The sequence below is a fragment of the Trifolium pratense genome, linkage group LG2 (genome assembly GCF_020283565.1).
Source record: "Trifolium pratense cultivar HEN17-A07 linkage group LG2, ARS_RC_1.1, whole genome shotgun sequence".
NCBI classification, from domain to species: Eukaryota; Viridiplantae; Streptophyta; class Magnoliopsida; order Fabales; family Fabaceae; genus Trifolium; species Trifolium pratense.
In genome coordinates this window covers 12,630,770-12,702,858 of record NC_060060.1, presented here as the reverse complement: position 1 = coordinate 12,702,858, position 72,089 = coordinate 12,630,770, and the positions used below count along the sequence as shown (strand labels likewise).

Here is a 72,089-nt window from a genome sequence, read left to right as displayed (position 1 = left end):
AACTTACATATAAATATATTACCACTAAATTAGTATGAACTTTTTTAATGAAACATCTTGCTCTAATTTTTCACCTCTCAGAAAATGGAATTAGTAAAAGAAGCTTAACAGGAATTAGCACCGACACAATCCCTCGCGCACAGAAAATATGGAAGAGATTACAAGCTTTAGGGGCAATAGCTTTTGCATACTCTTTCTCCATTACACTCATTGAAATTCAGGTTTGCATATTCCTTCTCCATTATAGCTTTTGACACAAATGCAAATTATTACATAGGATAATGCATATTTGTTTTGTTGCACAGGACACCATAAAATCTCCTGCTGAGCATAATACAATGAAAAGGGCATCTGTGGTGAGCATCGTGAGTGTTACAGCATTTTATCTACTGTGTGGAAGCATAGGTTATGCATCCTTTGGAGATTATGCACCTGAAAACCTACTGGCCGGGTTTGGTTCCTTTTACTATGACCGCCTATATTGGCTTGTCGACATTGCCAACCTCGCGGTTGTTGTACATTTGATTGGGGCATACCAGGTATTAACTGCATCTTACTACACTACGAAGCCCTAGTTAGATAATTTAAAGTAACAAAAAAATGTAATAAATCTAATGTAACCACCTTTATATTATATTATGTTAGGTATTTTCGCAACCACTTCTTGCGTTTGTCGAGAATTGGGTTGCACATAGGTGGTCTGGTAGTGAAGTTTTCACAGAGGATGGACTGTCAGTATTTCGTCCAATATGGAGGACCAGCTTTGTTGTATTCACAACCTGCATGGCCATGGCATTTCCTTCCTTCACATATATAATTGGAACATTAGGAGCTTTCGGGTTCTGGTCCTTGGCCGTTTATCTCCCAATTACAATGTACCTATCAGAGAAAAAAATTCTGAGATGGACTAGAAGCTGGGTAGGACATCAGATGCTCAATGGATGTGTCCTCATGATTTCGATACTTGCTGCTATTGGAACGATTGTAAGATCGTTTGATGTAAACTGAAAACTGTTTGATTGTAATCAATTTTAGATTGTAATTTCAGGTTTCAATTTAATGTTGTAATCTCCCCCTTTGGTTATGTAGAAAACAAAATCTGTACCAAATCTTGTTTCTTGTGTTATAATAAAGAGTGGTTCTTTTTTATTATGAATTTTTTTCTGTAGTTCAATTTTATTCATTAATAACTTGTGGATTGCAACTAACTGAGACTGGCTGTAACTGTTTGCTAACAGCTTGCGATGCAAGTAACAGAAGGAACTTCAAAATGAATTCTGTGTTTGATCTGATTTCCAATTTACAGCCAGGTAGCGAGGCATGGAGAATTAAGGAGATTAGGGTTGTGAGGATTTGGGATGTTCCAACTTTTTGAATCAGGACCAAACAAACTTTGTTCAAATGGTTTTGAATGATGAAAAGGTTCGTTCATGATATTTACTTTTGTTATCTCCATTTAGTGGGGATAGAAATAGAATTAAGATAAAATGTATTGTAGGTGTTTGATATAATGCCCATTTGCTCTGTGATAGATGCAATAGAACTATATGTCATGAACTTAATTTTGAATGTGTTTCTCTCTGGCAGAAATATTCGCCGCCATGCTCCAAACTCAGTGTTCCGAGTTGGATAGGCCCCTCGCTGAGCTTAGGTGAGAGTATCATTCATGCTTCAGCTATTTCTTCATTGCTCTTTGGCTATGTATTCATCTTTAGTGTCTGCAAATCTTGCTACAGTGATAACTTCAGGTTCTTCTCCTGTAAGCATAGCTAGTCCTCGGTCTACACCAACAAGGATGCTTAACAGAAAACTCCCAAAGACAGACATCAAGTATGCATATGGACTCAATTTGAAGTGTGAGAAAAGTCAAGTGTGCATTTGATCTTGATAATGTTGTTTTTGTCCTGAATTCTAGGTTTTAAAGTTTTTGTAAGTCACTCTAATCACCAATTATGCATATGTTGCTTTTGGCATGTTATACTTTTTCATGTTTAACATTTTATGAATTCAAGTTTCATATGATAAATGATGCTATATTCTTTTTAAATTAAGCACTGCTTGCTTGCGTATTGTATACCTTCAACTTATTTGATTTATCTATTTATTTATCATTTATAACTAGCAGTAAATTTCAAGGAGATTATTCTATCTTTGTTTTAATTTTCTACCTTTTAGCAAATGAGTCTGACTCTTTACAAAGGACTTGTGTTGTGTTGTGCTTGCTGTAGCAAAAGTAGGAATGTTAAGTGCTTGTGTTGTGCTTGGCTGCTTGCTGTAGAAATATTGCAACTTTTCCATTTCATTGTCCCTCAAAGGAAGCTAGAATTTTGTGTTGTACCACTTATGCCATGGTCTATATATCAATCTTTTTTTGCAGTGCTCTTTTATGTACTCAGTGTTTCTGTCAAAAAAAAGAGTACTCTACAGTGTTCATGCTAGCTTTGATATTGATAGAATGTACTCTACACTACAGTGTTCATGCTAGTTTCAGTGTTTCTCGATTTTAAGCTGTTAGAATTGATTTATTTCAGTGTTTCTTGCTTGTCTCAATTTGTATCTCCATTTTTTGTGTTGTGTGGTTTCAATGCATGACTTTAAGTTGTTAGAATTCGGTGTTTCTCAATTTTAAGCTTTTATAATTGATAGATTTCCGTGTTTCTCGATTTTAAGCTGTTCGAATTGAATTGATTCCCGCGTTTCCTCGAATTTTAAGATGTTGGAATTGATTTATTTCAGTGTTTCTATATATGCTCTTTAATTTTGTGGAACAAACTGAAGCACTGGATAGTACTATATGATATTGAAGGAAATCCCTAAACTCATGAATCAACTGAATTTGCATAATCCTTTATCGATCTCAAGTTTTTTTTTTTATTAACAAAACCTCTTGCTTTTGAACACCATGTACACATTTTTTGTTACTTTTGTAAGCATACCAAAATCCAGTTTTTCAGTGGCTTTTAGAATATCTTATATTGACAATAATGAGTAGGTGTCCTGATTTTTCCTTTTGAAAATGTCATAAGCTATATTTACAAAGTACATCAAGTTTTGGTCTTCAATTTTGTTGATAGAATTTTCTTTGTCTATTGTTTTATCAACAGGGAAACAGACAAGGATGAATTCGAGAAAGTGATAACCTTGATGCAGTCTCGAAACAGACAAGGGGCTAACCACAGAGATGAATGATACTTTCACCATGGCGTAAAAACTTAAATAGAAATTGTTGCTCACAACATGATTATTTTTTTCAATTCTTCAGACAACTACATGATGAGGTATGTGGTGGGCCTCTCAACCTCATGTTATTGTCAACACACAGCTTCATTTGTTTCTTTAAGTTGCTTCTTTGCCTTTATCCTTTCCTTCTGCATTAAGGCACTGAACTTTCAAATTTCAATCAAGATAAATGAATTACCTAGCTAGCTACATTGTTCGAAAACTGAAGTCATGTTGCTGCAAAATGGTTAAATTAGAGTGAGATGCAATTTCTTATTTGGGGTATTAACCAAGTTATAGAAGATGATGAATCTTAAGCACAAGATGGGGGATTTAGTGATTGTATGTTGTACAAGGGGTTTCTATATAAGTTGTGTTTGTGTGCATCAGTTTGTATAAGTTGTGTTTGTGGGCTTAAGTCTGTATAAGGGGTATTAAGGTGTTTATTATAATCTATATTAAGATGTCAATCTAATCATATTTTGTTGTGTTGAATTGAGTCCTATTTAATAGACCATGTTAGTTACTGAAAGTTCAGAATTCACAAGGTGTTCTTGATTTAACAGACCATGTCAATCTAATCTATATCACTTTCTGCATCACCAAATGCTGCACAAGAGGAGCCTGAAGAGTTCTACGAGTTCACAGCTGAAGATTATTACAAAATCTTGGCTACCAAAAAGGTTGATAAATTTCTCAAGACTCGAAAACTCCGAGAAGCAGATGCGGCGGCTCGTAGGTCAAGAATAACCAAGGTAATTAATTAGATTTTCATGAATAGGAATATAAATCAGATCAATAAGAAGAAAACTTATCATTTGGTTTGTTCTTGTTTTTCAGGCTGTAATTAGAGTTCGCTTCCCTGATAATCACACATTGGAAGCTACCTTTCAACCTTCAGATACCATCCAGAATTTAATTGATCTCCTCAATAAAGTGATTGCCCAACCAGAAAGCCATTTTACTTATGTAAGCATTTTGATATCTTCGTAAGCTATTGTTTCATAAAATACCTTAACAAAGTTATAAATAATACTTAAAAACTTATTTATTTATATAAGTTGTGTTGCATAATCTCAAAAATAAGTCAATTCAAACTGGCCCTTGATGACATAAACTCTCACTATTAACACTTATTTAATAAGCGCTTAAGTAAGGTGTTTATCAAAATGCCTAATTCATAGCAACTCATCTTTTTTGTGAATTAGAAGATTTGATCATCTTGAAAGTTGATTTGACCCTGCCCTGAACTTTAATCAATAACATTGTTTTTTATAATGTAGATACTACGCCGCCAAAGAAGCTGATCAGAGATGTATCTCAGGATTTCTATGCTGCTGGATTCTGTCCTGGAGCCATTGTGTACTTTTCATACGATGTTTCAAAAGGTGAGTGAGAATCATGTCTTACTTTCTGATATTACAATGCAAGTTATTATATGTTCTCTGTTCATGCCTACCATTGATGTTGTTGTTCATTCCATTGTCATGCCATAGCATGGTGTTTAGGTTGTTTATTTTGTGTCAAACCCAGTGTTATCATACGTTTGAAAGCACATTGGTGTTCCCTTCAATTGCGCGATTATCAAACGCTTCAACATGTAGCTTCAAGATATTTTCTGCACTGATATATTTATTAACTCGGTGTTAATGTGATATTTAGGTGATGGAAGCGATGATGGCGCTTACCTACTAGAAGAAGTGATGTCTTTGAAGAGTGCTAATGATCAAGGTCAGACGTCTAAGCCATTACAATCTGCTCCGGTGTCTGCTGAGCCTATCGTGCAAGCTCCTGCTGTTGAAGAACGAAAACTGGCCAAGAAAAAGATTGTTAAGCCAAAGTGGTTGAAAATGTAATATCATGTGCCCAACAGTAATTAAGTGGTTGATTTTGGTGTATATGGGCATTTTCAAATGTCAAGATAGTTTTTGTTTTGGATGCATTTGTTTTCTTTCATATTTTTTATAGAAGTTAAAAATCATTTTGAAATAATAATAATAATAATAATAATAATAATAATAATAATAATAATAATAATAATAATAATAATAATAATAATAATCCTGTTAACTTGTGTTTGGCACATGGTAAGGAATCCAGGTGGAAAATTTGCATTTGAAAAAAAAATATTGACTTCTAAAGAGTTAAATACCCGGATTTTAAGGGATATATTCTCTCCGGCTTATCTTGTTTCACACTAAGAAATTTGTTATTTTCACTAAATTACCCCTTGCAAAGACATTACATTTGTACAGTTTACTTATGTCCTCTATTTGATTCTCAACCACTCCAAGTTCTATTTGTACCGTGAAAACAAAACATGAGAATGCAAATAGCTTTGGAATGTGAAAATCGAAAAGTAGTTTTTTATTGTTGACACGATCGAAAAGTAGTTTAAAAGCACATTGACGCATGCATCCAACAGTATATTAACACATCATGTATTGTGTTTAAAAACACATAATGTGTCACATTCATTAAATAATGTGGCAACATATCATTGACATTGAATGTATATGTAAAATAATTTTACACTGACAATGTATATAAATTAAACTCATTTATTTATGGATAAAAAATTTATTTTTTTTATTTTTTTACTTTTGAGTTATATCGTTTGAGCTAACAAACCGAACTAAGTTATTCGTGAACTTAAAGGAGTCGAGTTCAAGTTAAAAAAAAAAATCATATCAAAATAAATTTGAATTTCGAGCTGAAAACAAACCGAACCTAATAAACCGAACTACTTTTGCAAGGCTTGAGAAAGTAACGAGGGGTGCAAAAAGCAAAAGGCTTTCGATAATTTGGTCCTATTGGGCCAAAATCAAATGGCCTTTATCCAAATCCAAACCAAAATCTCGCGTCTAATCGTATATCATCATCACTAACCCTTAAACCCTAATTTCTCTCTGAAACCATTTCCACAACCCTTGGTGCCCACACGGCAGGTAAAAACTAGGTTTCCGGGATGGGTAGGGTTATCAGGGCACAACGTAAAGGAGCAGGTTCCGTTTTCAAATCCCACACACATCACCGTAAAGGACCAGCACGTTTCCGAAGTCTCGATTTCGGTGAAAGAAACGGTTACCTTAAAGGAGTAGTAACTGACATAATTCATGATCCTGGTCGTGGTGCACCACTTGCTAAGGTTACTTTCAGACATCCATTTAGGTATAAGAAACAGAATGAACTTTTTGTTGCTGCTGAGGGACTTTATACTGGACAGTTTATTTATTGTGGGAAAAAAGCTACACTTGTTGTTGGTAATGTTTTGCCAATAAGATCTATTCCTGAAGGTGCTGTTATTTGTAATGTTGAACATCATGTTGGTGATCGTGGTGCTTTTGCTAGATGTTCTGGTGATTATGCTATTGTTATTAGTCATAACCCTGATAATGATACTTCTAGGTTTGTTCTTTTTCATTTTATTAGTTAGCTTTGATATCTGATTTTTTATATTGATTATGAATTTATGATATAGTAAGATTTATGTTGTTGTTATTTAGTGGTTAGAAGTTAGAACTATGCAAATTAGTTTAATTGAGTGTGTTACTAGAAGAAAGAAAATAATAGCTTTTGTTTACAATTAAAATTACTACAATAATTTGAATAATTGGCTGTGATGATGAACATTTGATTTATGTTAATGGTTAGAAGTTAGACTGTTAAGAGGTTTCTGTTGATGATGTTAATTAGGGATTTATGTCAATGTCATTTAGAAAATTAGTATGTCATGGATTAGTATTAGTATAAAAGAAAATAAAATATGCACCGACAGAGTAAACTATTTTACACGGTCATATGCTATAACAATCCATTTTAATAGTATGACATGGAGAAATAAAGAAAAATTTAGAGCATATCCATTAAACTCTTCGTATAATTGTTTGAGAAGTAAAAAATTACCACATTTTTTATGATTAACATTAGTATAATTTGAATGATGTGGGATGTTGATGAAAGTATGATTTATGTTAATGTTATTTAGTAATTTATGTTAATGTCATTATGTAAGTACATTACTAAACAGTATAGTTGAGTGTGAGCAGTAGTAAAAAAAAAAAGTTGAATGATGTGAGATGATGATGAAAGTATAATTTATGTTAATGTCATTATATAATTACATTACTAACTAATATAATCGCAATTTTTATGATTAACATTAGTAAACAAGTTTTAATGATGTTTGGTGGTGATGGTTTTTTTACAGGATTAAGCTACCATCTGGCTCAAAGAAGATTATTCCAAGTGGTTGCAGGGCTATGATCGGACAAGTTGCAGGTGGAGGAAGAACTGAGAAGCCACTTCTTAAGGCCGGTAATGCTTACCACAAATTTAGAGTGAAGAGGAATTGTTGGCCTAAGGTTCGTGGTGTGGCTATGAATCCAGTTGAACATCCTCACGGAGGAGGTAACCATCAACATATTGGACATGCTAGTACTGTTAGGCGTGATGCTCCTCCTGGACAGAAGGTTGGTCTCATTGCCGCTAAGAGAACTGGTCGTCTTAGGGGACAAGCTGCTGCAACTGCTGCTAAGGCTGATAATTGATAAGATTACTTGAAGATATTTTTAGCATTTAACTTCATTGCAAGATTTTGAAATTTAGTTTTGTTTCATTGTTTCTTCTAAATTGGTTGGGTGGTTTTGACTTTTGAGAACATTTTGCCCCATTTTTTTATATGATACTTTTAAATGACAACTTTTACATTTTCCCCATCTAATATGCCTGATGTTTTTCTGCATTATTTTTTTCTTGTGAAATTTGTTTTCCTAAGGTTGGTTTTCTAGTGATTATTGCATGATTTGTTCCTTATGGTTTAGGGAATGGTTATTTATTTAGATAGATTATGTGGTAATGGTGATTGAGTATGGAATATTGCTCTCAAGTCTCCTTTGTTGCTTATCAATATGGTGTGATTTTGAATTGCCCAGATAACAAGGCTACAAGAGTGGCTACACTAATTATTTTTCTCAGTTTAGTTGTAAATTGTGCTTCTAGTTAGTTCCTTTCAGCTTATTCATGAAGCTAGCCACCATATTGTTAGGGACTAGCATATAAATGCTGATTTCCTACCTCATTTTCTTTGCTAATTACTCACAATTTGCCACATACTTCTATTCACATCATCATCTTGCCTTTTACATTCTAAGACTTCTAGTCATCTCCATTATGTTTGAGCTGTACAATTTATGGGTCAAAAACAATGAGGCAGATTAATGTCCTGAATCAGTTCATTACTTGAACACAACATAAACGTTTTAAGGGGCTTGTTCTTTTGCATGAAATTAAAATAAGAAAAACAGTTAGATATATACTTCACATAGAGAATCTAGGAGTGTTGCATCCTCTCCATTATTTTGTACACCATCTCCATTTACTTTGAGTCTTTGATATCTTTTATATAAGCTACTTAAACTTAAATTAAGATAATTTGGATAGTGGGAATAAGGGAAGTATTCTTGTGGAGATTTCTTTCCCTTTCCTTGTTTGTGTCTTGTTACTTGCTTTTGTAAATCAGAGTATCCACTCTCAACCCTTGATTTGATTCCACCTTTAAATATAACTCGAATTTAATTTTTTGTTGAAATAATTATTTGTCAGATTTTATTTATTTTGCGATCGAATTACAAATTATTAGGGTCTTGGATCAGAGGATTAATGCCAAAAAAATGTTTGAATTTCCAACATGGTGAATTTGTAGTGGCAAATACATCTTGATATTAAGGATTACCACAACCTCGTAATGCATAAGCGGAGCTTAAAAGAGATACTCATCTAGCTTGGTAGGATGAGTTTAATTAATTAACTTGGGTGTAAATTGCACTTTAAGCCAGTGCTTAGTCCCAATTTTTATTTTAGTGTGTGTTTGATCTGTTAAAAAATAAAAGACTGGACATGACAACTTTAGTTGTAATGTGTTTGGTTGTAAAATTGTCCCTGGTACTGAACAAACTGAGGGCCAAGGGACAGGACAAAAACTGAAATTCTTGTACCCCACTGAATCACGGGACAACTTTTTGTCTCTGCACAAGTTGTCTAAAATATCAAAATAATTTTTTGTCCACCAAACATCGCATAACACAAAATTTGTTCAATACCTTAAACGTTTGTACTGTTCTGTCTTATATACATCGCATAACACAAAGTTTGTTCAATACCTTAAACGTTTATAGTGTTCTATCTTATATTGTATTGTGAATGTCATTAATAAGATGGATACAACATAAACGTTTTAAGGGGCTTGTTGTTTTGCATGAAATTAAAATAAGAAAAACAGTTTGATAGATACTTCACATAGAGAATCTAGGAGTGTTGGATCCTCTCCATTATTTCGTATACCATCTCCCTTTACTTTGAGAGTTTGAGTCTTTGATATCTTTTATATATACTACTTAAACTTAAATTAAGATAATTTGAATTTTGCTCAATCAAGACGAATTGTTCAATAGAACTCAAATTTAAATTTTAGTTAAAATAATTATTTATCAAATTTTATTTATCTCGCAATTGAATCTAAATTATTAGGGTCTGTGGTCCCTAGTTTGAATTTCCAACATGTGAATTTGTAGGGGCAAATACATCTTGATATTAAGAATCACCACAGCCTCGTAATGCATAAGCTTGGAGCTTAAAAGAGATACCCATCTAGCTTGGTAGAATGAATTTAACTAATTAACTCGGATGTAAATTGTACGTTAAGCAAGTGGTTGATGTTAAAGATATAGTTAGTTAGTAATTAGTAGAATTAGTTAGTAGTTTCTTGATGCCTATATATAGGCTTTTATGTAATCTTTTACACACACATTTTCTCATTTTGTAATATTTTGCATTCATCAATATTATACACTTTTGAGCTATTTTCTCTTTTCTCCCATAGATGCCATGTTTCTTAACATGGTATCAGAGCCTGGTTGGTATCCACCTTGAAGAAAATTTTCCGCTGCATTTTCTCGAGAAAATTTATTTTTCTCAACTTTCATTCTCTATCGCTCTTTCTTTTCTATTTTTCCTGAGAAATTCAATTCTCTAGTACTGTTAATTTTCCATCTGAGAAAATCACTTTTCTCATCTTCCGTTTGCGAATTCCGTTTTCTTGATTTCAATTTTGATTCCGTTTTGCGAATTTCATGATTCCAATTCATGTTCTAGATCCGATTTCTTGATTTCTTGATTTCTTGATTTCTTTTCGATTTGATTCTTGTTCCGTGTTTGATTGCGATTTTGTTTTAATCGCAACTTTAATCTCTTCCTTTTTCCCCAAATTCTAGGGTTTGCGATTCCATTTGCAATCGCATTTCAGTTCACTGAATCATTCATTTCCGCTTTCGATATGTTTTTGGTTAGTTTAACGAGAACATCTAGATATCGATTTGGAATTTCTCGCTGGGAAAATTTCTGTTTATATTTGATAGTGCTCCCAAGGTGTTTGTGAAAAGTTTTAGATTGAAGACAGAGAAGGATTGCTTTGGTGTTTGATTCAAGTCAAGATTCACTGATTCACGACTTCCCCGCAATGACTTGTATGGTCATAGATTGTGCTTGTCTTACACTAAGGTTTGGCATATTCAGTTTATTTTTAGACTCATGAATTTTCTACTACTGTGAAGCTTGTGCTTGTTTTATGCACCCGATCAGATTTGTTGTGGCTATCTCCTTTGGTGCATTGGTTATTCAGTTTGGTTGTTTGGCATGCAATATCGTTTCAATATGGTGCTCTGTTATTAGCTTATCACTGAGAACATATTTTTTGAAGATAAATTTGGATCTCATGCCTTGGTTACATTGTTACTGGTTGAACTTTATTTGAATGTTCATAAGAAGCTTGATAAAGGTCACTGCTGGTGAAAAGTGTTAATTGGTAATACTTGTAGTAAATTGGTCATGCTTGGTTTCATTGAAGACTGATAAACTGATGAGTTGTCATTGCATTGTGCTGTCACTAGTTCTTTTATTTCTTTGCACTCATTCCTTGTGTGAAGGTTGAAGAATAAATTTGGGTAGTCCTTTTGGTTGTTATGGTTGCTACATGAAGGAGTTGTTACTGTTGCAATTGGTTGGAAGTTACTACTTTTCAGTCTTCCTTGTATGAAGATTAATGTGCACATTTGGTTTCTTGCTTTATTTGCTATTGAAGATATAGCTCTTGATGGTTTCAGATTTGTTTTGAAGAGCCTCGGTTTTTCTATGATTGTGAAGATTGAAGATTGGTTTTGAACTCTTTGATCTACTCTTTGTTGCATTTATGCTATCTCTTGAGGAGGTTGTATTTGCTTGCTTTGTCAAGTGGTTAGTTGGTTTTTTGATGTGCTATCTCATCTTGAGCACAACATTGGTATTGATGCTTTACTCTCTAGCTAGCCATCAACCATACTACTTGATCTTTCTCCTTGATTTGTTGGTCCTTTGATGTGCTAATTACCTTTAGCACAACTTGAGTATTGATGCTTTACTTTATAGCCATCGGACCTCTTCTGACATTCTCTTTTTTGCTTCTGTCATGAGTGTTTGGAACTTTTGATGGTTAAGCTTTGTGCCCTTTGTTGGCTATGTTGATCTTAGCTTCTGTTAAGTGGTTAAGCCTTGAGTTATGGCTTCTGCTTAATGGTTAAGCATTGATTTGTTGCTTCCTCCGAGTAGTCCTTGAGTTGTGGTTTCTACTTGATGGTTAAGCTTTTGCCCTTAGTTGGCTTTGATGAGTTGTGTTTCTTCCTTATGGTGGTTAAGCACTACTAGTTGTTATTGAGTTGTTTTAGCCGATGTATTCCGGCAAATCTCATTGTATTTTCTTTTGATTTGATGTACTTTTGTATTGCTTATCCCAAGCTAGAAGTGTTGTGAACACCTTCTAGCTTGCGGGAGGGTGTTAAAGATATAGTTAGTTAGTAATTAGTAGAATTAGTTAGTAGTTTCTTGATGCCTATATATAGGCTTTGATGTAATCTTTTACACACACATTTTCTCATTTTGTAATATTTTGCATTCATCAATATTATACACTTTTGAGCTATTTTCTCTTTTCTCCCATGGATGCCATGTTTCTTAACAGTTGACAACATCTATAAAACAAACTGCTTAGTCCCAATTTTTATTTTAGAGTTATTTTAAATATGTAAAGTATTATTCAATTTCTTACCTAACTTTAAAATAAATTTCATGCAGAGACAAACAAATGATACCGTCAATTTGTTATCAAAGGTGACATTGTTGTATGTTAGTTCTCAAACTCATAAATCAAGGAAATGGATTTAGTGAAGTTGAATTTTTGGTGCAGTTATTTTATAACCGTTCGATCACGATCGAACGGTTTAAACAAATGCAGTCAATAAATACAGTTTTAAATCATGATTGTCCGATCTTGATCGAACGCCTACAAACAGCTCGACTGCATGAATGCACCGAAAAAACGAATTCATGGAATCAAGGTCCATGATCATATATCATCTTATATTACCGCGGAAGTTACGTCGTATTTCCATTTTTATTTTATTTTTCACCAAATTAAAAATCACTAGATCCTATACCAAAAAAAAAAAAAAAAAAAATCACTAGATCCACAATCCCACCACCCCGAGAGATAAACCAGATCAAGTAAAATCTCTTTTGATTTTCACGTTCACCGACACAAATCATGACTTTTTTTTCTCCTTTTCGAGTAAACAAAGTTGTTAGTCATTGTCATTATAAACGTAAAACATTATCACGACTTTTTATAGTATCTCAAAGGGAATAAAAGAAATTTCGAGTACGATTTTTATCTTTATTTTTAGTTTTAAATCAAAGATATATTTTGCGTGCAATTGCGAAAATTAATTTCTACGAGATGATTCAAATGGTTTTTTTTATATAAAATTGAACACAAAATTATCTAAATAATTAAGTTGTCAAAGCATCTACCATTTGTACTACGCTATATTGATTTTGAATATGAATTTTAATCTTTATATATATTATGATGACTCTATAAACTGAATTATAAGCACGTTGACAAATTTATTATTTGTGTTATATTGATATTTTACAATATTAGAGAAATATTTTCCATAATTATCAATAAAATATTGTCCATATTTTAATAATATATATATTTACGAATAATAATAATATATATCTATAATGTGATGTTCCTGCCAAATGAACTAAACTCATGTGACCAATTCGATTATTTCTATTGGTTGAGTTATGTTCACGAAAATTATAATTGATTGATGGTATACAAATCTAATTGGCTTAAATGTAGTTTTACCTCCTATTTTGAATAAATCGGAATTTTACCCCATATTTCACTAAAACGGTAATTAATCTCTCTATGTAACTCCAAATTTAGTGGAGTTTGATTATGAGGAAAGTTAACTCGATTACGGTCATTTTGTTACCAATTTGATGAATTATTATCAAAATTGAGTTACCAAAATTGAGGTATCAGTTTGCTTCTGATCCTCAATTTCAAAACTTCGCACAGAATTTAATTTTGATCAATAATTCACTAAACCGGTACCAAAATGATCGTAATCGAGTTAACTTTCCCTAGAATCAAACTCCACCAAATTTAGAGTTACATAGAGAGAGATTAATTACTGTTTCAGTGAAATAAATGGGGTAAAATTCTGATTTATTCAAAATAAAGGATAAAACCGCATTTAAGCCAATCTAATTTATTACCCCCCACCCTATGGTAATTTTTATAAGGAAAAAAAAAGACCAAATATATCTTATATCTGATCTAGAATAATGCTAGCAACACACTCTTTAACAAACACACTCCAACACACTCTCTTTTATTGATTGAAATTCACATGGGTCCCATAAAAAAATGTGGACCCATATAACTTTTATGGGACCCATATAAATTTTAACTAATAAAAGAGAGTGTGTTGGAGTGTGTTTGTTAAAAGAGTGTGTTGTTAGCACTCCTCATCTGATCTAATTAAAAAAAAGTCAATGTTTCAATAACAAGTTTAAACGTTGAATTAAAAGAGTTCAAGACATTGAATAGAAAATTAAGTACTCCAATTTTTACAGTGTGAAATCGTGAATCCAATCCAAGATCAAAAAACCGCGTTAATCACATTTCCTCCATAAATAAATAAAGACTTCAACAACGACGAGATCTCACTCACTCATTTCAATAATCAATCAATCACAATTTCTCAATTCTCAAACAACAATGGCAGATTCATCATCCCCAACCCCAACACCACCGTCAACAAACGGCGACACCACTCGCAAAGTCGCATTGATCACCGGAATCACCGGCCAAGACGGTTCCTACCTAACGGAATTTCTCCTCAACAAAGACTACGAAGTTCACGGCCTAATTCGCCGTTCATCAAACTTCAACACTCAACGAATCGATCACATCTATGTCGATCCACACAACGCTCACAAAGCTCGTATGAAACTTCACTACGCTGATCTCTCCGACGCTTCTTCTCTCCGTCGTTGGCTCGATGTGATTCTTCCCGACGAAGTTTACAATCTCGCCGCTCAATCTCATGTTGCGGTTTCTTTCGAGATCCCTGATTATACTGCTGATGTTGTTGCCACCGGTGCGCTTCGTCTTCTTGAAGCGGTTAGATCTCACATCGATGCATCTGGTAGATCTCACATTCGATATTATCAAGCTGGATCTTCTGAAATGTTTGGATCAACTCCACCACCACAATCTGAAACGACACCGTTTCATCCTCGTTCACCTTACGCAGCTTCGAAAGTCGCTGCGCATTGGTACACTGTGAATTACCGTGAAGCGTATGGAATTTTCGCTTGTAACGGAATTCTGTTCAATCATGAATCACCTCGCAGAGGTGAGAATTTTGTGACAAGAAAAATTACTCGTGCTGTTGGTAGAATCAAGATCGGGTTACAGAGTAAGCTGTTTCTTGGAAACCTACAAGCTTCAAGAGATTGGGGATTTGCTGGTGATTATGTTGAAGCGATGTGGTTGATGCTTCAACAAGAGAAAGCTGATGATTATGTTGTAGCGACGGAAGATTCGCATACGGTTGAAGAGTTTTTGGAAGTTGCTTTTGGTTATGTTGGATTGAATTGGAAGGATCATGTTGTTATTGATAAGAGGTATTTTCGTCCAACTGAAGTTGATAATCTGAAAGGTGATGCTAGTAAAGCTAAGAAAATTCTTGGATGGAAACCTAAGGTTAGTTTTGAAGAACTTGTTAGAATGATGGTTGATAATGATGTTGAAATGGCTAAGAAGGAGAAAGTTCTTGTTGATGCTGGTTACATTGATGCTCAACAACAACCTTGATTTAGTTTCTTTTTAATGGATTTAAGATGGTGTTTTCTTTTTTTTTGAAATTCATATATTGTTGATGTTATTTTCAGTGATTGATTCATCATAGTTGAGGGAGTTTAATTGGATTTATTAATCTCAGTTGATTACAGTTTACATTATGGTTTTGGAGGCAGATTTGTTTTATTTTATTCATTGAAATCTCTATATGTCTACATCCATTCTCATTGTCTTGTGGAAGCTTAGCTCAACCTCTCTCTGTGATTCTTTAGTTTTGTAATGTGCTAAGAATTTTGTAATCGTTCCCATATAGTGTCTGTTCATTATGACTCAATTTGTTTCTTTTGATTTTGGAGTTGAGAATTTTTTCACCAAGATTCAAATTCACAAATCTGAAAAATGGAGTCGAACCACTTGTGTGCATTTGTCGGCACCTTGATACCTTCATTCTCAAGCAATGTGAAGCTATTTTAGTGTACCATATCGAATGATATAGAGCATCCGAATTTTAATAAGTTACTTAGATCATTTTGCGTTATATAATAACTGTTTTAAATTAAACAATCCAATCTAAAAGTGAAATTGATTACAGTGTACGTGATTAGTTTACAACAGGGAATCCTATATCTGTCAAAATCTGAGTGTGTGAAGTGAAGACAAATGAAAGATTTTTTATTCAAAGGATCATATAGTTTGCAAGTTTAATCTCATATAGTTTGCAAGTTTAATCTCACCACTTAATATATAGTATTTTACAATCTCCATATAGTGCATACAAATTTTGTAAAACCCCACCGACACCGACTATTTTTTACTGAGCATGTTCAGAAGTTACTGTTATATCGTTCTTCCTTTATGCTGCTGAGGCAGTGTGACTTTCATTCCCACACATTAACAGCCTTTAACTGTAAAATACCACACATATTCTCTCTACCTTAACATGGCCCAAATGAGATCCATCTTTAGACCAGATCTATATTGGGGGACCCATCTTTAGAATCATTTGATAAAATAATTCACCAGCACTTGAATACATATTTAATTTGTGAACAATTTAAAACAAACAAAAACAATCTTTATTTGTTAAAATAGCACTGTTGAGGACAGCAGCAAAATGTTGCACAATTACATGATCATGTAAACTATATTGGGAACTTCCCAAAGCACTTAAAAATTACGAAACAATTAAATTAAATGATAGCTTCATATCTGATCATGTGTAGTGCTATGACAATTTTGCAATTTGTGGCATCCAATTAGCAAATCCCAAATTTTGGGTGTCGGTGATGGGCATCAAGGCTCCCCACTATAGAAGCAAAGGAACATGGTCCCATTGCTCTAAAGTTGCCATGAGTTAGATCTCAATTAATGAAAAACTTCGGGCACCCCATCCATAACATGGCCCATACAAAATTAATCAATCACGTGATTGTGATGCAAAAGCTCTTCAAGCTCTCAAATTTCCCACTAAAATGCACGAAGCTTCTGATAATATGAGCAATAATCAAACCTGTTAGTCCAACTACTATTCTGCAGAAGGTGGACTTGTTTTTGTTACTGTTTGCAAGCTAGTTGAACTTGAGCAAATTTCTTCATCGGCCTTTGCAATTGCAAAAGGTTTGATAGATGACCGGAGGGGTTCTGGTCCCTCTGCTGCAATCCTTTTGCACAAAGCATCGCAGTTGCTGATAACCTCAGTCAACCTTCCTTTGAGCTCTCCAATTTCTACCTGCAATGAATTAACTGCATATATATATATGCACGTTCCAAACATAAAGTTAACACATGTTCACAGCCAATCATAGAAGACCAGCAGAGTAAAGCATATTGATAATCCCACACCCCTAACTAATTATTTCTTTTACCATACTGATGCCGTGTAAACATCATGACAGACATGAAAATGAATTAGTATTATATGCTTTGGTGAGCCTTGCAAAGCAATGAAAGAGGGGATTTTCCTTTTCAATTTAACAGATCATGCAAAACATGTTATACATGTTGTCTCTAAAGCTGAGAATCAAATCACCGTATTCCAAATATTGCAAGAACTAAGAACTGTGTCTGATAATACCTCCTGATAGATGCCGTGAAGCGGTCTTCATTGTGGATGTTGAATGATTATATCGCTGAAGAAGTTTGATTGCCAAAGCATCAGCAACTTCTATTCTGTTTTCTATCTCCTCCTGCATGAATTTCGACGTTTATGGCATGCACAGAATATCATAGCTTTTACAAATCAGAGAATGAATGCAAGTCCGGTTCCTAAAGAGGCAAAAATGTCTAAACATTGATGGAAACAATGTCACTATTTAGTAAAACAACATCAATAGAATAAGAAATATTATTGAAGGGTCGTTACTTATCACACAATAGTATTTTATTTTACATTCTGAAATATATTTTTTCAGTTTGATTATTTTTCAAAATCTAACAAAAAAGGAAGGGTTCATCATTTTCATTTTTTCTCTCCAAGCGTAAATTTAGTCAACTAAAAATTTGTGAAAATTAGCTTCAGGATTCAAAATCTTCTGCTAGATAAACTATAATAATACTTGTAATAGTTTGATTAAATATATCCTATTGCAATCACTAAGACATTTTCTTGCAATTTTGCACTGGAATCTTACAAGACTTATGACCACAAGCATTACTGTATTTGTTGGCATGAAAAGCTACCTAAGTTGATCATATAATTAAGACTAAATCACATACTAAATCAACTAACATTTTCATAACTTGTTGAAAAGGTTAACCGTTCCACAAAATGTGACACTGAAATAGCTGAATTATTCTAATAAGAAAATGTACAAGCCTGTTTACTTTGGAAAACATTTTACATTCATTTTCAAAAATATATACATTTTAACTTGCTAATAAGAAGATGAAAGAATTTTAAAGTGAACTATTTGTGACGGAGAGAAGATGAAATGCTAGTCACTAGTCAGGGATGATGCATTTCAAGAAAAAATGAAAACAATTTTTTTTTTTACATTCTTGGAAATACAAATAATTGTTCAATTCAAGAGTCAACTATCTCCTTGTTAGCAAATAAAATTAACATAAATTTTCAGAGTAAATGGACCCTAAGTTTGTTATACTACAACAAGTCAACTTTATTTACATTACTTTACAAGTAAAAATCAAATGCGTTCATCATATAACTATGGTCAAAGGAGACTGATACCGTCTTAAAATTTGGTTTGACATTATTGAACCCCACAAAACTGACTTGTAAGTTCAGAAATGTCTCCCACTTATAAACACAATTTCAAGCCATATGGCCCATATCACATCCAAATGTGGAACTCCCAACACAGAATAAAAACAAGGTGACACTTTTGAAAACCGAACATCTTAAATCAAAGAGACACTAAAAGTGTAAGTTTGAGTTTGGGTACAGAAGGTGTAAATATTTTTCACTTGAAAAGGAATTTTTATCTGCGTGAAAAAAGTTGCCTTTGGTCTGAGTGGAGAGAGTGGGTGTATTATAAGATGTAGAATCTAATATTTGATGAATTAATTATACTATTCTTATATGAAACAGACCTGGTTTTTGCTTATCTCTTGGACCCTTTCTTCCTGCCAATCACGGTACATTGAGAATAGCTCAAGTAAAACCCTTGGATTCACTGTAGCTGTTTCAAACATGAAAGGGGAGCAACTAAGTATTATCCCAAATAAAATTGTTGGAATTAAATGCAGCTGGTAGGATACAAAAAGAACTACCAGAACAAACATCATATATTCATCAGAAAAAGGATTAAGATTTAAATGTGATTGAAAAACCTGAAGCTTACAACATCAAAGTATTTCTTTAAACAATAAAATCATACAGGAAAATTTTATATAGTAAAGGTCTAACGGACATTTGCCAATATCAACATGTCATTCCATCAATCATCAACATTGCACTCTAGCATAAACGCATGACATACTCACACAGTCAGTTCTCATCTGTGAGCTATGATAGCAGAATGCAGGCGAAAAGATATAACAGGAAACAGAGAGATTCCTTAAACACTTATAACAGAAGCTAGATTATCTAGCATGCGTTGCTGTGAAAAATACTAAATATATAAATTGGGAGAAAATAGATCTCTGCATTTTCATTTTTCTTTGGGAAACTAGTCAGCTTAACAAACATGCCATTGTTAGACAAAGATATCTTGAGTCCGGGCAATGATATATTTGTTACTTTGTCATTTTAGAATGAGGAATTTAAAAACATTTTAATTGGGGGTAAGTAAATACAGGCAAGGCAACGGATGTTAACCCAGCCGCAACAAGCAAAACGCATGGAAATTATTAAGATGGTCAACTCTCAAGGGATAGAAGACTTGAAAAATGTAACAAAACACAACATTGGAAATAAACACAAGTCGTTAGAACAAAAATATAACAGTATTCGAAAATGAAAACTCGCAAGATTAGCACAGTTTATGTACAGCGGAAGCATTCTAATGAGTATACTTATACTAATTTTATGTCATAAACACCTGTAGGGTTTAAAAGTGCTAATAAAAAAAAGCTTATGATAAGCAAATAACCTCTTTTTTAACTTATTTGCATAAACTTTCAAAGACAGCTTGTAGAAGCAGCTTATAAATTGTTTGTGAGGAATTTCCTCTCATTCACTCTTTGATTGTATAAATCAGTTTATACATAAACTCTAAAACTAATAGTAATCAGATAATAACTTGATAATCCCCCTATTCTTAGAAGTAATAAGATAGTAGTAATCAGTATCTGTTTGGATTAGCTTCTCTAACCTTATATTCTTTAACCTATATTAGCATAAGCACTTGTAAGATTGTTTGCTATATCTTATGGAAACACATGTTTATAAGCAGTTTACAAGTTATTTCCATAAGCTATTTATAATTGTTTATAACAACAACTACTTATATGAAAACAATTTGACTTATAGAAATAACTTATACATAAGCATTTATATGATTAACATTTACGCTATAAGAGCTTAATTAAGTTGTTTGTTCAGATAGGACCTCAGTATTTACTATATAATCACTTGTATAACTATAATACGATAACTTAGCGAAAATGTACACAAGTATTATAATCTATAATCTATAATCTACTTTGAATCTAAATCATTAAACTATTAGAGATCAATTCACCTGAAGTCGGCGACGACGAAGGTCTCCTCACTAAAATGTCAGTCAAGCTACCCTCAGTTGGAGGAGAGGTCAATACCGGCGGAGTCTACAGTACACAATTAACTGAATAAAATCAATTTCACAGCTTCAAACAAGTACAATAATCAACGACAAAAAAAATTCAAAATAGAAAAAGGAACCATACAATTTTGAGGGATTTAAGGCGCTCTAAAATGGGATCAGAAGCTTCCAATCGCTCTGTTACGGTGGTGATTTTGTCATCTGGCGTCTGTAGTAACAATGAATTGAGAGAATTCGGTGAATAAGGAATTAATTAAGAATAATTTGGAATCGAGAGTGAAAGAAAGAGGAGGAATTGAAAGGAATTTTTACCTGTACGTTGGAGAAAGTAGACTCTGAAGCGCCCATGATTGGGTTGGGGGTAGAATCGAGCTCAAAATTCAATTCACAAGTTAACCAGAAACAAACTATCACTAACTAACATGCTTTGGTGGGTGGGGATTTTGCATTTTGGGAATGAGAATTAATTAAACCTGTTTTTTATTTATTTATTTGGATAGAGAAAATAATTTATTTTTTTTGAATTACTTTCTTGCTCTATTTAAATTACTTACATAATTTTATAAAAGGTTAAACAAATTTTTAATCCATTATAGATAAATTTTTAATCCTTACAAATTTATTAATTTTTTTTTCTTATAAAAAATAGCACATTTTAATTCCTAATTTTCTACAAAATTATTATACACGATTTTTTAACCTCGACCTAGTTGTATTAAAAATAAATCATGTCCCTTGTGTTACACTTCATTGGAGTGTGACTAATCCATTCAAAAATCAACAAAGAAAACATAATCTTGTCTTTCCTCCAAAATTTGATCTTATGTAATGGTTGAGACAAATCAATATTCATAAGTAAAATGGTTAAAAGAACACTCATTTCGTAAGAGAGATTGGAACATTATCAACTCCTATAAAAATAAAAAATATAATTTCGAACACCAATTTTTTTGTGGAGCTCTAAAATCCTAACACAATATTGAATAAACAATTTTTAATTCAACAACTTTTAGTAAACCACATGCTTACAAATCTGATCTAACAACTTTCTATTCGTGCCTAAGTATTCATATTTCATCCTCAACAATTTGTATTTTGTTTTTTTATTTACAATTCAAACTTCTATCATACAGCTCAAACTTCTCTTAATTAGATCAAACATAGTAGCTTAACAATTTTAATGAACAATACATCTTCTTTAACGAATGATTATGACAACTGTCATAAAAAAAAAAAACTCATATGTTGGTCTAACTGGCCCAACCCACCTTTAGTTGGTTCAAGTTTGATGGAAAAATTATTGATTTTTTAACTTAACTTGCAACATTGAATTGAATATGGATTGAATTTTGTAAGGTTTCATCGTGAATCAATCAGCCAACTCAATTATGAATACTCATTCTTAATGCTTGAACTAATCTAGTTCATCTACACACATATAATTGACTCGAACACCTTATATACTCACTTACATTTACTAAATTTGAAAAATCATCTCAAGTCATTTTTTACTCTAAAATAAAAGTCGTAGTTCGAACTCCAAACATAACATTTAACTTAACAATTTTGACATTTTTATGACTTATAGACTTCTTATCTTCTTGACCAAAACACAATTTTTCTATTTTTATCTAACAAAAAGAGATTTTGTTTGAATCCTTAAAACCAAAATGTCTACCAATCCTATTATGTTACATGATTCAATTCAACTCACATTGCAATCAATTCTTTCTAGACATCACAATTGCAAAAGAATAAGAATAAAAAACAAAGCACATTGGATGAAAATGGAGGAATTAAACCACAAGAAAACACACTCATTCATGTGTGCTACTGCTTGGCCGCTGTTTAGGCCGAATTAACCAAAACAAAACAGTTGGCATTCTTATCTTATCCACAACCCACAGTCACGACACCATATTTTTCACTTTCCACAAATAACGCTTACATTCATGCCACGTGTACGTTCTAGATCTCTCTTTCTACACGCTGGCAATCCTTACCTCACTCAAACCACCAATAGCAGCAAGCTACACTTCCAGCAAGGAAAGGATTATTTTCTCCCACTATTTATAGATCAAAACCATCCAAACATTCGTTAATCACAAAAATTTACCGTTTCTAATTGCAATTAGTCAACACTTACTCAAAAAAATTACTACTACTAGTTATGTCTGCCGCGGAGGAGAAGAAGCCAAAAGCTTCAAAAGAGAAGAAGACCAAAACAGCTTCACATCCTCCATATTTTCAGGTAATTACTTCAAATTTGATTAAGTTTCATGTTAATTATTAATTTGACTGTATAATTTTCATTAATTAACTTAGACTAATTATATTGAATTGTTTTGCAGATGATTAAGGAGGCTTTGTTAGCTCTGAAAGAGAAAAACGGTTCAAGTCCTTACGCTATAGCCAAATTCATGGAGGAGAAGTTTAAGTCGGTGCTTCCAGCGAATTTCAAGAAGATGTTGAATCTGCAGCTGAAGAATCAAGCTGCCAGAGAGAAGCTGGTGAAGATCAAGGCTTCGTATAAGCTATCTGAAGCCGAGAAGCCGAAGAAGAGCACGAAGGTTACGAAGGGTGACGTGGCGGAGAAGAAGAAACAGAGCCAGAAAAGGAAGAGAAATGTTACGGTTGGTGGTACGAAGAGTAAGAAAAATGAGGCGGTTAAGAAGGTTGTGAAGAAGAAGAAAGGTAAGAAGGTTTCTGGGCCTGGGAAGCCCAAACAGCCCAAGTCCATTAAGTCGAATAATAATAAGAGGGCTAGAAAAGCTACTGTTGCTAATGCTTGAAGTTAGATTATGATGATAGATTATTAGTGACTGAAACAATGTAATATATGTGTAAAAATACGAATAATAACTAACTAGTTGTAGTAGTATGCTCTCTTTTTGTTCATGTATCCTAAGCTCTCTATTGTGTATATGAATCAAGTGGAGCTTTTTATACATATGTTAAAATTTACTTTTTGATACATCTTTGTTTGGAGATGACCGGTGAAATTTCAATAACGAACCATTTTCAATACCGAGAGCTAATCATTGAATAAAGCAATATGCATAACAATACATCACAAGTTTTATGATCAACTACTTGACCTAGAAAGGGATTGAGATAAAGATTTTTGGGTATGAGATTTGATTTCTCACAACGGGATTATTAATGTAAAATTGGTTCGAAAACTATGTTACAAACCAATGGTAATTTCGGAATCTAAATTATTAACTGAATTTTAAGACTAAAAACACCATCTAGGGGGGACTTCAGAGCAATATTAAGGTCTAAAAAAACAATTTTCGAATGACTTTGTAGTTTATCTATTCTTTCTATCTATCTTTTGGCACTTGTGAGAATTTTTTTTGGCACTTTTGAGTTTTTCACGCGCCCTACTCATTTTTATTTTTATCTTTCTATTACTTATGTAACATATATTATAAAAAAAAAATTTACATTTCTTATACTTGAATTGAGTTCGCTTCTTAAAAAAATAACTGGTTTTACACCTCTTATACCTGAAATTTTCAGAGTTTTACATTCTTTTATACTTAAGTAGAGAATCACATTAGCTACTTAACTAGCTAACACATCATATACATGAATAGAAGGTGCACGAAACCTGTTTTTACTTTGACGATTTCATATTTTAAAGTTATTTATATTTTGTCAGATATTTAAGCTGATGTGAATACAAACATTCCAACAATATCTGAAGGAACATCAACATAGAACGTTTAGGATCTACAAAATTCATGTATATGTGGTGTTAGTTAACTAGATAACCAGACTCCATTTCTAAGATTTTAGGGACCTAAGGGCGAATTTACAATTTGTAGTATAACAAATTTGAATTATCAAAAAATATTAGACTTTTTATTTAATATCAAAATACTCTTACAAAACAATTCATACCACCATTTCTAAATGCAATCATGCAAAGTCACTAATTATTGTGTTTACATCAATATGTTATATAAGAGAAAACTAGGGATGACTGATGAGTTGCAGACTTGGAGAGAGAAAAATAGAGGAAGACGACGGGTGTGTGTTGATATGCAGCAAGATTGTGAGAACAAAAGAATCTGCATACGTGTAGTGATGAAAAAAGTAGTACGAAGGCAGTCTGATAGAGAATTTGATACTTGATATGAGTAAAAAATACATACGCACAGAAAATTTGATCATTGATACTTACGTATCAAGGTATCATTGTATCAATTCAACAATTATCAATCATATCAAATATCATTGTACCAAAATTCATAATTATAATTATATGTTCACCGAGAGAGAATAGGAAGCGATAGACAAAACTAAGAATTTCATATATATTTTTTGTTGGGTCTATTAGTCCCCTAAAAAAATTATTTCAGGGCCAAATTTTAGACTTGTTTTTATGGACCTAGGGCGGTCGCCCTTTTCGCCCTCACTCAGATATGGCCTTGTAAATAACGTAGTTTTCTACTTATGTAGAGAACAATGTAAAATCTCGAAATTTCATGTAGGGGATAAAAAATCAGTTATCTACTTAAGTAACAAATTCGATTTTCTACTTAAGTAGCAGACGCGTAAAAGCATAAAAATTTAATTTTTAGAAGAGATATTTTGATAATTTAAGGGGGTGCGACGTGAAAACCTAGCGGGTGCGAAATGAAGCTCTAGCAATTTGCCTTATATTGAATCGTACAACTTTGTGTCATAAAAAAAAATATCGTACAACTTTGTCTTTATTGTTGTTTTTACAAACGGGTTTATTGGGCTATCATTTTAGGGTTTATTGTTTATAAACCAAAATATGGAATCTCCAAAAGAAAAATTAAGGGAGCAACTCACACTCATTTTTTATTTATTAAAATGAAAAATGAAAAAAGAACTTTTAAATGTAATAAGAGTAATTATTTTTGGAGGTGTACTGCCTTATCATGTGGACTTAATATATTCAAAATAAAGAGAATTAACTCTACAAATTATAGGCCGAATAGGGAACAAATGTTAATTTAGTTTTCTCTGAATGGCGTAATAATCCTTTAGATTGTTTTCAACGCATCTAAAGTGATCTATTTTGAATTGTAAGGGTTGAGTACCCCTTGTACTCTTTATAATTCATTTTTTGCTTATAAAAAAAAAACTCTACAAATTATAAACACCAAGTTTTTAGATTTTGTTAAATTTGATCCTGTATTACCAAAAAATCATAAACCATTAACATTTAAATAATATTGCACCGTTCAATTGTTTGCATTATCTGTTTGGGTTAACCTACATTTTATGTGGTTTTACCAGGTTAAGTTTTATGTAAAAAATGTGTAGTGGCTATAGTTTAAAAAAATTCAAGTAAAAGCTATAATGGCTTCAGCATGAATCAAACATTGAACCCAGAAGTAGCAACAATACCCCACAACACTACTGAGCCACACAACTATCTTGTGTAAATGTATCGGTTATGTATATAGTTAACAAAAATATGTATATCTTCGTATTAAATATAATTTTTTTTGGAATAAACAGCGATGTCCCTTTGAACTTATAGGTAGTGTCCTAAACTTGAACCCACACACTACTTTAAAAAAGAATGGATGGATTTATTCGTTAAGCTCAACCAATTTTGCGGGATATGGATTTTGTGCAGTCACTTTTTCGGTGCAGTCATGACATCTATAGTCGTTCGATCAAGATCAAGATCAGACAATTATGATTTAAACTATTATATATTGACTGCATTTATTTAAACCGTCCGATCATTAAACGACTGTATGGAAAAATGACTGCACCAGATCCAATTCCGATTTTGTTGCCACCTAAACATAAGTCTCCTTGTTATTGGAAGTCGGCATGAAATTTGACTTGATAAAGAGAAAAAGTGCAAAAAGATTGAAAAGTAATTTTAGCACTTATCTTCTCAACATTTAAGGCTTATATTTGGACGTACTTCATTCATTTTCCTTCCCTACTTATTCATTCTTGCATGAGAAACTCTTCAAAGCTGCATAGTTGCGTGCCATAATAGGTATCATTGCTCTTTAAAAACAAACCTTTTGTTATTGTCAACCAATTCACTAATTACTTATCCTTATTGTTCATCATCTTTTTTTTCTTCTTCTTTTTTTGTAACACACTACTTTGTCTACAATTTTCTACGCTCCTGCTTGGGCCATACATAAACAAAAAAACTTTCCGACCAAGATCTAGTTACCATGTATTCATAACAGGAGTGTACTACTAATCATAACAACAAGTTCAAGTTAAATTGTATTGTTTTGAGCACTAGATTTTGTTTATACTTAATTCATTCAATAGAATGTGGTTGGTCGAGCAGCACAGTCATAAGCCGACTGAAAACGATCATTTGTTTTGTGAAGGAAGTGGAGAGGTGAGGTCACTTTCCACCATGACTAATTTTATTTTATTTTTTTTAAACGGCCAAAGCCAGTAATATTAGTTGAGTTACTCACTCCATTTTTTTGGACTAGTTTTAAAACACAGAAATCTTTAAAACCTTTCATCATCTTCAAAAAAGAAAAATCTCAAAAAAAAATACTCAAAGTTCAAACCCAATAGTTTCGATCTCTTCATTCTAAATCAAATAAGTTTCAACATCGGAATTATTCCTTCAACCTAAAAATTGATTAAAGAAATGAAAACAAAATCCAGCATGCTTCACAAGAATTTCACTATCACAGTTCGACTTCCAGTATAAAATTGCAAAACAAAAATGATATGAATACAAAAAAATGCATATTTTTACCTTTTGTTTAAGTCCATCTAAAAATTAATTAAAAAATATAAAAAATAATAAGTCACAAAAAAATCTCAAGTCAATGATCAAAATCCTACGTGGCAGTGGTCTAGTCATCAGATCCAATGTCATGTCCTCTTTTCGTGTAATGCATCAATATGAGAGCTAAAATAATAGCAATATGATATTACAAAGACAATCGTAAGAATATTTTTTGGGATGAAAATTCAAATTCGTCTATATAACAATGGCGAAAAATATTTTACCCTATAAGAATTATTCTTAACTTATATGTTGACACATGGACTAGTTAATGATCATTAAGCTTGTGTGCATAGTAAAAATGTATACAGTGATACTCTTGTGGAAGGTTTCTAGCTAGAGGGTGTGGATTAGTACAAACATCTACAGATTATAATTAAATGTCTCATAAAAGGTAATCACATGGCTTAATTAAATATGCAATTTATATAGCTTAATCTTCATATAAAGTACCAACATATATGTCAATTTTCTTTTACTTTTATATGTTTTGGAACACCTTTTTGTATGTGGAGCACAAAATTGCACATTGCTTTATAGAGTAATGAAGTTCCAATTAATAAACCGAATTGACATTTGACAGACACCTCATGAGATAATTTACCACCAATAGCATAAGTTATCATCAAATTTAGCAATCATTGTTAACAAAAATGGTACAAAATTATTGGTGCTAGAACTAGAAGGTGTTGTGGTGGATTGATACTATTGGCAAACAAAATTAAAAAAAATTGAGGCATATAATTATATTGGTTTTGGATGATTTCAAGGAACTTGATAGAATTAATGATACTGCTTCAAAATTTAACAAAGAGTGTGTGTTTCAACTTTCAATTGAGACTCTTGAGTCGACAAAAAAGTTTAGCACACATTGTTTAGCACTTTTGGACCCCCTACTTGTTGAAAGAGACTACACGTGGATCATTGTGGACTTGTGAGACATGTCTTCAAGTGGAACTATCACAAAGTAACACAAATCTTTTACATTTTACATTTTAGCGGCACAACTTGTTATCTACCTACTTTTTATTCGTGTGTAATTATCTAAAACTATGATAACACCAAATCAATGCAGAATCTACTAACAATCGACTAACAATATGAATAAAGTACGACACTTAAATCTTTAACATTTGATTTGAGCCAACACCAATTTTGTAGTAATGAACAATAACATTTTTTTTTTGACAGTAGTAATGAACAATAACATAAGATATGGTAATATCAAATTTTGATATACATACGTATAAAGTTCATACTTTAGTTAGTGGCTGTCAATAACATTTGGTCCACCTTACCACCTATAGCTAAATTATCAAATCTGTATGGAAGATAGATACTCAATGAGTGTGTTTTGGGAGTGAAATAAAACAGAGTAATTAACAAGCTTCTTGAAGGTATATAAATATAGGTCAGATTAAAGCATTAGTTAAAAAAAAAAAATTCACATTGAAAATATTTTTTATATTTTATAAATATTGACTATATAATTAGTTTCAATGTAGTTTTCCTCTAATAGGTTTTCTTAACTAATGTGTTGGGACACTAATTAACATTTTTCATAAATATATACTATTTTTTGGGGCCATACTAGCATAAAAATAAAGATTGAGATTTTCTTTTGCCACCCTATTCAATTTCTCGCGTGCCCACGAATTTACATAAATACTATGTCCGCTACTTAGGTAATGGATACACCCAAAAACACCTTACCATATTTGTTTATTATAACATCCGCTAAGTAGCATACGACATTTTTCAAAAATATCTCATTTTTATAACGTCCGCTACTTAAATAACAGAAAAATAAAAATGAAAACACATAGGATGAGTGAAAATTAGATAAAGCGACAAAAGAAGATCTAGATTTGAATAAGCGGATTAAATGGGCGAATTTGGCCCATTTGGTCCATCTAATAGTTTGTAGGCTTGTACCAAAGCAGTTATACTATCAAAATCACCATATGAATAAAGATGAAATTAAAGAACTTTTATTTTTTCAAAGCAAAGAATCACTTGCACATGTACAAGGTTACAATAAGCAAGTAAACAACTATTGTGTTCATACATTTTTCGACCTTATCGACTGTCACTATTACTCTCAAATAAAGGGAATCACTTGCACTATAACAATTGATTGTTTTTGTACGATTTTTTTTTATAATTGAGTTGATGTACTCTTCATTAAGTGTTCATTGCTGATCCCGTTTCGTATTAAGTCTATAGATGGTTTGGTTGGGGTCTTTATGACTCTCTCCGCGATGATTTGTTTGTTTTGTTGGAAAACTTTTGCGTTCTTTCTCGAAGGGAGAAGGGAATGGTCTATTGTTATTGTGATACACAGTTTTGCGGTCTATTTGAAAGACTATGAATATAATTTCATCTTTTCTCCAAATCATCGTCGGCCATTGAGGCAATGGAATCGATTAAAACCTTATCTAGCGAAAATATCGGGAAGACATTTTCTATTTTATGATTGGATAACAAACACACTCGAATATTGTATTTTTAGATAGATCTCTAGGTGTTGGGTGGTGTTAGAGGTGTATTTTAATATGAAGTTGGTCTAGTACCACTTGTAATCTATTTTACCTATTTCTTCATAAAATTTTGGCTATTACAAATAACATGTTTTTAAGTTGGAATCTGTACAGATACTACGACTTCAATCAACCAAAGGGACTACCAGAAAATTAGTATATATAAAGAAAGTAATTTTTTCCTTCTTTTTTTGACCAAAAAGGAAGTAAACTTTTCTAGCTAGAAAGTTATTGTATAAATAAAGAAGAAGAAAAAAAATGCATGAGAGCATGGTTAGTGCATACCATAATACAAAGCATGGTGAACAAGAGCAATGGTGCAAAATGCATGCTAGACAACATACGGATTACGGACCCACGAAAACTCCCCTTGCTCACCAATCAGGTAACGACTACTATCAATCTAATTCATGGCTCAATCTAAATATATGGGAATATAATATTTATTTTTTTGAAGTAGAATAGAATATTTTATTAAAACTTACAAATATTATAACTTTATAAGGTATATATACTCGATTTTAGTTTCAAAAATAGAGGGCATAAGCCAAATTGAGGTAAGACATCAATTAAAAATAGAAAATTGAAGTAAAACCCTAATTTTCAATCTATTTCATATTTATTGACATTTTCCTCACTTTTTCTATTTTTCGTATCTATTAATCCTAAGCCATAGAGATAACTTGAGACATATACAAAGATCCTAATAATTACAATAAATTATAAAGAAGGGGAAAAAAAGCCAATTTAAATTGGTATACAAAAATAATACGTGAAGAAACTAATAATTAACCACGAGTAAAACGACTATAGGTGAATTTTTCGATACACATTTTATTTGAATATGTACCAGTATACTACTAAAGTGGATAAATCTGATAAGTTCATAAATAATGTATTAATTTTAAACCTATCAGAATTATTCACTTCAACAATATACAAATAAATATCTAAATAAGATGTCTAACTTAGCGTTTACCACCGCTATATTATATCCATATATGTGAAAGCACATGTCATAGAAAAATGACTATTGTAGATCAATTATACAACAATATATAAAAATAAGCATGCTTAAAGACAAGGGCACATAAGAAGGTTTATAAATTTCTTCTTGCCAGCAGAAAATGAATAATACCCGCATGTAATTTTGATCGAACTGCCTTCTGTCACAGCTGCCGGAGCCTAGAAAGAAGGACTCATTTTTTTATATCTATGACACAAGATATATATAATGCACACATATTGTATGATAACTTAAAATAAAATTCTATATCTTGATTCAAGAGCCATTTAATTTGGACGCATGCATCTCAATTTGCACTCATTCATATAGGGCATAGAGATTTTAAATCTTCCACACATATTTTTACAAAATTATATAATATGTCTCATCTCAACATATATAATATATATCCATGAAAACATTTATATATATATAGTAGTACAAATAAAATGGTAGTAATTATTTTCTTCATTTTTCAAATATGCATATCCCAATATCACTGCAATCTGAACTTCCATTCAAAAAAGGACTTAACTTGTTCCCTTCATCCCTACTACTTTGTTGCAGTAACATCAATGCCATATCCGAGCTATGATTATTATTTGTTGCACCAAAACTCGACAACAATACTCCTTGATCAGTTTCAACTTCATGACTTAGTTGAGAAGCCACAAATTTATCAAGAGCTCTCCAATCAGTCACATTATTCGTATTCGTATTCGTAGTTGTTGTATTATTATTGTTGGATAATAATAATAACCGGTTTTGGTCATCGGTGTCATCGTTATTAATTTCGGATGATACCAGAGACACCGTGCTTGGTCTCTTTACTAATAATGGCAATGAAGGACTTTCAAGTTGAGGAAGCTGTACAAATTGTTCTGCATGCATGCATGCTTCTATCTCTTGCTTACACATATTGTAAGTTTGAGATAAATAGCTTTGAGGTTGTCTTGAGATTAACTCAATTGGATCCACCATTGAATTGTTGATGATACCACATGGAGCTTCTTCATAGAAGTAGCTTGTTGTGTCCCATCCTTCAATTGTTCTTTTTGTATTTTGGCTATTTGTTGTTCTTTTCTTAAATGCTCTACAAACAACCCATCCTTCTTCCTGCACATGCATAAAACATAGTTTCATTATAAGTATCAAACTAGAGATGAAATGTAACTTCATTGAGTTATGATGATGAATTTTCTGCGGTCAAATAATGACTACAGAAAGATCATAGTCATCTGATTTTGATTAATAATTTATAACATTTTTATATATTTAGTAAACGTTAAATCTAAACTATTAGATTCAATCAAACAACTAAAATACACTAATGGTAGAATTCCCTAAGATTATAGAATCCAGGTCCTTCTTTTAAGATTTTTTTCAACACGCCATCTTTTTATTACTGGTTAAGATTCACGTGAATCACAATAGATTTATAATAGACCTATTTTTTAAGCAATAAAAATATGTTAGAAAAACAACCTAAGTTCAAAAGACTAAAGAAACAAAATGCAAATAAAAAAACACACGATGTTTGATCACAAAGTTCAACCTAAATTGTCCAGATCTCTGATTGTAGAATAGCCGCAGTTCCTTTCTATTTTCTATTACTCCTACAATTTTCTCTGCAGGGTGTGTTGCTGGTACCCTTTATATTCTGAATTTTCTCTTGTTCTTTTTGCTTATTATATATAATATTATTTGCTATTCAAAAAATAAAAATCAATTACTCCTACAATTTACAACTAATATGGAAGAATATATGTTGACACTATATTCTTTTGTTGCTATGTGTGAAGTTTGAATTTAAGTTGACCAGGGTTGCTATATATTGCAAAATGGAGGGAGGAAAGTAAAAAAAAGTGAACTCATTAGTGTTTCTATTTTAATGTATGTTTTGTTGTCCCTTTAGCTTTTACATAATTTTCCATCAATTTGTGAGAGGTAGTTGTTGTATAGATGTAGTCAACCGTAATTAATTACATTTGAGATTTACCTTTGACAATCAAAATAGAAACAAAAGTGTGTAAGCATAAAAGGAAGGAAATGAAAGATGATTAATTATATATTCTCTGTTGAAAGCAGTGACTTTTGACTTTGTTGTTTGGTGAAAAAAAGTGAAAGTGTGTCCTAGAGAAAGAAAGTTTGCACGATTTTCATTAAGAATGAGTAGCAATGACATCACATTGAAGCACTAGAGCGACAGTAATAACATAAAGTTCTATCTATCTAGCATGGCTACATAGAAAAATGCAAAACCAAAAACAAAATGAATGTCATGAACTACTATTAAAATTTAAATTTACACTAATGATCATCTTACATCCATCTTTATTAGAGTTAGAGATATAGTTAGTAAATTACTAGTTATTAGTAGAAGTTCCTTCTATGAGATCTAAACTTTGTCACTAAATTGATCTGGTCAACGAAAATTGATGTATTTGATGCAAGATTTAGACCAAATACATTCACTTTTGCTGATATATTTTTACTTATATTTTGAGACGGATGAAGTACTGTAGAAAGCAGACAGACAAAAATATTTAAACGCTGAAAACCGGTCAAATTTATTATGATAATGTTAATTAGGATTCGAATGATATAAGTTACCTGTGGAGGTCCATTTTCATCAGATTCAAGTCTATACTCATGCATGATCCAATCAGATTTTTGTCCATTAGGTGCTCTTCCTTTATAGAAAACAAGAGTCTTCCTCATCCCAATTAGTTTCATTTTGTCATAAACTGCTTTATCTCTTCCTGTAGCTTTCCAAAACCCAGCCATGGTAGCTCTATTAGTTCTTGTTCCAGTTGGATACTTTTTATCTTTGTGACTGAAAAAATACCATTCATTTTGTTCTTCATATCCAATCCTGCATCTCTCTGCATCCATTTCATTCACATAAATAAATCTTTAATTTTTATAAAATAAAAAACACAGATCTATCTTGCTTACTATCATATATAGTTCTAAATTACTATTGCAGTTGCAGTTACGTTGCGAACCTGGTCATATATTTATTAGATCTTCAAAACCCTAATATTTTCTTTGGAAAAGATTAGCATAGCTTGTAAAAAGTATATTTGTATGTGTATATGTATACCTTGAAGATCCCATGGTTCGATACGATAAAGATCGATCTCTCTGATAACATCAAGATCGATTTTCTGAGAAGCGATTTTCTTTCTGAGATAATAACCAACTAGTTCTTCATCAGTTGGATGGAAGCGAAAGCCTGGTGGGACACATGACTCCATGGACTCCATGATATCAAGTTACTGGTGCTGCATAAAATTCACCACCACCATTAATACCCACCAGTACCACCACACTCACTTGATCACTTTCTTCATGATCATGTTTGAATTATAACCAAACAAGATGTGATGTATATATGAGTGTGATGAATATGAGTTATATATATGAGAGAGAGAAGATATAATAATAACTCTAGTGAAGTGAAGTCATGAAAACCAAAAAAAAAAAATTAAAAAATGAAAAGGTGAAAAATTATAATATTATAAGGTTTTAGTAAAAAGGTGACAAGTGTTATAAGAAATAATCATAAGGTTATTTGGTGGTGAGCAACACTCACTAGATTAATTAATTGTGAAAAGATAAATTAGTATAAGCGCGTGTTTATAAACAAAACTTGATAATTTGAGAAACAATGATTTTGATGGAAGAGTTAGAGAGAGAAATGAAGAAATGATAAGGAAAAAAAAAAAAAGAGATGAGGAATGGCATAGGTATAGGGTTTGAGTTTGATGATGAAGGAAGGGTATATAAGAAACGGACAGGTAGAGGGGTTGTACTAATGATGTTGTCTTGTGTTAGTGAGTGGTGGTGGGAATTATGATTCATCAACAAACGGGGTTCCCCATTCCACATTACCATTCATTATTATATATTATGCATATTTTTTGAAGCATATATTATCCATATATATATATATATATATATATATATATATATATATATATATATATATATATATATTTCATAAATATTGAATTTGATATATAATCAACAAAATATATGTTTTGAATTTTTGTTTATATTTAAGATAAGAAGAAATATTACTTAACAAAAATATTTCATGGACATCTATTTTTTCATACACATGCAAGTCACGACAAATGGTTAATCAGGTACAAAAATTGCGGTTAATTCAGTTGAATACTCCCTCTGATCTAACAATTTACTTTTTAAGTTCATTCAATAATTCAAATATATAATATCAATTATTAAATGAACCTAAAAAGTAATTGTTACTTATATATGAGATTGAGTGCAATACTCCATATATAGTTAATTTAATTCACGTTGAATTTTATGGTTAATTGATGTATTTGAATTAACCACAATCTTAACTGAGAATTGAATGAACCATCTATTCAACTGAATTAATCATATATTTGAATGTGATTAACTAGGGTTTTGCGCGAATATAGAAAAAGTGAATGTTTGTGTATCATTCTTGATTAATTAATCAACCTTGTTAATGACATGGATAAAACAAACAAAAACAACTTTTTAAGGAAACAAAGATATGTTAATTTTTTTAGATTAGCAACAAGAAGTACAGAAAAGAATGCATGCTTAATTGGTTATAGTACTAATAAAGCAGAAGAGCATTGTGATTAGTACTGTAAGGTCTAAGAAAGATGGAAGTGACGTAATCATAATAAAACGGGCACGCGTTTTGTGGAAAGAGAGAAAAAGTTGAGAGACAAAAAGAGAGGAAACGTTTTATTGGATGAAAAGCAAAGAAAAAAAGCAGAGTATAGTGCTTGTTGAGATGAAGACATTAGATTAGAGAGACTCTTTCTTTCTTTGTTCTTCTCATTGCTCAAACTCAAACTGGGACTACTCTGACTTTTTTGTCTTTTTGTCGACTATTTTCATGTCACATCTCACTGACTCATTCATTCTCCTTAACTGATTTTCAGATAAATGTTCACTGCTGCTGCTTTTCTTTCTGGTTTATTCTGTGCAGGTGTAGCTGCACCTTTCTTATAACTTTGCTGCTTAATTTTAATTCAAGCTCAACAATATATACAAACACACTCATAATCCTCTTATCACAACAAAAATTTACTTTTTAAATTTATTGAATAACTGATGTATTGTTTTATATTACAGACCAGATATATTGGTTATGGCCGGAGACTAGAGTATTTGCATTAGATTTGACAAAAATTCTATGAAAAATTTGGATTCATTGTATATAGTTCTATTTATGCACAAACAAAAAGATGAAACAAAATGCTAGATACATACGTGTATATATTGATTGTATTGTAGTTTACAAAAGACTTGTGATGCTTGATGAAACAAAATGCATATGCATATGTATTGTAGTTTACAAAAGACTTTTGTTATAAGCTCACCTGAAGAGTATAATTTTAGTAGTAGTTTAAGGAAGACAAGTACTGTCCTGCAGTGAATAGAAGAAGAAAATATGATCAAGGAGGTTTGTGTTGGGAGAGAGAGAGAGAGAGAGAGAGAGAGAGAGAATGGAGAAGAGAGGGATTCTGTTAGCAGTGAGTGAGGAGATTAATTATAAAGAATAAATAAAAGAAAGGAAGGAATTTAGGACCGCAGTGCGCATGGCTTCAATGGTTGTCCCCCCATGTAGTGACGTCATTGCCAAACATTCTTACCTTTTTACTTTTCTTTTTGTTTCTTTTACTTTTCATTTGCAGAGTATGTCTAACTCTCATCAAAGGGATTCAATTCAATAAACAAAATGGCACACATTTCCATCTATTTCGTTCAAAGCTATGCCTTGCACCACGAAATAAAACTAATCCAGTCTTATTGAATTCTTGATGAGACTCGTGAGAGTTAAAATGTTGATAAGGATTCAACTCATTCAGATATATGGGAGGTCTGGTTAGGTATTGTTATGTTGCGAATAGAATTAGATGATTCTTATGGCAAAGCTTGAGGTTGTTATAGTGATGATGGAGTTCATGTACGGTGAATCACATTGGGAAAATCATATATAAAATATATTAGGACTTTAATGCTCAAGTTCATATGTGATTGATAAAGTGGAGTGAAAAGTGGCTCAAAATTGTATACATTCACTACCACAAAAAAGAGTTTTTATAGCGCCCATTTAATAGCGCTTATTTAAAAGCGCTATTAAAACATAAACCGGAGCCCTTATTATAGCGGTTTTAGGAAAAGCGATATTAAAGCACTGAACCAAAGTACACTATAATAGCGCTTTGTAAATAACCGCTGTTAAAGCCAAAAACGCGGAGCTCTATAATAGCACTTTTTCAAAAACGCTATTAAAGCTTATATCCTATAATAGCGCGTTTGACATAACCGCTATAGTAATGGAAAATAATAAATAAAAAACTGTGATGGATGGGTGTCGAACCTTTGACCCCTTAGTTGCTAATTAAATAATAATAATAATAATAATAATAATAAAAACAAAAACAGAGATCTTCCATTCTATCAAATATTGGCACGAATTTCACATCCTCGAATCCACGATCTTCAAACCACTTTCAGCAAACATTGAACTCAAACCCTAGAATCAAATTCAATGTTTTTATAGCTTCTTCAAACAATTCCCAACAAACATTGAACTCAAACCCTAGAATCGAAATTGGTCGTCTTCTAGCTTCAAACCAAGAGGAATCGAACTCAGAGAGAAATCGTTCCTCTGTAATCAAAGTCAGAGCAATCGGATCAACTCAGAGAGGTTGTTTCCCAGAGAAATCGAAGTTGGATCAATCGTTTCACATTAATCGTCCGTCTTCTCCAATCACACTCGTTTTTTGCAATAGATTTCCTTCTCACATCGTTGTCAATCCTAATATCCAAGAATCCAGAAACCACTGTGAACCCTAACCCATAACCCATAAATCTTCTTCTGTCTGAGAACCTTAATCCAATATCCCACCAATTTAAATGTCAAAATTCGGACTCCTTGGTCGCGGTACTCTCACAACTCAAACTGCCGTCATTAAGGTATGCTTAGGGATAAGTTACAGTATATGTTGCATTATAGCTCACATTATAGAAGTTTGAGAAAATTTAATTTGCAAAATTGATTTAAATTAGAAGATAAAGTTGTTTCTAGGTGTTGGCTATTCAGCTGTGATTTTTTCAAAGTTGTTCCATATCAAGCTAGTAGATTCTTATTCAACTTCTAGTTGTAGAGGTTGGGTGCTGATGTCTCTAGATTTGTGTTTGAGGCCGTGGGAAGGACAGAATGACAATTTGGATAGGTAGAACTTTTGCATTTTCTATCTCCTAAAATGATTTTTACGAAAATCATTATGCAGTATATAGTAGTTAACATGTTAAGATCCCACATTAGCTAGGTATAAGGCTAAAATACTCCTTTCACGGGACTTTGATAACTGTTCCATCTTTAGTTTGACAACATATCAGAGTTCTACAATCTTCCATGGCATGGCTATTATGAGTTATGTCATTGTTAATATCTCCACAATTCTTTCTTTTTAATTTAGCATTGCCGGGAATAAATAAATAAATAAATTGAATGTAATATATCATATGGTTGAGTTTTGTTTTCAGTTTTCTTGTAAGCATATATTCATGTTATTATGAAGTTCGGTCATGTCCATTTTTTGTTTATAACTATTTCAGCATGAATAGCAAGAATGATACTTTTGTAGACCTTAATTGGATTTTGACTCATTTTGTTTTATATACAGTATGCCGAAAGTGTTGACGCTCCAACAAAAATAATCAGTCTAGCAGAACATAACGGCACTGGAATATTTGATCACATTCCAGAAACAGCTAATAGGCTTTCTGAGGATATGGTTAAATGTATATCACCTATATACTACAAACTAGCAGAACCACCTGTAACAAATCCTGGACTTCCATCTCCCAGTACTTCAACAAGTGCGTTTTCTATTGGAGATCAAGGCGACATGTGGAGTCTAAGGTTCAGAAACAACAACTCTTTTGATGTACAGTTGGACAATCTTTTTTTTTGGTTGAAGGATTTATGGAGTTTAGTGGCCCCTATAGCACCATAGTTGAGGTATCCTGGATTTATAATGAGAATCAGAAATTGAGTGATACAGTGTATTTGCTTCAGACTTACAGGTGAGTTTATTTAATAATACCTGATTTTTGGGTATGACTTATCGTTCACTATGGGTAGGTCGATCAAGTAGGGGGTAATCTTTTAAACTAGATCGTTGTATTTAGACACAAGTTGTACTACGTGATAACTAAGCTTGAATAATAGATAGCCACTGCAGTCAGGAACGTAGGTACAATCATCATGAGTTATATTTGGTCATGTACTTCTATGCTGTTTCAGATCACTTATTTGTCAATTAGAAGAAGTAGGTCCAGGGAATTTGAAACACGAGAAATTAGCTTTCTAGATCAACGTACACAATGCTTTAGTGATGCATGTAATTATTATTCTCAAAGCCATTTTACCCTTTAATACATTCTATTTCTCTCACTTGATTAATGAATTGTTTTAGAATATGTTCTTTGATTTCTGATAGGATTTTTTGGCTTATGGAATTCCACAAAACAATGTGAAAAGATTCTTTCTTCTTTGGAAGGTAAAAAACAATATTAGCATTACTAGTCAATTTGAGTAATGGGTATGAAATTGTGCCTAACTGCTTCTGCTGAATTGCTCAATGTATTGCTCATTACAGGCTATATATAATGTTGGAGGTCATACGGTCAATGCAGACACAATACAAAATACTATACTAGGTTGCCGAATGTCTCGTCCTGGACAGGTGAAACTTACAATCCCGACCCTTTACTCTATAAAAAAATAGTGTGCTATTGTGCCGTATATTGAATAATATCATTGAAAATTTGTACTGCATGACTTACCTGGGATCTTCTAAGTAACTTTTTCATAATGAATCTTTAGTTTATTTGAAGACAACAAATATCGTACATACTCTAAGGATAAGTTGCATGAAGTGAAGGAGGAATGGGCAGATTATATGGTCACAAATATTCTTCCCGAGGCAAATTTTTTAAGGTAGGAAACAAAAGTGGATAAGTTACATGACAGTGTGCAACTGCTATTTTTTAAAAATTTGTATTTTGTCTGTTTGTGCACAAGCTACTGCAGTTGTTTGTGTTGAGGTGAGTGGCTTCCAGTCTTCTCTTCTTTGCTACTGTGGTTGGACCTACTAGGAGGCTCCTATTTGCTTGTGTTCTTGCATTATTGTTATGTGCTTCATGCGAGACATCGGTTGCAAAATTTTGGATCAATCTCTCATGAACAACATATATTGAGTATATTTTGGACAAAATTTTGGATCAATCTCTCATGAACGACATTCCTAATGGAGCCAAAACATTTGAACTGATGCATTTTTCTGTTGTACTATTATAATGCATTTTTCTTATAATTGTCGATTTGGTTTTTATCTTTCTAGGTGTGGCCATCGTAAGAAGCTTACATTGTTCCTCAACCTGTAAGTTTTGTTTCTTGATGCATTGTTCTTAGATATTCTTTCTCTTTCTTCTTTGGTTTATACTGCCTTGTTGTTAGTGTATTTGTCTTCATTCCCATGTTTTTACTGCATTATTTTCTTTGATTTGCATGATAGTTAACAAAAGGTTGATTAAGGGTACAAACTGTTCAATATACTGCTATTTGTATTGAAGCTGGTTTGTGCGAGTCAGGGAGCAGTGATCTCATATGCTTAATTTGTCTAGGCAGGTTATCTTCTATTTTTGGATAATGCCTAAGTGGGATTTGGTTGATAAGTACCTCATTTCATCTTAGAAATTTAGCATGAGTAGCTTAGATGTTAATTACTTAATTTAGCATGAAATTAACTTTATATATGTTCTATCATTGAGAGTTGTTGTCTTGGTTGATAAAATGTTACAGTACCTTATTTCATGGTATCTTTGCTGCTCTTGTATAATTCCTTTATATTGTTTAGGGCGCTTGGCTAGGTATTGGAGCTGTTTTGTATTGATGTATTACCAATATACTGCTATTTGTATTGAAATTGTTCAATTATGTCATTAAATAAGAGTAATCAACCATGTAGTATATTCTTAATTTTTCAGGGACTTCTTGGAAATATTAGAATGGTGCTGGCTTGGCGAGAAATCCTAAAGCGTTCAAGCCGTGTCTTGGTTGCTGCATTATTTCTTCTTCTGCATAGTATTATTAAGTGTAGGGATAGGCATAGGATTATTAAGTGTAGGGATAGGTGGGTGATTATCATTAGCAGGTATAGCACCTTTGTATTAGCCTTTGGTGTTCTTATTATTTATGTATTAGCATAACTTTGTTTTGGTGGGTGAGTCTTGTGTATTGAATATCTATATGAATGTCCAGCCCTACAATCTTTGTATACATATTTTGCTTCAATTCAATTTTGTTTTTCCAAAAAGAAAGATATATATGAGAGTTTTTATTTCACCATATCATATTGGAAAAATTGACAGCTGAAGGTGTATTTTTTGTTTTTAAAAAAAAGAACTTACAATAGCAATTTTACAAAAAGCGCTGTTAAAGCGTATAGAATATGATTAATGAAAATCAAGGGTATTATTTTTTAAATTCCAAAGCATGTCAAAAGCAAAAAAAAAAATAATAATAAATAATGACATACGATAGCGCTTTTTGCACGGGCGCTATTAAAAGTTGACCTAGATTATTTAAAAAAACGGACATATAATAGCGCTTTGGGGACACGGGCGCTATTAAATATGTACCTATGATAACGTTTATAAAGCAAAGCGCTATTAAAGCACCGTTTCAAAAGATATCCTGGGCAGTGTTAACAGCATACTATAGCGCGTTTTACTAAAAGCGCTGTTAAAAATGCACATTTGATAGCGTTTTAAAATGCTATTGTAAGCACCCAGACTTATAATAGCGGTATCAGTAATAGCGCTTTAAAACGCTATCAAAAGTCAAAACAAACGCTATTAAATGGGCTTTTTTGTAGTAGTGATTGGCGCTAAAGCTTGCCTTATATATAGGGGTAGATAATTATAACCGTATGTGACAGTTGACAACAATTAGCATTTGTGATGATGAGGGTCATTCAGATGAATCCAACGATCTGTGAACATATAAGGGTTTATATCTGTTGCATGTAGTGTACAGTGACTATAAAGTTCGTTAACATATAAGGATATATATTCTTACATTTAGGTATGAGTCTTATTTCTGATTCCACGTGCATTTTTTTTTATTTGGGCGATTTCTAAGGGGTTTTCGATCATTTTCTTTTTACAGGAGTCGACACGTCATTTATTTATCTTTGCAAGATTGACAGAAAGATTGGTGTGACTTAGTTTACTTTAAAAATATGGTAATTTTTTCTTAAAAATTAATTTTAATTTCAGGTTTTTTGTAAGGGACCGAAATGAATTTTCACTCTATATTTTAAAAAATTGTTTTGCTTTTGTGAAGGGTGCCATTGCACCTTTTAGAAATAGAAAGGAATTTAGAATTTCTCAACTTGTTTAAAAAAAAAAAAGGAGAATTAATGTAGAGATAAATGATCATGATTGATATTCTTTTGTTTTGAATTATTTTAAAAATTGAAAGATGATTTAAATTTTTTGAAAAAAAAGCACTCTATATAACCCTCCAAAACTATACACTATATGATACATTTACTGAGTACTCTCATATATATATATATATATAAAATAATTCAAAAATAAATATCCATACAAGTTGAAGTGCCATCATCCCTTCCACTTTACTCATTCTCTCTTTTCTTTCTAATTCTCAAACAAAGTCTAAAAAACATGCACATTTATTTTTGCAGTAGCACATTCCTCTTTGGGTGGTGAGTTTCAAATCTTTACCGAATAATAATAACATACAAAGTTGGCTCAATAGGGAAAAACACTCAAAACTGATACTCTGTTATGGCAGAGGCAGGGCCCTTCTCTGTTATAGGCATAAATTTTCTTGAGACATATGATATCAATTTCTTCTACAAGACTAAGTTGAAAAAGAAAAGAAACAAAATCATAACATATATTGCAATTGTTAATTTTGTGATCTAAAAAATATCATAATAGGCATTAGGTTCTATTTGAAGTGTCTTATTAGGTTTTTATTGAAGATGTCAATTTTTGAACATATAACTTATATGCTCATAATTTTTCCTAGAGAGTTTTCTTCTTATTGTTTCAAAAACAGGGTGGTTTTGGGTCGTTCTTTGACCCGAAATCACCACTGTGCATCTTTTTTCCGTTGTTTTATTCTAAATAAGTGATTTTCACATAGATGTTTTCTTGTTTTATTTTGTGTTTTCTTCGCCTAAGTGTGTCCCGTCCTCGTGAGGTGTTTATTTGATTTTCCGTCTTCGTGCGGTGCTCGTTTGCTTTCCTGTTTTTTACAACGTTCGTTTGGTTCAGATTGACAGATCAACTTTCATCAACTATTAATTCAATCAATGACAAGGTCATCAACGATGAAAATCCGAAGACGTGGGTATTTCGGTTACTTTTATTTAGTCAAATCATTTGTAGACATGAGTATGTCGTTTTATGCTATTAATTTGGATGCTGCGAGTTTGTTTGCAGATTCATCCTTTATGTTTTTAGTGACATTGAATTTGTGCTTGTATCTCATGTATTTATCGATTTGAATGAAATGAATATTTTGTTTTAGTAAAAAAAAAAAAACTTATATGCTCATATGATCAAAATAGACTTGTTTGCTCTTGCTCATAATTTTATGTCATTACTTAAATCATTTTTTCAAATAACGTTTGTGTTTGTAACATATCTTTTTTTCTTGTCAACTTTATTATCTTAATTAAAAAATATTAATTAAAAATATTTTGTATGTAATTAATTTAATATTTATCGGCTTGTTCAACTATTAATTTTATCAAACATTTGAAATTTAATCCGTAATATATTATGAGTTTCATCTATTTTCAATTAATTTTTATCAAACTTTCACTACTTTTTACTAAAGAGAGACTAAATTCTCATGTATATCCCTTATTTCCTTGTACCTATGAACTATGATTGTTAAAGAAATGCAATGATCCCGTATCCTCAAAAAATATACCATGACCAAAAAATAATCATTTTTGTTTCAAAAATTATAGTTCAACTAGAACTCGAGTATAATGATTACGTAAATTCTCCATGAACTAACAACTTGAATGGCTAGCATTGTATTGCAGATAGTGAGATCAACTACTATTAGATGGTCCTTATAAGAAAAACTAATGAAAATGGATTGTCTCCGGTGGAGATTTCACCTGATTCTTTCACGTTTCCATCTCAACCCTCTATTACCATTTTAATAATGAAGAAAAAAAATGAGTGGGATGAGATTCCACATGACAAAAATGTCACATGTGAGATCCCCTCCCAAAACTACTATTAGATGTTGAGTGTGGTGTGCGGTTAACAATAATCTACATTGTAATTGAAGACAAAATTATAATTAAAAATGTAAATAAAAATAATTTGTCATGTGGTCATAAGATTTTTTCTTTAATTCATTCATAGAGACCTTATAAATTAAGAAGCTTTTTGCGGTGGATATTTAGAATTCTTTATCTGGTGCGGTTTCATAACTTCACTACGAAGATTTTAACTTTGTGTCATATGTTTGATATAAATATTTAATTTTTCACGTGAGGAATAGAATTTTTTATGCTTTGCAAATTTGAAAAAACTAAAGTCTTCCAGAAAGTTAAGCTGTCTCCCTTGTTAGGATAACATATTTTTTTGTAATTGGATGTTTTAAACTAGGTTATTTATAACTATAACTTTTTGTTAATTATAGTGGTAAGATAATAATATCGGATTTTTTTTTTTTTAAGAATAATATCGGATTATATATTCGCATTACTTTATGAAACCCCCTTTGTTTAATTTGTGGTCTTCTTTTTCCAAGCCAATCTAGTACTATCCATTTTAATAGGGATGTCGATGGGTATTCATAGGCGCCGATAGTATGATATCCGTGTCCACTCGATTAGATAAATATGATATTCGTATCCGCTCCATATCTGTTCGGGTATCCACTAAGTGGGTAATTCGCATATTTTTAGGTATTCGCGGATATTAACAGATATCCCATGGATGATAATTTTTTAAAAAAAAAATATTTTTTCTAATTACCTAAAATTTCTTAAAAGAAGTAAAAAAATATATTAACACATAATAATATTCATACATTTCACTTTCAATTTAACAACAATGTCACCACATTTATTTTTCTTTTTTTTTTACCAAAACTTAATATAATATCCATATATTTATCTTTAAAAGAATAATATACATACATTTCTAACTAAAATAAAATTCATCACAAATTTATGCGAAATATAACAGTCTCTTTTATATTTAATAACTAATGATTTTTAAGTAATTTTATTATTTATTAGCGGGTACGGATATCTGCGGGCGTGAATACCATTAAATCTGTATTCATATCCATTAAGTATCAGGAAATTAAAATATCCATTTATTTCATCCGTGGATATCCATTAAGTTATCCGCCCCATATCCATGGCGGATATTTTTGCCATCCCTAATTTTAATATTAATATTGATCATCTTCTTATATATGAGTTTCGGATGGTAAAGTTGTTTCGAGTCGTTAATCTAGATTGTTGAATAGTGAACCTCATTGAAAGGGGTGGTACTTGCACACTTCTGACAGTTAAGTCAGTGTGCACCGAATGAGAGCAATATTAGATATAGACGCGACATATACCTACCCTAGATCATAAGGTAGACTTATATAGATGGAGAATTAACATCTTAAACCTTCACATAGACATCCGTCCAGAGAACATCTGTAGGATGATAGCGCTTGTATGATGCGATTCGGCAGTCCAGTTGTACTAGTAATGACAATAATCACATGTATTTTAAAGTGTGTGCACCGTATTGTCAACAGTTTGGGTGACCTAGTCCAGTTTACGAATGGACAAGCATATTCCGAAAAAAATACAGTGTAGTAGTATCTACATATGACAAAATATCCGTATCCGCGGATATCTGCGGATAAAATCCTTCACGGGCACGGAGCGGACTGTTTAATGGATATCCGCGAATAAAATAAATGGATATTTTAACTACCTGCTAGTTAATGGATACTGAGGCTAATTGAACGGTATCTATAAATATTTGTGGATACTTCAAAATCTATAGATTACCTTTTTAGTGAATACTTGCATGAATATGGAACGGATATATCATATTTATTCAATCGAGCGGATATTTATATATCTGCCCTCATGGATATCATTTACATTCCTAATTCATTAATTTAAAGTACGTACCATTACGGTCTTCCGAATGATTTGACGACAAGTATTTTGGGGAAGGAACTATGGAAAAAGAAGAAAACGTAAGTTGAGCAATAACAGTGGGAGGGATCAACCAACGTGTAAGTCACGAGTTGGTGAATTTGTGATTCAACTTTACGTAGAAGATAAACAAACAAAAGACAAAAAATAACTCTAAAACATTCCTACTAAGGGCATGCATTTGATTACCCCATAACCCCACTTTCTCTTGTCAAGCTCCAACAAAATAAATAAAAATTCTTTTCAAGATTTAGCAATATATCACTCTTCAAATCAAATTACATTAACAAAACATATTATTCCTTTCAAACACACATTCTAACAAACATTCTTGCTGGTTAATAATGGCGATACTTTATCAATATTTGTTGACCGTTGACCAATTTAAATTGTTAAACAACATATAGTACTTGTTTTAATATTGTAGTTATTATTTTAAGTAATCATACATTATATATAGATCATTTGGTCAGTAACAAGTACTCTCTTTAAAGGACCACTTAAAAATAAGAAATTTCTTATTTGTGTGATTTTTTCTATTAGGAACACTTTAAAAAAAATCACACAAATAAAAAATCTAATTTTTCTCATTAATAATTTAAAAAAAATTGTTTTCTTCCAAAGCTAACCATGGACTAGCATGAGAGGAGTAAGTCTCTCTAATAAATGTACATTAGTATTTGATTTAAAAAGTTTTTCTATGTTGGAGTTTTTTATACCCTTGCATATATTTTGTCTGCGATTTTTTGTACTTCTTGAACTTGTACCTTCCACCCCTCTTTGTGGACTTGTTTGTATCTCGTTTATGCTCTTTATTTCTATATATTATATATATTTTGCCATTCAAAAAAAAAATATTTGATTTAAAAAGTGTTTTTTTATAAAAATAACCAAAAACAAAATTCAAAATATTTCTTATAAAAAAGAAAAGATCGGATAGAGAGTATTTACAAATAGAAGAGGTTGATTAATTGTCCGCAATGGCGTGAAATCACTGGTGATTCTTTTACACGTACAAAAGTGTTATACATTGATCATAATTTTTGCACCTTTAAAAATTAAGAATAATAATCATAATTCTGAGTACTCTTTTGAGAATATTGCAACACGAATGGACCATTTGGGCCAATAGTGAAAGATCAACATTTTTTTTTTGACAATAGATAAACATTTTTTTTGTCATTGCCTGTTTATGTCTTTCCCTCTATTAAATTATCGATGAGGGAATGTTGCTAGCTTCGAATTTAATTAATTTGTAATAATTACTCTTTTTATATTTAGCGTTAATCCTCTTATTTCTAGAAAAAGAATTTAATAATCACAATTTGGTTACCGTAAGAAAGAAATCAGAATTTGCTTGGAAATTAATTTAGATAAAACCTAACAATTTTTTTATAAAAAAAAAAAAAAATCAAACTTGAATTTTTTCAAATAATTCATCTTTCAAAAAAAATTATTATAGATTTAAGTTCAATTACTTAAATATCTTTTATTTCATATAATGTATATATTTCCTTCTAGAGGACAAATAGAAATTGTTGTGCCAGAAATAAAAAGAAAAAAAGAAAGTGACAAGTTAGACTAAGATATTGAACTTGCTAGTGAAGTATTTCTTCAATGTGGTCTCCACCGCAGGCCAGATCTTGAAGAAGATCCGTCATCTTTAACTATCATTATGTTTGGCAATGTGTGTTGATGAGTTAATCAGTTGCAAGTTATAGAAAGTTCTAGTCAAATCAATTTGCTCTTACCTGATTAATTTTTTTAAGAAGCCAAAAAAGAAAATTAAAATAAATACAAGCAAAAGAAGTGCCTACACAAAAAGAGAGTCAACACTTACCAAAAAAAAAAATTCAATTCATAAAACCCAATCGACCACACGAGTCACCTAAACACCGCAAAAGTGATAGCCATCAAGCATGAATATCAAAGATAAGACCGTTATTTTTAGTCTTCAACCACCAAGACATCGATCACTTTAATTTGAGCAAGAAATTGATCTACTGATTATTTGATATTATTAAATAAATGATTATTTTGTTCCTTCCAAATAACCCAGCAACACGCTCCCCACACCACCTACAACCCCTGACGGATAACCTTTGGAAACATAAAAGAACCACCAAATTGAGCAGCATGAGAGATTATAGAGTTTGAGAGAAACCTGCAACCCCTCACAACATACATATATTTTGAATTTTATTCGTTAATTAAGTCTGCCTAGCACGGTGGTGGTCTGTCGTGGGTCTCTACCAATTATGGGACGGACTGCATCATTGAACTCTCTTTGTGGATATGTACCACCAACAATTTTCGTCCTTTCAATCGAACTATGAATATTCTCCGTCTTTATCTAGCCATTTCTATATACTAGTATATCATATTATTTTGGATTTGGCCTAATTAAGTCCATCTAGGCGGTGAGTTCGACCTACTTAGGTATTGAGTTTGGGCCAATTGTACGCCGGTTAAAAGTTATTCGTTTAGCACTAATTTATGTAACTAGCGATATTGGAATTCATAATTATTGATATTTAATGTCAATTAGTATGATTGTTTAGCTGTTATTCCGACAACTATGTACCAATGTCGAGGCCACAAAATTAGTTCTCAGATTGATGACCTGGACTGTGTGTATGATTTTTGACTGTATATATTATTCTCATATAGAATGGTCGGATATTTTATTTTTACATTCAAACACCTCTTACTTTACACAAACAAGTTGAACGTAAGAATATTTTTGTTTTTTTATAAGCTGGAGTGTCTTGCATCTAATCCAATAAGATCATTCACATAAGAAAATGTGGGAGAGAGAAAAATGGGGTTAGCTAGCGTAACCAACTAAACTGAAATCCTTGTGGGCTCCTATAAGAATCTCATACCCTTTTTTGATTGGACTCTTACCCCTTAAAACAAATACAGTACCTGTTAATTTTATGCAATTTTAATTTATGAATGTGGTTCGTGAAAAAAATCACCTTGAAACAAATACAGTACCTGTTAATTTTATGCAATTTTAATTTATGAATGTGGTTCGTGAAAAAAATCACCTTGTTCAACTTAATTTTACTATCGAGAAATAATTTGAACATGAATTTATAATTTAAAACAAAATTTATTTTATAAGTCAATTTTATATATAAAGTCGAGTTAGGTTCAATTTAAGTTATAAAATAGCATTAGAATCTCGTTCAAAATTATGAACACGACTTCATAAATAGAATAAAACAATTTTTTAAGTTTGAATTAGGTCAAACAAATTTTAATATATGTAATTCTCATAAATGCAAAAAGGGGTACATGTATTTAAATAAACAAACGAATCAAATGGGGTTTGCCAAAGTCTTCAAATTCACTACTCCTTGTTTGTGTAGCTAGGTGTGAATCACAAGCTTCTTTAAAGGGGGACATAAACCATGATTGCAACCTAATAGGTGTTAATTTTAACATTTTTCACTGAAAGAGCAATGAGAATATGTAATGGATGTTCACTTTCTAGTTCTAGATCCCATACCCTTGCAGCATCTCACTCAATACACCATGATTAATTAATACTGATTTTTAGACCCCCTCTTGATGGAATTATTTTGCACCTTTTTTCTTGATTTGTGGGTGTGAAAATATAAGCACTAATTAATTTGTAATTTTTCATTCTATCTTGTTATGATTGATTATCATGTTCACCAATAGTGGACTTGCCTGTGCCCAATTTCTATTACTCGTTTTAAAAAGTTTGGATTGATTATAAAGATATAAATTGTATCAATGATTTTCTCAAACTGGGTCATTGTGCTGTACCAATGGAAGTTTCTTCTAATTAAGTGTTTAAAATGATTATAGGATTTGAGAGGAGGTATAGCATATGTCTCAATCTGATGGAGGTTAATTTCTTCTAATTAAGTGTTGGGAGATTTTATTCCAAAAATAGAAAAAAGTGTTGGGAGATTCTGGGACGGGTTTTTGAGGTTTAATTGTGATCGATTACTCTCACTTCGATTATGAATGAATTAAATGTAGGACATATAGTAGACATGATTCATTCATATGTTCTATGTTTAAGGTTTTGGATGGAGATATGATATCATATTCTCTTGATGGTCCTAGACCATTAGTCTTTCGATGCTTCCCTAAAGTTTTAATAATGCAGATTTAATAATGCATATCACCGGGAGCAATAATGAGCTAAACGATCAGGACCACTAAAAGACTTGAACATCATACCTCACTAAAACCTTCAGACATGAAGTATGATTGGGGTTCGAACTCCGACTCCCTATATATATATATATATATATATATATATATATATATATATATATATATGGGGTTTTCTAACTTAGACCCTAGTTAGGTCTAAGTTAGCAAGGTGCACCTTTTGAGTTGGACCAAAATACCCATTCTTTTAATTTTTGAAAGAATAGAGCAACAGGGGCATTTCTGTAATTTTACATAAAAAAAAAAATACTGACACGCGCCCCCACCTTCTTAAAAATTAATAGACGTGGATCCAGTGTCGCGCGCGTAAGGAAGGACCATGGTTACAGACCGTTGATTTCCATCAGACAGCCAATATGTGATCTCATTAAGGCTGTCTGATTGATCAGACAGCCCAGATCATCCTACCATCTTGTCTGCGCCACACTAGATTATAAGCTGGAGAGAGAAAATTTTACTTTTGAAAAAGGCAGCCACGTGTCAGCATATGAATGGGTCTGCGTGATTTTTTCCATTTTATGCTTTAAACTCGATTATTTCGTCGTAAATTAATTTTTTATTTTTTAATTTTTATACCAAAATTCATAATTTTTTTTTCTCTACAAATAGAGACTTGGTTTGTTTGATTTGGACACCGAAAAAAAAAACGCAATTTTTCACTACTTTAAACTCGATTATTTCGTCGTAAATTAATTTTTTTTTTTTTATTTTTTATACCAAAATTCATAATTTGTTTTTTCCTACAAATAGAGATTTGGTTCGTTCGATTTGGACACCGAAAAAAAAACGCAATTTTTCACTACCTTAAATGAGATAAAACGATAATTAAAAACTAATGTTTGCTTCTGAAACCATTTATCTGGTACAATGGTTTCAGAGAGTTGTAATCTGAAACCATTTTGCTGGTAGAATGGTTTCAGTAAGTTGATTATTAGTTATTTGCTTCTGAAACCATTTAGCTTGTAGAATGGTTGCACATAGTTGTATTCTGAAACCATTTTACTGGTAGAATGGTTTCAGTGAGTAATTTATTAATTGTGTTTGCTTCTGAAACCATTTATCTGGTACAATGGTTTCAGAGAGTTGTAATCTGAAACCATTTTGCTGGTAGAATGGTTTCAGTAAGTTGATTATTAGTTATTTGCTTCTGAAACCATTTAGCTTGTAGAATGGTTGCACATAGTTGTATTCTGAAACCATTTTACTGGTAGAATGGTTTCAGTGAGTAATTTATTAATTGTGTTTGCTTCTGAAACCATTTATCTGGTACAATGGTTTCAGAGAGTTGTAATCTGAAACCATTTTGCTGGTAGAATGGTTTCAGTAAGTAGATTATTAGTTATTTGCTTCTCAAACCATTTACCTTGTAGAATGGTTGCACATAGTTGTATTCTGAAACCATTTTACTGGTAGAATGGTTTCAGTGAGTAATTTATTAATTGTGTTTGCTTCTGAAACCATTTATCTGGTAGAATGGTTTCAGAGAGTTGTAAACTGAAACCATTTTGCTGGTAAAATGGTTTCAGTAAGTTGATTATTAGTTATTTGATGAGATTAAGGTAGTGAAAAATTGAGTTTTTTTTTCTGTGTCCAAATCAAACGAACCAAGTCTCTATTTGTAGAGAAAAAAAAATTATGAATTTTGGTATAAAAAATAAAAAATAAAAAATTAATTTACGACGAAATAATCGAGTTTAAAGTAGTGAAAAATTGCGTTTTTTTTTTCGGTGTCCAAATCAAACAAACCAAGTCTCTATTTGTAGAGAAAAAAAAATTATGAATTTTGGTATAAAAATTAAAAAATAAAAAATTAATTTACGATGAAATAATCGAGTTTAAAGTATAAAATGAAAAAAAATTAACGCAGCCAATTAAAATGTGACACGTGGCCTTTCCTTTTTAAAAGCTTTCTCTCTCCGCGATTGGGCTTCAGCCACTCGCGCCTGTCGGCGCGTGTGGTGCACGCGCTTTGGTTTTGTCAAATAACGCGCTGCCACGTGTCATGGGGGGGAAAAAAGAAGTGGGGGGTGCGTGTACTGTTGCGTAAAATTACAGAAATGCCCCTGTTGCTCTATTCTTCCAAAAAAATAAAAAATGGGTATTTTTGTCCAACTCAAAAGGTGCACCTTGCTAATTTAGACCCAACTGGGTCTAAATTAGCAGCCCCCTATATATATATATATATATATATATATATATATATATATAATGTAATGTCCCGCCAACTAAATCAATATTGTCTCGCCAACTAAATCAATACATAGTTCATTTTTAAGCCCTTTTTATTAGACTAACCACTCAACACTTTAATTCCTACAATTTTGCCTTGAAGTGTGAGTTTCCCACATTGATTTATACACCTAAAATCATTCTCATTCCTCCACCAAGCAAATCAATGTTCTAATACTAACTTAAAACTACCAAGAGACTTTGACATCACAATATAATACTAATAATATATTGAAAGCTTTGTCAAAAAAAAAATATATATATATATATATATTGAAAGCGTGTCGGTGAGATAACGACCCAAATTCAACTTGAAAACACAGATTATGTTATACAACCAAAAATAAAATGTCATTTGATTTGTTCCCATCAACAATTAGGTAGTAGCTAGAAAAAATATGTCAAAAAAGAAAAAGGAAATAAATGAAAGTGATAGATAAGTATTTAATTTGAACACGAACTCTCTAGGCATGAGATATAATGTGGCCTTAGATGGGTCTTTTAATTTGAACACGAATTCTCTAAATTCTTCAATTGTCGGGAAAAAATTTTGATAATCTGAAATTCAACTAAAAATAAGTAAAATCTAACTAATAATTACTCCATCTAAAATTTAAATTCGGATTCTTCTGAGTAATTCATCATTTGATATGTTAATCTCATTAATTAACCGTTTAAACTCGATATGTCAATTGTCATAGATGAATTTTTTTTTTTTTTATAATAGTCACAGATGAATCTTTGATGGAAAAAAGAATAGCTATGATAGTCACAGGCTAACTGAAGGGTCTTGCTAGAGATGATGGTGAATTTCAATGTGAGTTTTTGAGTGGAGGGTCCAACTCAAATTGATCACAACGCGTTGTGAATTGACTAGTTAAATCTATTGTTGCTTGTGTTACACAGACATGCCTCTTAAAGTTTTGCACTTACAAAATGAATTTTCATTTGTCAAAAAGTTGTGATTCTCATTGTTTTGGAATACCTTAATTTTTCTTGGTTTTATTATGATCAACCAAATGGTAGTCAATGAACTTCTTTACCAAGTTCTGATTGAGACTTGTTGTAGCCTTTAATCAATGGAAAATATTCATAACTTCTTCGCATGATGCCACAGAACCGACCATAAAGAAATACTTCATCTAGACTAGCTTGGGATAAATGTTCAAATTTGTTGGATTCATATAGTATAAACAAATGTCAAAAGTCGTAAGAGTCTAAGACCCCTTAAGCAGATAATCAGGGGTTCGATTATTAACTCATGCATATAAAAAGAATTCAGTTGGACAACTTATGTTCTAGTACTGTGGAGGCTCATGGTTCAAGGATTCGAATCAATGGAGTCACGAACTCTCCCCGATTTATAAACACCTTAATTTTTCTTAATCCCTCTTATTATGTACTAGAATTTCTTTAATTTCCAACAATGACCATTATAAATTTATAATAAAGGAGCTTCTACCAAAAAAAAAATTATAATAAAGGAGCATGTTATTAAATGTATTTTCGTTTAGTTGAACCATGAGAGAATATTTTTTTTTTTTTTTGGTAGAAAGGACCATGAAATAATTTTACTGAATTTGATCAATACCTTGAACTCATCAATATATTGAACTCAGAGATATATGAATTGAATATCACATCTTCACTCAAAACTCATATATATATATATATATATATATATATATATATATATATATATATATATATATATATATATATATATATTGAGTTTATTAGTATTACTCACTAAAGTTGGTCAATTTTAACTCATTAATCCAATGGTTTTTTCTAATTAACCCTCACATAAATGGAGGGTAAGTGCCCTATGCTGACATGACACCAATTAAATTCAGTCATATGTATCCAAGTCAAACACAAATAATTTTTTACCAAAAATAATTTTGACAACTTTAATTTTCAAATAATTATATTTTAGGTAACTACTTGTTACTAATTATATTTTAGCTTACACATATTCTTATCTTTTACTAAAAAAACACTTTTCGAAAATATTATTCATCTTTTCTTACGGATTCATCTTTTCTTTTTTTGTAAGATCAAATTTTTTCGTCGGCGCTTCGCTTGTCGCCGCTGCTTCACTTGTCGTCGTCGCTGCTTCACTTGTGATCCTTGAAGATCGCCGCTTCCTTAGGCTCTAGAATCACTTCTCCATCATCGGTCTCTTCACAATTGTCTTTCAGAATTTTGTTTCGGCTACGTTTGTTCCAGAATCGGTTCATCTAGATAACATTGATTTTATTTTTTATTCTCTTGTACGTTTTAATCATTATTTGTCAATTTAACAATTCAAATAGCAATTACAAATCCCTCAAGGAATTAAATCGAAGCGACGACGACAAGTGAAGCGGCGGCGACAAGTGAAGCGCCGACGAAAAAATTTGATCTTAAGAAAAGATGAATACGTAAGAAAAGATGAATAGGATTTGTGAAAAATGTTTTTTAGTAAATGATAAGAATATGTGTAACCTAAAATATAATTAATGAAAAGTAGTAACCTAAAGTATAATTATTTGAAAATTAAAGTAGTCAAAATTATATTTTGATAAAAAAATATTTATGTTTGACTTGGACACATATATGGCTGAATTTGATTGGTCATGTCAGCATAGGGCATATACCCTCAATTTATGTGAGGGTAGAGAAGTAGTCACCTAATATATGAAACAAGAAGCTTATTAAGTGCACACCAATGATCAATGATTTCAATCCTTTCCTTTTATTACTACACAAGCATAACATGAACTCAACCATAAAACAATTAAATTAACCTGATTATAAAAATAAAAAAATAAAAAAGTCATGTAAATTTGTAAAGAACAAGCTTATTAACTGCGCACGCACCAATGATTTCCATCCTTACCTTTTATTACTGCACAAGCATTACATTGAATTCCACTTTCACACCAATTATAACTAATCTTACTCTTCTCATACGTACCAAACACATTACTCACCTACATTATTTTTTGTCAATAGACCAAACGATAGAATAACAAAAGAAAAATGAATGAGCACGTACAGTGTAAAATGATTTTACAATGTTAACTAATAGCATAATAAATTGATAGTTTTTTATTAAATGAATCATGTAAAACTATTTACATCGTCAGTGAATCTCCATTAAACTCGAATAACAATAATAGCACTAAAATATAAGATGCACCAAAGTGTATATATTTATAAATTTACTACCCACGATATATAAGATGAAATGCAAGCAGAAATCCATGCTCTAAAAGAAATATGAATGATGAGGCATTAGTATGTATTCGAATTGAAGATTTATACACTTTACGATGCTAGTTATACGGGAATTTGGACAACTCACAAAGTGTGATATGAAAACTTTAAGAATAATCACGCTTCCATATATTACTGTTTTCCGCTTATAATTATTTCAGTGATGTTCTTTTTGTGATTTTATCATCAACTTTATCATACATCATACATCTTCCAGAAAATTACGTACCATATCTGAAATAGAATTATGGCATTGGCAAGTACTGGTTCTTCATTGTGAAGGTTCGAACAAATATATATGGTAAAAATTTCAATGGACAAATTATTAAGAACTTAGCTTGCAATGATGTTCAAATTGATCTTACAAAAAATAATACTTTTAGAATATGCTACACTGAAAGGCAATAATTTTTTTGTGTGTGTGGATAAAATCTATTGTTAAATAATACGGAGTACTACTACTTTCATCATTAAATACAAGTCTCATTTGTTCAATACACAATAGTATTTGAAAAAAATATTACCAATTATAGTTGGTTTAGTGATGATTGATGCTAGATTTGGTAGGGAAAACTACGGTTCGATCCTCGCAACTGCGATCGAGAGGGGACTGAAATCACTTGATGCCAGAACTGATCCCCGAACCAGATTAAACTGGTGGTGAAAGCCCAAAAAAAATTGAAAAAATATTAAATGTCAAAGTTATCCTTCAATTTTTTTCCCACTTCATCAATGACTATCTGGAATTTTTAAATAATTCGAGATAATTTAAAAATGATAAGTAATGTATATAGTGAAATAAACCTTGAAACAAATTTTCAAACCAAAATATTCTCTTATACAAATAATGGAAAAACTTTATTAACATTAATAATAATAATAATAATAATAAATCGTGAGTTTTGTGCCTTGAAAAACTTCATTTTCAAAGCAAAAAAAAGTGGCACAATCGGTGGTTTGAATAATGATCGGTGCATATAAAAATATATTGTTGGAAGATGTTACTCCTTAAATAAATTTCAATTATCAATTAAAAAAATCTCAATTAATTTAAAAGGTTAGTATTTTGCAATTATGTGCGGATGATATCTTATTTATTTGGAAAAAAAAAACGTTCCTCATATAAAAGTACATTTCGAGATGTGTAGTTTTTAATTTTAAAAAAGTGGGGGGTGGAAAAAGTTGTTTGCAAAGTCAAAACATATCTTAAAAATGTTTCAAAATCACATGAGATAAACCTTTCACCAATCCATCTTCTAAACACACAAAAATCTAGTATGCTCCCACCAGTCCACCACTACACGAAAAATTTTCCTCCCATTCTAATATTTAATCCTTCATCCCTACAAACAATTCAATATTCTCATTTTACCACTTTTATTATTTGAATTCACCCTACATTTAGTCAAAATTACAAATCGGAAAACTTAAAAAATGAGTTACAAAAATTAGCCACGGTTGAGGATGATCTCCTGCTCCTGTTGAGATGCGTGAGAAGCTTGCAATTCCAAAATTACAGTGGCATCAAGTTATTCAACAGCTTTGTGCTCTCAATCACATAGAAGAAGCTGTAGTTCTCACCACTTGCAATAGAATCGAGATATATTTTGTTGCTCTCTCTTAACACCGTGCTGTTAGAGAAGCCACAGATTAGCCATGGTTTAACCGTGACTAAATTTTCAAAACTCAATTTTTAAGTTTCTCAATTTATAACTTTAACTAAATATAGGGATGAAGTCAAATAATAAAAAGGATAAAATGGGAATATTTAATTGTTTGTAGGGGTGAAGGATTAAATGTAGGGTGCGGGAGAAATTTTTCCCATACACCCGGGGGCCAAGTTACAGCCCAGCCACCACACTTTTTTTTAGGCAGCCCAACTACCACACATAGAAGTCCAATGGCAGTGAAAATTCATTAGGCCAATCCCCATAAAAGGATTTAATTCATGAGATTTTTTTTGTCATCCTAACAATTTTTTTTGCGCTCCTCTTGAGGTCTGAAGTTCGATTCTCTCTGATGCCAATTTGGATGGACTAATTTAGCTTATTCAAAAAAAATAACGGATTTTATAAAATGAGAAATTTGAGGAAAAAAAAATGTCGTCCGCTACTTAAGTAACGAATGATGTTTGAAAAAATGGTAGAGGGGCAAAAGAATAAATATATATGAGTTTAATTGTTGTGCACCGTCGGTGTAAATTTTTTTTACACATACATCCAATGACGCGTTGCCACATAATTTAATGAATGTCACACATCATGTGTTTTTAATGACCATACATGATGTGTCGGTATATTATTGGTCGCATGTGCAAAATAATTTTACACCGACGGTGCATATAAATTAAATTCATATATAAAAGTGGTAAAATGATGTGATTTCGTTGAATGTATGTATAACAATTAATCTCCTCCCTAAAATGGGACAATTTACTTGAAGCAAATTTTCAGTAGTATATTTTGACACATTTGAGCATATAAGAGAGATGAGCAATCATCAAACACCACAAGTAGGCATGGCAATAAAACCCACACCCGCGGGTACCCGCACAAATCATACCCATTTTGACGGGGAAAACTCGAGTTGACTGGGTTTGGGTTCGGATTTGGGTTTTCCCCGATTTCAAAAGATGGGGTTGGGACGGGTAATGGGTACATTGATACCCAACCCGAACCCGTCCCCGAACCCGCCCCGCTTATATTAAAAAGGCTTAATTAATAAAATGGTCCCTTAAAGACATTTTTGGTTTCATATTGGTCCCTTAAAGAAAAAAAAGTCTAAATAGGTCCCTTAAAGAAAAAAAGGTCCGAATAGGTCCCTTAAAGACATATCCGTTAATCAGTTTGGTCCTATTTAGACCTCTTTTTAGGGACCAAACTGATTAACGGAGATGTCTTTAAGGGACCTATTCGGACTTTTTTTTCTTTAAGGGACCTATTTGGACCTTTTTTTCTTTAAGGGACCAATCTGAAACCAAAAATATCTTTAAGGGACCATTTTATTAATTAAGCCTATTAAAAATTAGATTTCATCTCTTTTAAATTAGAATCGCTTAAACAATCTCTTAAATTACATTCATATGTTTATTTTTTATTTTTAATTTGAGTATTAAACAAACCATTTTCTCTATTTCTTTCTTTATTTAAAAAAATATTGTTGAGAGAAAATAATTTTGTACATTTAAATTCATGTGGAAAGAGGCGTAACGGGGATACCCGAAACCCGTTGGGATACCCAATCCCCGTTGGGTATGAGTTATGGGTTATACGGTTATGGGTTATACTTTTCATCCCCGCTCGAATTTGGGATGGGTTTGGGGAAACCCGAACTTCATGGGTTTGAGTTTGGGGAGGGCAAAACCCATAATTTTACTATTGTGGGTTGCAAATAAGCCATAATTTTTCTAGGATGGTTGCTATTCGCACCTTAGCTCTTTCTTCTAATACACCATTGTTTGTGTAAATTTTAACTTCTTAGGCGAATATGAATATCCCTTCTGGGATTTACTTTCAAATTGTATAAATGAGGATATTTTGTTGTGGAGATCTCCCCTCCAATTGAATTTACTTATACATTGAAACCAAGATGATTTAAATAAAGTGTGTAGGGAATCTCTTCCAACGTAACTACAGTGGTCCGGATTCTACTCTCAAGTCATGAGAATGTAACATTGTTGAATTTTTTAGGTTTTAGTACACATTTGGTCCCTTACGTTTATTTTAGGTTTTAATTTGGTCTCTTACGTTTATTTTAGGTTTTAAGTTAGTCCTTTCCGTCAATTTTGTCACATGTGGCAGTCAATTTGCACGTGTGGACTGACACGTGGCACTTGGACACACTGACACGTGTACTGTTCAAACGGTGTTAGTGGAAATATTGACGGAAAGGACAAACTTGAAACCCAAAATAAACGTAAGGGACCAAATTGATATTTTTTAAACGTAAGGGACCAAATTGAAACCTAAAATAAACGTAAGGGACCAAATGTGTAGTTAAGCCAATTTTTTAAGATGTTTGACACCTATTGTAGTCATATTTGACTCGAGAAATTAATCTCTACAATTATCCAATTAAAAAAAAGTTGTTGTGAGTATAACTCCATTTCAATTTTTTTGTCTTTATTTGATTATTATTTTTTGTCAAATAATATTAATCTATTGCTAATATATTAAAATCGATTACCATCAAAATTATTAATTTATTCTTATTACTTTTAATCATGTTGCAAGTTTTATATCCTTCATTGTAATTTCACTAAAAAATTATATAAAAAATATAAATATAATAAAAAGAGCTTAAAAATAGGAATAAAACAGATTATAGACAGGAACAAAATAAAACAATATATCTATGCTTAAAAATAGGAATAAAAAAAACTATAGAAAAAATAAGATGAATATGCATAAAAATAGGAATATAAATTAAATTAAATATAAAAATAGAAACATAAATAATATTTCTCATAAAAAAAAAATAAACAATATTACCACCAAATTTACTACTAATTTTTAATAATATAATAAAGATATAATAAAGTTAATTACTATCAAATTTACTAAATTATTCTAAATATTCCTAATCAAGTTTCTAATTTTTTTTATTAAAAAATATACACGGGACTATTATTTGGGATTGATAATTTATTCATTTAATAAGTTTTACAAAAAATAAACACAACACAATGGTTTCACTTATATTTTAACAATATTATATAATAAAATTTTAAACATTTTATTCTGAATACATTTTTTACCTTAATATAATGATAAACTTAAATATCTCGTAAAAGCTAATAGACCCGTGCGAATGCACGGATCTTTTAACTAGTATTAATGTAATTCATATATATCAACCGAATTATGCTTAGAATTACTCTCTCTTCATTTTTTTTATTTTTTTGTCAGGTAGTCTAGGCGTTAGAAAACTCATTTTTAAGGTGAATAAGTGGAATGTCTGAAGTTTGAACTACGTATAATATGCAATATTCCTTATCAACTAAGCTAAGCTTATATGAACGAAACTCTCTTCATTTAATTTTTTTTTTTTGGTACAAACTGAAGTAGCAATAAATGTCACAAGAAAGGGGGGGTTTGAATTGTGACCCTTTTTAAAAATCTTTTATGTGAGTTTAAAATAACTCAAGACAATATTTCTTTTAATTGGTTAGTTAACAATTAACAAAGAAATATAGTTAGCAACAATAAAATAAACAATATATAAATGAACAAAATAAATACTGAGTTAGTTGCTGAATAAGTAAATGTTTAAGGCCCAGAGCACTCTGGTATTACTCAGTTAGTTAGTTTAGTATGTTTTAAGGATTTTAGAGTCCAAGAGAAAAACACACAAAAGTTATCCTGGTTCACCCAACTTGGGCTAGTCCAGTCCTCACAGTCCTTGTGAGATTGTCCACTATAAATGCTCAGATCAGAACCTTCTGCTTCGCATCAAAAACTTGATCACAACTGGATCAATACAAACTGCTTTTCTTCACTCGAAAAGACTTTTACACAAATGCTTTTCTTCACTCGAAAAGACTTTCACACAAATGCTTTTCTTCACTCGAAAAGACTTTCACTCAAAATGCTTTTCTTCACTCGAAAAGACTTTCTCACAAACACTCAATCTAACATGAAAGAAAGACTTGAGAGGGTTACAATATTTGTGGGGAATATGGGTTAAATCAACTCAAGTGAGAGATTGATAATAGCAAGCTTTGTCTATTTGTTTTTCACAAATTTATGATATATCTTTGATGCTTTGCTTTGCTTTTGAAGAGTTTATTACTTGTTGATTTTTGCTTCAACTAAGTATATGATTTGATTCTTTTTGCAAACTCTTAATCTTCTCTTCATGTAGCTCCATTGTATTTATAGGCAAATATAACCTTGGAGGAGCGTATGAGAGAGGGATTTGAATTTCAAATCCAACTTGACATGTCACAATGTTGTGCTGTCAATTTGCTGTGAATAGTGCGTTATCGTTGCTTCAGTAACATTACCGTTATGGCAATCTGCACTACACTTTTAATCCAATGACAACCACTGCATTTACGTGGCCCATATATGTCCATAAGAAGGAATCTTTCCTAATTTAGGGTTGGACAACTTGTATGCAAGTGGGAAAAAATATCATGTAATTATTGTACTTTGTTTTGGTGACTCATTGTCCTTTGTTGTTTCCTTGTCCCCTCTATGTTCCCTTGAAGAGAATGAGGCATGCTACAACTTGGCTTATGGTGTGACTTCACCTTGTTGGCCAATTTTCGTCCAAGCCATCATTGTATGATGTGGCTTTTATTTGAATTTCAAATCTTCTTCAATCATTGATGGAAGCTTCCTTTGTTTGTCCAAAGGGGCTTTTATTACTTTAGTCCAAAAAGGCTTTATGGCCCATGATTCAATTTATGCCATGTTTGGCATATTCCTTACATAAGTGTTTCCTTAAAATACTACCACTTTTGATGAGGCAAAGGAATAATATCTTTGTGAAGCACTTCATCATTTAAGCCAAGACTTTAAGATGCTTCTGTTGTTTCTACTCATTGCTTATATGTTTTGCTTGTCCATTGGTTGTTCATCCATAACGTTACCGTTGACAGATGATATCATTATCGTTGAAACATTTCTCACAAAACACATTAGTAGATAACAAGATAATCATAATTAAAATTAATTAATATGTTTGTTATCTTTAAAACATCAAATAAGGATTTTGTCCTCAACAATCTCCCCCTTTTTGATGATGACAAACATTTAACTTAATTTTGATTTTGAGTTTTTGATAAAAGATTTTGATAATCTTTTGCATTTGATTTGTCAATAACTCCCCCTCAATTTAAGCATTCTATTTTCAATAGCAAATTGAGTTTAAACTTTGATTAATAATATGACAAATTTTAACAAGTCATTCTTTTACCAAAGTGAATGTTTATGGTTATGATGGTTTTGCTCAAAATTTGAATGAGTTTCATATCAGAGTTTTTAAGGATATTTTCAAAAACATTTGTATGTTTTGATTAGAGCATTACTTATCCTTTTGGTTGAATATCTTTTACCTGCCTTCAATGCAGAAACTTATCATGGATCAAAAACTTAGCATGTTTCAGAGAATCAAACAATATGAAATTTATCACATATTTCAACATGAATCCTGAAACTGTCTTTTGACAGAAAAAAAAGAGATCATGATAAAATTTTGAGATATCTCTCAACTGCATAATTTCTCAAAGCATAGCTTTGTTTTCTTGTGATCAAAATAATGATTCATAAACCTGCTGTCATAATAACATAAGCATTCATTTTATTGCAGCAAAAGTTTTTTCAAAATATCATTTCAAAATAAAACTTACAGATGCATGCTATCATAGCATAACATACTGGCGCATTAGTTCAACATACATATGAAAATGCATCACAAAACATAGTCTTTTAACATTACATAGCTTAAAGCAAAATAAGTTAAAAACAGAACAGAACAAAATGTGCGCGCTTTGTGTTGTGCCAGCATCTGCAGCTTCAGCTGTGTTCTTTTCTTTTCTCCCCCTTTGTCACATCAAAAAGTGAACTAAGGAGCAGGCCTTGATGGTGATGAGCCATCTGATGATGATGATGTGGAAGGTTGAGGCATAACATGAACAGGAATGGGATATGGATTGGCTGGAGGTGTTGGAAGATTGAACCTTGGACAGAAAACATTAGAAATCCAATCCCTCATGATGGAGTTTTCAAGGGTGATATAGGTTAGATGAGAATCAAGAAGTTGATTAGCTTGGAACAATTTTTTCACATCACTCCTAGTTTTGGAGGTGATTCTTTCAACTTTGGATCTTGGTAATTGTGGTGAAGGTCTAGGTGCAGCATTTGATGGTCCAACATTGAAGTTTGAGATGTTTGGGAGATTCAAAGTGGGTGAAAGGATGGAAATGTTTTGAGTGAAGAAGGGTTGAGAAAAAGGGTTCTGAGGTGGTGAAAAGTTAAAAAAGGAACTGTTAAAGCTTTCATTGAACATAGGTGAAAGGTTGAAGCTTGGTGGAGAAGAAAACAATGGAGCACTACTAGTGGATGAGGAGGTGAGATGGTTTAACACAGAGTCAGGGTCAGGTTGGTTCACAAATTGATTGACTGCTAAATTTGGAGCAATTTGAGGCTGTGGCTCGGGTTGAGGTGCAGCTGCAACTGGTGATTCATTTTGTGGATAGGCTAGAGGGATGTTCAAGTTTATCTCAGCTCTAGGGCCTAGCATTTGAGATGAGGATGGAGAATTAAAAGCCTCATTTTGAGGGATTTCTGTTTCAACAGAATGTGACACAAAAGGTGGATTTGGAATAAATTCATCTTCAACAGAAGGTTCAGGAATTTGTTGAGATTGTGCAGTGTCATCATACTGCTCATTCCTTTTTCTCTTGGCTCTAGTGTAAACCTTTACAGGAGCTTGGGAGATAGGTTCACTCTTGAAGTGTTTGAGATTTTTCAGTGAAAAATTTTTGCAAAAGGTTGCAAAGGTTTCTCCTTCAAAAGGAATTTTGAAATGTTCAAAAATTTTGGTTAAGGCCATGCCATAAGAAACACAAAATTTCTTGTTGTTTTTGCTAGCTATATCTATCATGAAATTGATTATGATGAAAGGTAGATTTAGCTTTTTCATTTCAAAAAGATGATGAATGACCATAATTTCATTATCATCCAGATTTTCATACTTGCCTTGTCTAGGCATAACATTCCCTTGACTCATGATGTGAAAGACTTTTGGCAAAAAGTTTAGGTCAGAGGTTTTTCGAGAGTCTTTTGGAGATTCTAAAGTGAAAATAGGGATCCTTACTTCCTCAAAAGTGGTTTTAGCTAAGCTATACCAGTTCTTACCATAAGCTCTAAAACCATTGTTTGGAATTTTGAAAATGTCAGCAATAATGTCAGGGTTTAGTTCAAACTCTACTCCCTTAACATTGGCTCTAATTGTGCAATTTTCACGATCACACTTGGCCTTAAAATAAAAGGCTTGAATTAACCTAGGGTAATAGGTTTCTCTAAGAGATAGAAAAGAGGACCAACCTTGAAAGTCAGTGTAGGCTTTTATCTCAAGAGGATGTGATTGAAGAGCTTTAAAATTGAAAAACCGTCCTGGTGCTATTGGCTTGGTTCTCCATTTTTCTTGAAAAATCTGTTCTTCAGCTTCTGATGAGTACATTGGTGTTTCATCTTGAAACATAGCATTCACAGATTTTTTCTTTTCCAATCTCTGTTTCGGCTTAGAGGAAGTTTCACAAACTTTCTCTTTTCCCTTTTTAGTTTGAGGTTGAGTGGGAATGGTGGACTCTGACTTAGTTTCCTTGCTTGAGGATTTTGATGAAGGGTTTGAGTTGGATTTGGACGATGGAGGAACGAAAGTTTCTTCCTCATCACTTTCTTCTTCATCAGATGAATCAACATTTATGTAGATTTTTTCAACATTGCTCTGAGTTTGTTGATTTGCAAAGTTTTCCCTAATTCTCTGAGAACGACGCGGAGGAGCAGAGAAGGATGGTTTCTTTTTCTTTGTTCTTGGTTTGAGATGTGATGGTGTTTGGTTTAGATTTTGAGATGGTTCAACTGGATTTGGTGGTGGTTGACCATAGTAAGGAGGAAACAAGGTTCTTAAGGGTTTTAAGTTTAAGGGTAACGATGAAGATGGTGGTGGTGAAGGGTTGCGGAATCGTGGTGGTGAACGGTTGAATGGTGGTGCTCGTCTGGCTGTTTGTTTGGTTCTCATGATTGTGAAGGAGAGGAAGATGAAGGAAGAAGAAAGGTTTGGAGAAGATGATGAACTCGGTTGAAGTGAGAAGAGGAAGAGTTGATGAATGAGGAGTAATGGTGGGAGTTGGTTTAAGTAACCGAGGGAGGGAGTGATTAGATGTGATATCTTGAAAAGATATCCCTTTTCAGATATAATAATCACACTTAGTAAAGTAGGTTAGATGAAAAGTTTTAAATAAGAAAGGAAATCATTTATGGGTTGTCATTTTAAATGATAATTTTTTAATTCACCTTAGATATTTCTGGATTACTAGCTTTTAATGGGATTTTGAATTATTTTTAATTTAACTTTTAACTCATTAAAACGATCTTCTACTAAGGGTTTAGTGAAGATATCAGCTAGTTGATTATCTGTGTCAACAAAAATTAGTTCAATTTCCTTTTTATTAACATGATCCCTAATAAAATGATGTTTTATCTCAATATGCTTGGATCTTGAATGTTGAATGGGATTTTTTGACAAATTAATTGCACTAGTATTATCACAATAAATAGGTACATTTTCGTACCTTATTGAGAAATCCTCAAGCTGATTTTTAATCCAGAGAACTTGAGAGCAACAGCTTGCAGCTGACACATATTCAGCTTCAGTGGTAGATAATGCTATCGTGTTTTGTTTTCTGCATGACCAGCTTATGAGTGCTTTTCCAAGAAATTGGCATGCACCACTTGTACTTTTTCTTTCAATTTTGTCTCCAGCGTAGTCAGCGTCACAATAAGCTATTAAATCAAAAATAGAATCTTTGCTATACCAAAGACCAAGATTAGTAGTACCGACAAGATATCTGAAAATTCTTTTAACAGCAGTTAGGTGCGATTCTCTAGGAGAAGTTTGAAAACGTGCACACAATCCTACTGCAAAAACTATGTCTGGTCTACTTGCAGTTAAGTACAATAGAGATCCAATCATACCTCTATATTCCTTTTCCGGAACAATTTTTCCTTCCTCATCTTTATCCAAAAATGTAGATGGATGCATGGGAGTTGCCATAATTTTGGCTTCATTCATTTTATATTTTTTGAGAAGATCTTTAATATATTTTTCTTGACAAATAAAGATTCCATTTATTTCTTGTTTAATTTGTAAACCAAGAAAATATCTTAGTTCTCCCATCATGCTCATCTCAAATTCATTTTGCATGAGATGGGAAAAATCTTCACATAATTTTTCATTTGTTGATCCAAAAATAATATCATCAACATAGACTTGAACAATTAATAAATCCAATTTATCAATTTTTGTAAAAAGAGTTGTGTCAATTTTTCCTCTAGAAAAATTGTTCTTGATTAAGAATGCACTTAATCTGTCATACCAAGCTCTTGGAGCTTGTTTTAGACCATACAAGGCTTTTAAAAGTTTGAACACGTGATCTTTTTTCTTTTCATTTTCAAAACCAGGAGGTTGATGAACATACACCTCTTCATTTAGAAAACCATTCAAAAAAGCACTTTTAACATCCATTTGAAATAATTTAATATTTTTATGTGATGCATATGCTAAAAGAATTCTTATTGCTTCTAACCTGGCAACTGGAGCAAAAGTTTCATCGTAATCAATACCTTCTTGCTGGTTATATCCTTGAGCAACAAGTCTTGCCTTGTTTCTAATAACCTTACCTTCTTCATCCAGCTTGTTTCGAAAAACCCATCTTGTTCCTATGATTGAATGATCTGTAGGAGATGGAACAAGTAACCATACTTGATTTTTCTCAAACTGAAGAAGTTCTTCTCTCATTGCTTCTACCCATGAATTATCAATAATGGCTTCGCCAATGGATTTTGGCTCTATCTGAGAGATCATTGCCATGTTGTTATCATTTTCTTTGAATGATAGTCTTGTTCTTATTCCATCAGTGGAACTTCCAATGATTTGATCTTGAGGATGATTCCCAACAATTCTTAAGGTTTTTGGAGGAAGAAGAGGATCATCTTCTTTCTTTTGATTTGGAACATCCTGAGAAGTTAGTCTTTCTTGCTCATCATCAATTGATGGCATTATAAGATCATCAAATTCATCAAAGATAATATTCATGCTTATTTCCATGGTTTGAGTTTTCAAGTTATAAATTCTATATCCTTTAGAGTTAGTAGCATAACCTAAGAAAATAGCTTTATCTGATTTTGAATCAAATTTACCAAGATTATCTTTTGTGTTTAAGATATAACAAAAACATCCAAAAATATGAAAATATGATATGTTTGGTTTTCTATTTTTCCAAAGTTCATATGGAGTTTTGTCTAGAATTTTTCTTATTGAAACTCTATTTAAAATATAGCAAGAAGTACTTATGGCTTCAGCCCAAAAATATTTTTCAACATTTGATTCATTTAACATTGTTCTTGCCATTTCTTGTAAAGTTCTATTTTTTCTTTCAACAACTCCATTTTGTTGAGGAGTTCTTGCACAAGAAAAATTATGAGAAATACCATTTTCATCAAAGAATGATTTAAAAGATGAATTTTCAAATTCTCCTCCATGATCACTTCTGACAGAGATGATATTTGAGCTTTGTTCATTTTGAACAAGTTTACAAAAGTTTTGAAAAGCATCACAAGATTCATCTTTATTTTTCAAAAACAAAACCCATGTGTATCTGGAGAAATCATCAACTATAACAAAACCATATTGTTTTCCACCAAGACTAGTGGTGTTGACAGGACCAAATAAATCAATGTGAAGTAGTTCCAGAGGTTTTTTAGTTGAAATAAAATCTTTTGGATAAAAACTACTTTTGACTTGCTTTCCTCTTACACAAGCTTCACAGATTTTATCTTTGTCAAACTTAATTTTTGGAAGACCTCTTACTAGATCAAGTTGAGATAATTTTGAAATTGTTTTCATGCTTATATGACCAGCTCTTTTGTGCCAAATCCATTTATCTTTTTCGATAGACATAAAACATGATTCAGCTGGAATGTCATCTAAGTATAAAACATACAAATTTTTCTTTCTTGATCCGGAAAAGAAAACTTTTCCTGATGAAGTTTGTTTGACTTCACAAATGTTTGGTTTAAAAATAACTTCAAAACCACTATCACATAATTGACTAATACTAAGTAAATTATGTTTTAGACCTTCTACATATTGAACATTTTCAATTTTTGCAGAATCATTATTACCTATAATACCTTTTCCTTTTATTTGTGCAGTATTATTATTACCAAACGTAACTGACCCTCCTTCTTTTTTGATGAAGGAGAGAAAACACCTTTTATCTCCTGTCATGTGTTTTGAACAGCCACTGTCCAAAAACCATGGCTTTTTCTTTGCACTTTGATAGTATCCCTGCATTTTGAAATTTTCGTTTAGGTGCCCATAATGACTTGGGTCCTTGAGGGTTAGTTTTCACAATTTGTTTATTTTTAAAATAGCATTCTTTTTCAAGATGCCCAAAGTTTTTGCAAAATGAACAATGTTTATTTTTTCTTTCCAAGTGACGATAACGTTTTGGTTCATGGTAAAAACTTTCATAACTTTCTTTTTGATAGCAAATTGATTCATGATGACCATTTTTGTTACAAAATGAACATCTCAACTTAAACTCTCTATTTGCTGGTAAAAGAACATTTTCAAAAATTTTGTTTTTAACTTCATTAAAACCTAAGCCATTTTTGTTAAGAGCTTGAGATTGTGATCCCATAATGTTTTGAAAAGTTTCAGTTGATTTTATAAACCCAGTGAGATCATTTCTCAGTTCTTTTATTTCATTTTTCAACACAACATTTTCATCTATTTTCTTAGATAAAACACTAGAGCAAACATGTTTTTCTTTTGACTCAATTAAGTCTTTGTTAATTTTCTCAAAATTAAGAATGTCAATTTGAAGTTTTTTCTTTTCTTCTTTTAGTTCAGAAACTTCTTTTTGTAACAAAAAACATTGTTTGGATAAGAATTCAGAATCATGTAATAAACTATCAAAATTAGTTTCTAATTCTTCATAAGGATGAGTTTTATCAAAGAGAAATACCTCATCATTTTCTGAATCTGCCATTAGACAGATGTTGGCTTCTTCTTCTTCTTTATTTGTTTCAAATTCATCATCATCATCCCAGGTAGCTAACATAGATTTTTTCTTGAAGGGAAAATTTCTGGGTGATTTGTTTAAGGGACATTCTGATTTGTAATGTCCAAGTTTGTTGCAACCAAAGCAGGTCACTTGACTTTTGTCAAAGTCATTTTTCTGCATATCTTTTCCTGAAGAAAAGTTTCTTCTTATTTGATCTCTTCTTCTTAACATACGTTGGATTTTGCCAGAAATGAGAGCTAGTTCTCCTTCTGCCTCTTCTTGGGTAGATTCTAATTCCTTAGAGTCATCTTCTAAAAAACTTATATCTTTTTGAGAAGCTTTTAAAGCAATGGTTTTTTCCTTTTTCAAAGGTTTATCTCCTTGAAGAATAACTTCATGAGCTTTTAAAGTACCAATAAGATCTTCTATGGGAAGTGTTTTCAAATCTTTAGTTTGAGTAATGGCAGTAACCATTGGTCTCCAAGTGACTGGAAGACATCTCAAAAGTTTTCTAATTCTATCATTAGTTGAAAAAGTTTTTCCAAGAGATCTTAATTCATTTATGATAGTAGTAAATCTTGAAAACATTTCATCAATAGTTTCGTTTTCAATCATTTCAAAAGTTTCAAATTTATTAGTTCCTATGTCTATTCTTGTTTCTTTTACATGACTAGTTCCTTCATGGTGAACTTGTAAAGTGTCCCAAACCTTTTTAGCAGTATCACATTCATCTACTCTTTCACTTTCTTCCATGCTTAGAGCACAGGATAGAAATAAATGAGCTTTAGAGTTTAGGAGTACCTTTTGTTGTTCTGCAGTTGTCCATGCATCTTCAGGTTTATCTGAAATGACTCCCTCAGCAGAAGTTACAGTAGGAACATAATCTCCTTCTGTGACTATGCGCCACATTCCTACTTCTTGAGATTTTAAAAACAATTGCATTTTGTTTTTCCAAAAATAGTAATTTTTTCCAGTGAACAAAGGTGGTCTTGAAGCAGATCCTCCTTCTGGAATGTATCTTTCTTTTGACATTTTTCTTCCTGAATCTTTTTCCTCTAACACTTGTTAAGTGTATAAACCTGTAGAGACAGGCTCTGATACCAATTGAAGTAGCAATAAATGTCACAAGAAAGGGGGGGTTTGAATTGTGACCCTTTTTAAAAATCTTTTATGTGAGTTTAAAATAACTCAAGACAATATTTCTTTTAATTGGTTAGTTAACAATTAACAAAGAAATATAGTTAGCAACAATAAAATAAACAATATATAAATGAACAAAATAAATACTGAGTTAGTTGCTGAATAAGTAAATGTTTAAGGCCCAGAGCACTCTGGTATTACTCAGTTAGTTAGTTTAGTATGTTTTAAGGATTTTAGAGTCCAAGAGAAAAACACACAAAAGTTATCCTGGTTCACCCAACTTGGGCTAGTCCAGTCCTCACAGTCCTTGTGAGATTGTCCACTATAAATGCTCAGATCAGAACCTTCTGCTTCGCATCAAAAACTTGATCACAACTGGATCAATACAAACTGCTTTTCTTCACTCGAAAAGACTTTTACACAAATGCTTTTCTTCACTCGAAAAGACTTTCACACAAATGCTTTTCTTCACTCGAAAAGACTTTCACTCAAAATGCTTTTCTTCACTCGAAAAGACTTTCTCACAAACACTCAATCTAACATGAAAGAAAGACTTGAGAGGGTTACAATATTTGTGGGGAATATGGGTTAAATCAACTCAAGTGAGAGATTGATAATAGCAAGCTTTGTCTATTTGTTTTTCACAAATTTATGATATATCTTTGATGCTTTGCTTTGCTTTTGAAGAGTTTATTACTTGTTGATTTTTGCTTCAACTAAGTATATGATTTGATTCTTTTTGCAAACTCTTAATCTTCTCTTCATGTAGCTCCATTGTATTTATAGGCAAATATAACCTTGGAGGAGCGTATGAGAGAGGGATTTGAATTTCAAATCCAACTTGACATGTCACAATGTTGTGCTGTCAATTTGCTGTGAATAGTGCGTTATCGTTGCTTCAGTAACATTACCGTTATGGCAATCTGCACTACACTTTTAATCCAATGACAACCACTGCATTTACGTGGCCCATATATGTCCATAAGAAGGAATCTTTCCTAATTTAGGGTTGGACAACTTGTATGCAAGTGGGAAAAAATATCATGTAATTATTGTACTTTGTTTTGGTGACTCATTGTCCTTTGTTGTTTCCTTGTCCCCTCTATGTTCCCTT

General features: G+C 32.0%; 7 protein-coding genes, 1 long non-coding RNA gene and 1 pseudogene across 9 annotated transcripts in view; 6 read left to right on the top strand and 3 right to left on the bottom strand.

Annotated features, from left to right (window-relative positions):
• The window catches only part of LOC123908171 (amino acid permease 4-like), a 5,413-nt gene extending 4,325 nt beyond the window's left edge, over positions 1–1,088 (top strand). Inside the window, exons 5-7 of the mRNA XM_045958719.1 lie at positions 82–221; positions 306–539; positions 646–1,088. Coding sequence (XP_045814675.1) covers positions 82–221; positions 306–539; positions 646–1,008 — 737 coding nt within the window. The 3' untranslated portion in view covers positions 1,009–1,088. The remainder of the gene's footprint in view (positions 1–81; positions 222–305; positions 540–645) is intronic.
• A 2,715-nt stretch (positions 1,089–3,803) lies between these two features.
• LOC123904204 lies at positions 3,804–5,136 on the top strand (annotated as a pseudogene).
• Positions 5,137–6,097: 961 nt separating this feature from the next.
• On the top strand, positions 6,098–7,935 carry LOC123910866 (60S ribosomal protein L8-3). Its single transcript, XM_045962147.1, has 2 exons — positions 6,098–6,627; positions 7,430–7,935. The coding sequence occupies exons 1-2, from the start codon at positions 6,188–6,190 to the stop codon at positions 7,767–7,769; spliced, it is 780 nt and encodes a 259-aa protein (XP_045818103.1). The 5' UTR covers positions 6,098–6,187; the 3' UTR covers positions 7,770–7,935.
• Positions 7,936–14,184: 6,249 nt separating this feature from the next.
• On the top strand, positions 14,185–15,647 carry LOC123907819 (GDP-mannose 4,6 dehydratase 1). Its single transcript, XM_045958203.1, has one exon. The coding sequence runs from the start codon at positions 14,387–14,389 to the stop codon at positions 15,485–15,487; it is 1,101 nt and encodes a 366-aa protein (XP_045814159.1). The 5' UTR covers positions 14,185–14,386; the 3' UTR covers positions 15,488–15,647.
• An 827-nt stretch (positions 15,648–16,474) lies between these two features.
• On the bottom strand, positions 16,475–21,132 carry LOC123907820. Its single transcript, XM_045958204.1, has 6 exons — positions 20,986–21,132; positions 20,798–20,881; positions 20,614–20,698; positions 19,022–19,110; positions 17,547–17,658; positions 16,475–17,215 (listed from the first exon to the last, which is right to left on the bottom strand). The coding sequence occupies exons 1-6, from the start codon at positions 21,019–21,021 to the stop codon at positions 16,998–17,000; spliced, it is 624 nt and encodes a 207-aa protein (XP_045814160.1). The 5' UTR covers positions 21,022–21,132; the 3' UTR covers positions 16,475–16,997.
• A 1,636-nt stretch (positions 21,133–22,768) lies between these two features.
• On the top strand, positions 22,769–23,647 carry LOC123907821 (histone H1). The gene is made up of 2 exons (XM_045958205.1): positions 22,769–22,924; positions 23,025–23,647. Exons 1-2 carry the CDS (start codon positions 22,844–22,846, stop codon positions 23,463–23,465), a joined length of 522 nt encoding a protein of 173 aa, XP_045814161.1. The 5' UTR covers positions 22,769–22,843; the 3' UTR covers positions 23,466–23,647.
• Positions 23,648–31,245: 7,598 nt separating this feature from the next.
• LOC123910039 (NAC domain-containing protein 37-like) lies at positions 31,246–36,483 on the bottom strand. 2 transcript variants are annotated; one of them, XM_045961067.1, is made up of 4 exons: positions 36,391–36,483; positions 34,101–34,281; positions 33,608–33,879; positions 31,246–32,110 (listed from the first exon to the last, which is right to left on the bottom strand). In XM_045961067.1, the coding sequence occupies exons 2-4, from the start codon at positions 34,261–34,263 to the stop codon at positions 31,463–31,465; spliced, it is 1,083 nt and encodes a 360-aa protein (XP_045817023.1). In that variant the 5' UTR covers positions 34,264–34,281; positions 36,391–36,483; the 3' UTR covers positions 31,246–31,462. The 2 variants fall into 2 exon arrangements, with proteins under 2 accessions (XP_045817023.1, XP_045817022.1); XM_045961066.1 differs by lacking the exon at positions 36,391–36,483 and having other exon boundaries at positions 34,101–34,881.
• Positions 36,484–37,158: 675 nt separating this feature from the next.
• Positions 37,159–41,377, top strand: LOC123910040. Its single transcript, XR_006810113.1, has 7 exons — positions 37,159–37,993; positions 38,707–39,109; positions 39,526–39,585; positions 39,685–39,771; positions 39,912–40,025; positions 40,429–40,467; positions 41,075–41,377. It is a non-coding gene; the product is annotated as an uncharacterized LOC123910040 (long non-coding RNA).
• A 27,663-nt stretch (positions 41,378–69,040) lies between these two features.
• On the bottom strand, positions 69,041–70,919 carry LOC123904203. The gene has a single exon (XM_045953892.1). It carries the CDS (start codon positions 70,865–70,867, stop codon positions 69,041–69,043), a length of 1,827 nt encoding a protein of 608 aa, XP_045809848.1. The 5' UTR covers positions 70,868–70,919.
• Positions 70,920–72,089: the final 1,170 nt, after the last annotated feature.

What these genes read in the sequence shown, in the direction of transcription:
- LOC123910866 (XM_045962147.1), top strand. Translation starts at nt 6,188, where the DNA reads ATGGGTAGGGTTATCAGGGCACAACGTAAAGGAGCAGGTTCCGTTTTC. An exon ending in CCTGATAATGATACTTCTAG is followed by an intron (nt 6,628 to 7,429) that starts GTTTGTTCTTTT and finishes GTTTTTTTACAG; the next exon opens with GATTAAGCTACCATCTGGCT.
- LOC123907819 (XM_045958203.1), top strand. Translation starts at nt 14,387, where the DNA reads ATGGCAGATTCATCATCCCCAACCCCAACACCACCGTCAACAAACGGC.
- LOC123907820 (XM_045958204.1), bottom strand. Translation starts at nt 21,021, where the DNA reads ATGGGCGCTTCAGAGTCTACTTTCTCCAACGTACAG. An exon ending in GCCTTAAATCCCTCAAAATT is followed by an intron (nt 20,699 to 20,797) that starts GTATGGTTCCTT and finishes TGTGTACTGTAG; the next exon opens with ACTCCGCCGGTATTGACCTC. An exon ending in TTCACGGCATCTATCAGGAG is followed by an intron (nt 17,216 to 17,546) that starts GTATTATCAGAC and finishes ATATATATGCAG; the next exon opens with TTAATTCATTGCAGGTAGAA.
- LOC123907821 (XM_045958205.1), top strand. Translation starts at nt 22,844, where the DNA reads ATGTCTGCCGCGGAGGAGAAGAAGCCAAAAGCTTCAAAAGAGAAGAAG. An exon ending in CACATCCTCCATATTTTCAG is followed by an intron (nt 22,925 to 23,024) that starts GTAATTACTTCA and finishes ATTGTTTTGCAG; the next exon opens with ATGATTAAGGAGGCTTTGTT.
- LOC123910039 (XM_045961067.1), bottom strand. Translation starts at nt 34,263, where the DNA reads ATGGAGTCCATGGAGTCATGTGTCCCACCAGGCTTTCGCTTCCATCCA. An exon ending in CGAACCATGGGATCTTCAAG is followed by an intron (nt 33,880 to 34,100) that starts GTATACATATAC and finishes AAATGGATGCAG; the next exon opens with AGAGATGCAGGATTGGATAT. An exon ending in ATGAAAATGGACCTCCACAG is followed by an intron (nt 32,111 to 33,607) that starts GTAACTTATATC and finishes ATGCATGTGCAG; the next exon opens with GAAGAAGGATGGGTTGTTTG.
- LOC123904203 (XM_045953892.1), bottom strand. Translation starts at nt 70,867, where the DNA reads ATGTCAAAAGAAAGATACATTCCAGAAGGAGGATCTGCTTCAAGACCA.